This window comes from Carettochelys insculpta, chromosome 6 (assembly GCF_033958435.1).
Source record: "Carettochelys insculpta isolate YL-2023 chromosome 6, ASM3395843v1, whole genome shotgun sequence".
NCBI classification, from domain to species: domain Eukaryota; kingdom Metazoa; phylum Chordata; order Testudines; family Carettochelyidae; genus Carettochelys; species Carettochelys insculpta.
Window position 1 is genome coordinate 111659402 of NC_134142.1, and position 55741 is coordinate 111715142.

The window sequence follows — 55741 nt, forward strand, 5'->3', positions numbered from 1 at the left end:
AAGAGCGTGTCAAAGTTCCTGCCTCTGGAAGTGTAGGAGAAGCAGTGGAGGTTACTGATACTGTAGTGAGGATGGGGGTTTCAATTGTGGTTCCTTGTGCTGTTGGCTGACCTGGTCTTGTGGAAAGCAGTGTAGTTCTTTCAGTGGTGGGTGAAGTAATAGGAGAAAATCCTGAACCTGTTGTTATTTCTGGAGGTGTACCACTTGGTGGTGAAATTGTACCGGACGAGTGAGTCACGGTTTCTTCCTCAGTAGTTCTTCGAGAACCAGTGGTGCTTCCTGTTCCTGAAGTGAGGATGGGGGTTTCATTTGTGGTTCTTTGTGCTGTTGGATGACCTGGTTCTGTGGAAAGGAGCATAGTTCTTTCAGTGGTGGTCAGGGTAATACTAGTGGCTTGTCTTCAGATTCAGTATTCTTGTTAATAATGGCTACGTCTACACGTGCAGCCAACATCGAAATAGCTTATTTCGATGTTGCGACATCAAAATAGTCTATTTCGATGAATAACGTCTACACGTCCTCCAGGGCCGGCAACGTCGATGTTCAACTTCGACGTTGCTCAGCCCAACATCGAAATAGGCGCAGCAAGGGAACGTCTACACGCCAAAGTAGCACACATCGAAATAAGGGAGCCAGGCACAGCTGCAGACAGGGTCACGGGGCGGACTCAACAGCAAGTCGCTCCCTTAAAGGGCCCCTCCCAGACACACTTTCATTAAACAGTGCAAGATACACAGAGCCAACAACTAGTTGCAGACCCTGTATATGCAGCACGGACCCCCAGCTGCAGCAGCAGCAGCCAGAAGCCCTGGGCTAAGGGCTGCTGCCCACGGTGACCACAGAGCCCCGCAAGGGCTGGAGAGAGAGTATCTCTCAACCCCCCAGCTGATGGCCGCCATGGAGGACCCCGCTATTTCGATGTTGCGGGACGCGGATCGTCTACACGTCCCTACTTCGATGTTGAACGTCGAAGTAGGGCGCTATTCCCATCCCCTCATGGGGTTAGCGACTTCGACGTCTCGCCGCCTAACGTCGATTTCAACTTCGAAATAGCGCCCAACACGTGTAGCCGCGACGGGCACTATTTCGAAGTTACTGCCGCTACTTCGAAGTAGCGTGCACGTGTAGACGCAGCCAATGAGGGTCTAATATCAAGCTATTATTTTGTATTTGGAAAGACTGGAGTATAAATCTTGTACAGAGTGTAATTTAAGGCCACAAGAGGAACCTTATTACCTTAAGTGACGTCTACACAGCAGTTTTATTCCAGAATAATTTATTTTGGAATAACACTGTTATATATAAAATACCTTTTGAAATAGCACTTAGCTATTTTGAAATTGCCTAAACACATAGGCTGTGGTCACACTTGGCTAAAATTTTGAAATGGCCATTCTAATGGCAAAATTGAAGAATATTAATGAGTTGCTGAAATGAATATTCAGTGCCTCATTAGCATGCTGCCGGCTGCAGCACTTCGAAAGTGCCACATTTTGCTCGCAGGCAGCTTGGCTACGTGGGGGTCCTTTTCGAAAGGACCCTCAGAATTCTAAATCCCCTTATTCCTATCAGCTGAAGTGCTGCATCCACCAGCATGCTAATGAGGCACTGAAAATTCATTTCAGCACCTCATTAGTATTCTTCAATTTTGCCATTAGCATGGCCATTTCAAAATTTTGGCCAAGTGTGGCCACAGCCATAGAGCCTATTTCAAAGTAGACCCATTGGATGCACTATGATTTAGTTCAAAACAGGCTATTTTCCCTGTCTTAACAGCACCTATTTTGAAATAGCTATTTCCAAATAGGTGCTATTCCTCATGAAATGAGGTTAACCATTTTTGAAATAAGACAGTCGCAATTTCAAAATTATTTTGAAATAGTGGTTGCGTCGTGTAGACACTAGGCTAGTTATTTTGTAAGAACGGCTGTTATTTCAAAATAACTTTGCTGAATAGACCTATCCTTAGACCAGAGTCAGCAGTGGTTTGGAAGATCAGTTTTGATCACCTGCGTGAGTGTGTATTGTACCAAAACTTAACCTGACTACAGTCTATTTCTTTCTGCTTTTGCAGTTAAAGATATTCAGAATTATGTCTTATATATTAGGCCACAGTATATAAAGGAATTTATGAATTTTAAGACACATTTTTCTACTGTGTACAGTTTAAAGAAGACAGAGCCTGTATCATCACTTTTGTAGCTATTTACAACTGAAAATCAAAATGGTGTGCTTTCTTCACAGTGACTGCACAAGGAACAAGTCAACAGGAATCAGGACAGTCCTATTTACACTAAACTCTTTAATATCCGACAGCCCGGGGCCCAGTAGGTTGCTGGATATTCAAATATTTTGGATAATAGAGAGGTATACCTAGCAATGCATAACACTAAAGAAAAACAAGATTAGATATTAAGAAACAAATAAAAATGTATACAGAGTACTTCATCTACCAACAACAGTAGTATTGTACACAGTAAACTTATACTGTATTTGCTGTATTTATTTGTATTTACTTTCACTATACTATACTTATGGAAAACATAACTAAAGTTTACTTATCGTTAAAATGCTGGTTGTTTGAGAGTTCTGTATGATGGGATGCTGGATATGAAAAAGTTTACTGTTTAACTTTTTTCTTTATTTTAACATAGGTTTCTGTAGTATTGTCTTTACAGAATGGTTGATTCTGCTTAATCCAACACTGCATTCATCATGTAGTGTTCATGATGTTACTGTACAGTGCAATATATTTGTCATTTTTGCATGTTTAGCATGATTCAAAACTGCAGGATCAAGCAGACATAAACTAGCTTTTTGAAGAAAGCAGTAGGTTGCTTACAAGAACTTTTAGTAATCAGGCAGAGTGTCAAAGGACATTCTGAAATACCTAGAAAATTCCTTCATACTAGATTTTTTAACTCTGAGGGTTGCACTAACATACTTAGTTTGTTTTAAAATTGTTGCTATTTGTTGTCTACCATGTACATAGGAAGAGGCAGTAAAATTGCCCCGGTTATAGAGCTGTCTGGGAGCTGTCCTTAAAGCTGCTCTACCTCATGTTCCTGGCAATTAGGGATCTCCAAGGCATAAAGGTGAAATAGCCACATTATCTTTCCTCTGGGAGCAACCGGGTGGTATTACTCAGGGTAAGAGTGGGAGGGGGACTGATGGAGAAAATTTGTAAAAGATGCTGCAACAACTTTCTACCCCACAAATGCAGAGAATCCTCAGGAAGTGGAACTGTCAGCTGAGTTTCTGAATGTTTTCATAGAAGTTACCAACTTATAGTACAAATATGTGCAATTAGAAGAGTAAGTTGCCCTTGGCCGCAGGCAAATAAAGATTTTTTTTTTCAGATCTTTTGAGAAATGCACAGAAATACCTGCAGCACTTGTAGGTCGGATTGTGCTAAATGTAAATGGGGTGGTGGTTGCAATTCCACCACATTCAAAGAATTCTCTGGTTATTGTTCCGTTGATGTCACAAGTTGCACTCAGACACCCTCCAATCCCATCTGTGGTGTTATAAATGACATCCTTATATTTATATTTGTATTCTTCATAGTAACAATAACATGCTGTAAAACAGAAGAGGTGGAATGATATTGTCAGTTACCCATCAAATGAAAAAAAAACCCGAAGAATTTGTTTTCATTCATAAATCTTCTTTGCCAATTTACCTTCAGAATCAAATGTGCACTGTAAGCCTTCCATGGTGCATGTACTGAAAGAAATAGAGTAGAAATGAGAGGCAGAAGACACATGAAGGGTGATAAACTCCTTTTATGGCTACACTGTTTGCACTGAATTTCAACCAGAAACTAAACATAAAACAGGGTGAAATTATTCTGAACTGGGGTTTGACTGAAGTTCAGTGAAATTCTTGTCTAGATTCTAGCTAATATTCTCATAGCCAGTTCTGATTTAAACACCTCTTTGAAGCTGAATAGTTAGGAGCTGTTACTATTCCCCCTTCTCAGTACATGAAGCATATCCTCCTTTGAGGCTACTTTTTTCTTTCTCCCTAAATCCAGTTCTGACAATGGAGCAGCATGGATCAGAGGGAGGTTAAGAAAAGAGTCCATTCCTTTTCTCATCCCCTTATTGCTAGACAAGTCTCTTCCTATGCCTCCCTGTTACAACCAGTTCATGCCAGCCCCTCTGCATGCCTGTTTTCTCCCAGTCATCTCCCTGACATCAGACCTCAGCTCCTGCATGTGACTGAAGTCAAAGACTATGGGAAACTAAATAAATAAGTCTTTAAGGAGGCCACTTATCACATTCATCGCTCCACCAATGACGTTTTGGCCCTGGGTCTAGAAAAGGAAAAAGCCTGAGTATTAGCTCACATTAGTTATGAACTTTTAATAACAAGTGACATAGATTTGTTTCTGAGTTTTATTCTATATTATGTGCAGGTTGAATCTCTCTAGTCTGGTACTCTCTCATCTGGCAACATCTGTAATCTGGCATGATTTTAGTTAGCCAGACAGCTATTTAATATGGGTGTGGCCAAGTTTCCTGTAGTCCCATAAAGGCCGTGTCTACACGTGCCCCAAACTTCGAAATGGCTGCACAAATGGCCATTTCGAAGTTTACTAATGAAGCACTGAAATTCATATTCAGCGCTTCATTAGCATGCGGGCAGCCGCGGCGCTTCAAAATTGATGCTCCTTGCCGCGGCGCGGCGCGTCCAGATGGGGCTCCTTTTCGAAATGAGCTCATGGGAATAAGGGGACTTCGAAGTAGGTGGCGTCCTTTCGAAAAGGAGCCCCGTCTGGACGCGCCGCGCTGCGGCAAGGAGCGTCAATTTCGAAGCGCCACGGCCGCCCGCATGCTAATGAAGCGCTGAATATGCATTTCAGCGCTTCATTAGTAAACTTTGAAATGGCCATTTGCGTGGCCATTTCGAAGTTTGGGGCACGTGTAGACGTAGCCAAAGTTTGTTTACAGCCGCCAGTCCTGGCTCTCAGAGTTGTATGCTGCTATGTAGCTTTAATTTACCCCTAAATGACTTCTAAAAGCCCAGTAAACTATGGAAGTGTTGGTAATGTTGCTAGACAATAATGACCTCCTGTGCTCTGGCAAATTCTCTCATTCCACACCAGTCGGGTCTCAAGGGTGCTGAACTAGAAAGGTTTAGCTGTATTATACTCACGTTTGTACTATTCTGTGCTCTTATATCACATATCTTACATCACAATGATACAAGAGCAGAGAACAAACCATAGTTAGTTACAAAGTACATTATATTTTTTTGGCCGCTAAGCGGAAGAATTTACTGTGCTACTCAGTACAAATTGAAGAGAATTAAAAATTGCTTCAGCAGAATAGAATTGCTCACCAGTCATGTGAAAATTGGTATGCAACAGTAAGGGATCACTTTTGCACAGACAACATGAATTCACCTCACTGTGTGACTGTGGCACAGAGCTTTTAAATGTTGCTTTGAGCCTTTCCCCTTACCACGGTCAGACTTTGTACTAAATCTTACCATGACTGACAGTTGTCATGTGAGTAGAAGCTCATGCCTGGTTTGTGATAGTTTCCTTCAGCATCATAACACCCACAGTTATCAACACATGTCATCTCATCTTCATTGAAATATGGCTTGTTTGCTGGACAGGTTGGGTAGCAGCCTGAAGAAGGAAAAAAGAGTTTAAAAAGAGTTTAAGCTAGAACTTTACACAGAAGGTAATTCCTTTTTATTTTTCTACTTGGGGCTATATTTCTTAGGCACAACAGCTTTCCAAATATGTACTGCTTCACTGGCTTACTTTCTTCGGCTTGCCTTCCTTATAGTATGATGGGTCCTTCCAAATAAAAGGGAAAGTCCTGCTTCTGGATTCCTGTTAATGTCCCCTTTTTTGGTTGATACAATGTTATCATTTAGCCAGCAAGGCTCCCATCGAGCTCCTAAAACGTGGATGTAATGCTATGCTATGAACACAGATACTAATATAGGTCTGTCATGCAGCACAGACTTCTAGTCTTATTCGTATTATTCCCTTTGTTCGACAGCAAGTGACGTAGCCCGTGTGTCATAGTTCTTTCTACCTTCTAAACCTGGTAACTGATGAAGGCATATTCCACTTGGATTATGACAGGTCTTCATGCAGGGGGCTCCACAAGGCTTGTAGTGCCACTCACATCCTCCTTCTCGGTTGTAGTAATCACAGAACATAGCTAAGGAGAAACAGGAAAATACACATGTTCAGAATAAAATGCTTCAGAGTTTTTTCGTGCCACTACCATACCACTGGCCAGTCCTGAAAGTCATGAAACAGGAGCAATAGCAGTCTTGTGGCACCTTATAGACTAACAGATGTTTTGGAGCGTAAGCTTTCATGGGCAAAGACCTGCTTCATCAGATGCATGCAGGTCTTTGCCCACAAAAGCTTATGCTCCAAAATATTTGTTAGTCTGTAATGTGCCACAGGACTCTTGTTGTTTTTGAAGATACAGACTATCTCGGCTACCTCTCTGATACATGAAACGAGAGCTGAAACTGCATAATTGTCAACCCAGTTTAAGATTAAGAGAACAAATTGTTGCTGTGTATTTAATAGCATACTTAATAACAGTTTCAAAACTATTGCCTTGAAACTGAGGCATCCTTCTTTCAATCTCCGCTGAGCTATGGGCAAATACTCACGACAGATTGATGGAGTTCTCCAGGCTACACAGACACCAAATTGACTACATGCTTGAGCATATGCAGCTACTGCTGTACAGAAGCATTCACAGTCTCCGCCAGTGTCACAGGCACAAGCATCAGACACACATGCATCATAATATTTACTTGGTTCAACCTGTGAGACAAAGAAAACAGTTAAAAGTGTAAGTTTTATTTCTCCAGGGTCACTTTGCTTTCTCAGAGTAACCCTTCGAGAATGTTAACTCCAACAACATGGTAAAATCTGCAACATTCATTTTCTGGTATTGGTATTGCTAGACAAACTAGGCCCATTTTTTCCATTCGGATGCTAAAAGAGTATGTCTAAATTGTCTATCGTAAATTGTAATAGCCCTTATTTAATAGAATTTTGCTTTGAGGATTTGCTGTACCTGAGAGTGACAGGCAGCAAAGACTTCACTGTTGATGATGCTGCACTGCTTCTCTGACCAGGACTTCCTGTGAGGGTTGGTAGAGCATGGGTCCTTTATATAGTTGGCATCAGGACAAGTAACAGACAGTTTCCAGCTGTTTCCAAACTCCAGCGCACTCCCAACAACAGACTGACTCCTGGTGGTAAAGTCATTAATGGAATTGCCGTCGTAGTTCCCACAGAGACCACAGACTTGGCCCTGTGTGCGCACACAAACAAACAAGAAAGAGGATGACAGAAACTTGTTGAATATTCTTTTGTTTGTTTTATGTTGTACAAGATCCAAACATCGATAAAACAGCCTTAAAAATAGTCACGAAAATAAGCAGCTTAGGCACTAAATCTGCTTACTTGCTCTTTACCAACATTAATGACATTGATGAAAATGAATATTTTGCTTGCCAATCTAAATAGTGGCAGCCCAGGCAAATGCGCATGGCTGACATAAGTACTATGCTATATGTATGAAGTTAAAATACATGCATTCCTTATTTGTGGGACAAAATAAACATATTTGATTCCAGTTTACTGGTTAACTGAAGAACTCATGGCTTTAGAATATATCTTTATATACATTTCTGCGGCTGGCTGAATCACTCTTGATCGATTTACCTCATGGAAAAGTCAGTCATCCAATGTTCATACACACTTATTTCCCATTTCCTATGGTTAATAACGCCCTTCTCGTAAACCAGAAGTTATGGAAACACACTATAGTATAATGCCACATACTGCCTTTTAACACTGATATTTGAGATTTGAATAAACATGCTTCATATCATTTTACCAGAGGCTTTCAGACACACTTTGATTTCAATCAATATTGCTTTCTTACTGAAGAGGTATGGTAATGTATCATTTGTGTCAATGATCGTTGGTAGCAAACTCCTGCCTTCTACAGCCTTACCTGGAAAGCAGGGCTGAGTTTGATAAAGATGCTGGTTTTTTTATCCCAAATGACAGAAATTCCATTTTCGGCTTCAACAACCAAATACATGCCCATATAGTGGACTTGGTATGGCAATTGTGCTCCATTTACTCTTTTTACCACTTCAAGATTGTCTTCACTGAGTATCAACTCATAGGCCTAAAATGAAGAGAAAAATCAAAGAAATTAACAAGAATAAACTTTTTCTTTGTATAGGAGGCCTCAGTCAAAAACAATGGGAATAATCTGAATTATGCATATTTTCTATATTAAAGATAGCAGTAGTATTTACCCAGCATAGATAAGTAATTATTTATCACTAAGGCAAATGACATCAGTCTATTTTATGTAATTCAAATCAAATGACCATACCATTGTTTTAATAGCATACATTTCAAAATGTTTAAGCCAATCAAAGGAGAGAATGCCTACAATTGTAGAGGGCCTATAGGATGTGGCATGAAATGATTTATTTCACATCACTCCCCTGAAAAATTGAATATGGCCCAAATCTATGTAGGATAGCTTTGCCACCACATAAATAAACAAATAAGTAAAGATCGGAAGGAAAAATATATTTTGGCTTAAGTTGAATTTTACAAACTTTGGACAGTCTTCTTTTAATCTCAAATGAATACATAATAAAACTATTCTGTTCAAACATGTGCCAAAAAAGTTACTCACCTCTAGGAAGATTTTAATAGACTTAGAACAGGTGGTACCAGTGGAGCCACAAGGGATGTTTTCAGTGACAACTCGGAAGGTTCCATTGACTGTGCTGTTTTTCCCACAGTGGTCCTGAAGAAAGAAATTAAGTTAGCAGATGGCTTTATTGTCACACAGCAGATATTCCACAAGTAATAATACAAGAGAAAAGCCCGTACCTGGACTAATGTATATTCACAGTCTCCATTGAAATTAAACCATTTGCCGTCGAATGTGATGTAATGCCCATCTCCATAAACAGCACATGTACCCAGGCATTGTTCTGTGGTGCATTTCCACATCCTGTTTTTACACACACTAAGAAGAAGAAAATATCTTAATCATAAAATTACTCATTTGATGTATTGGTAATTCCCATCACATATTTATTTAATTCAGTATGTATCAGTCCTGGCAAAAGTGTTAAAGTTAGGATTTCTCTAACGAAATGATGCAGAATTAATTAATTAAGCTTTAATAAATACACTTTGTATGAAGGGGCTATAGGAATATAGATAGCACTTCATGGAAACACTACCAAAGTCTGGTAGTAACAGGGGATTTCAACCACCTAGACATCTGTTGAAAAGGTAATACATCAAAACACAAAAATGTGCAATAAGTTCTTGAACTGTATTGGTGACAGCTTTCGTTTTAGGAGGTTAAGAAAGTAACCAGAGGAACAGACGTTTTAGATTTGATTCTGATTTTTGGGAAAGGCCTGAATGCAATTTGGGTGAAAGTGATCATAGCATGACAAATTTCATTATTCTAAAGAGCAGAAGGAATGAGAACAGCAGAATAAGTCTAATGGACTTCAAAGTATCACATTTTAACAAACTCAAGGAACTGAAGGCAAGGTGCCATTGGAAGAAAATCTAGGGAAAGAGGAATTCAAAAGATCCATCAGTTTCTTGAGGATACAGTATTAAAGGAGTAACAGCAAACTATACCAATGCAGAGGAAAGATGGGTGAACAGTAAAAGGCCAATATGGTTCTATCATGAACCCTTTAATGAATTGAAATCAAAAAGAAATCCTACAAAAAGTGAAAAAATGGACTGCTAAACATCGAATTGCAAAAGAATTACAGCAGCACGTAGGGACAAAATCAGAAAGGCTAAGGCTCACAGTTATCACTAGGAAGAGACATAAAAATCAGTAAGAATAGGTTTTATAAATACATTATGATCAAGAGAAAGATGAAGGTGGCATCTACTTAGCAGGAAAGGAGTGCTAATAACAAAACAGAGTAAGAGTTTAATGTGTACTTTGCTTCAGTCTTCACTATGAAAATAAAATGTGATCAGATAATTAATATAATTAGTATAGACAAGGAGAAAGGAATACAAACTAAAATAGGGGAAGACCAGGTTAAAGAAGATGTTCGTAACTTAGCTATATTCAAGTTGGCAGGACTTCAGGAACTAACTGAGGCAATGTTGGAATAATTAGTGATTATCTTTGAGAACTTATGCAGGATGGGTATGGTCCCAGATGACTGAAGAAGGGAAAAAAGGGAACAAAGAGGTTCTTGAGAATTATAGCTAGTCAGCCTGATTTCAATACCTGGGAAATACACTGGAACAAATTATTAGTCAATTTAAAAGCACCTGGAGAATAATGGGGCTACAAGCAAGGACAAGCCATGCCACACCAACCTAATTTCTTTCTTTGATGAGATTATCGGGCTAGTGTATAGAGAAGAAACTGTAGAAGTAACATATCTTGATTTTAAAAAGGCTTTTGACTAATTTCCATATGATATTCTAATGAGAAAAGCAAGGAAATGTGGTCTAGATGAAATTACTATCAGGTATGTGCAACACTGGTTGAAGGAGTGTACTCAAAGAGTAATTATAAATGGCTAGGTGTTAAACTCGGGGGATGTATCTAATAGGGTCTGGCGGGGGCCTGTCCTGGATCTGGTACTTTACAATATAGTCAATAAAGACTTGGACAATAGAATAGAGATTATACTTATAAAATTTGCCCATAACACCAAGATGGGATGAATTGTGAGCACTTTGGAGGACAGTATTAGAATACAAAATGACCCTGACAAATTGGAGAATTGTTTTGATGCAGATGCAAAAAAGGCCCATATCATACTGTGATATCTCAGAGGTCTGATGTAATTTTCCTGTTTTATTTAGAACTTGTGAGGCCTCAGTTGGAGTACTGTGTCCAGTTCTGAATGCCCCACTGTAGGAAAGATTTGAGAGAGTGCAGAGGAGAGCTGCAGACATGACAAGAGATGTAGAAAAGCTATGAAGAAAGGTTAAAAAAACACTAGGCAGGTTGAATCTTGAGAAAAGAAAATGGAGGGGGAACTTTTTAAGAATCTTTAAAAATGTTAAGGACCGTGGTCAATTGTTCCTCATTTCCACTGAAGGTTGGACAAGAAGCAATGGGCTGAATCTGCAGCATGGGAAATGTAGGTTACCTTATTAGGAAAAACCTTCGAACTACAAGTATGGTTACGTTCTGGAATAGATTATGAAGAGAGGTTGTAGAATCCCCATCTTTGGAAGTTCTGAAAAACATGTCCAGATGGTCCAGGGTATACTTGCCCTGCCACAGAACAGGCGGACTGACTAGATCATCTATCAAAGTTCCCTTGCTCCCCCTCTTAATCTGTTTCTAAGAAAACTTTAAACCCAAAGGTTTCCTGGGTCCCACTTTTTGTTTTAACTATCTGCCTTGAATGACAGAAAAATGGCTTGTTATGGTTAATATACTGGAAAGTCCACATGCCAACCCAGTTCATAATGAAAAATTCTTTTTGCTGTTTTTCTTCTTATATATAAATCTTTGGAGAGGGAAGTGTGATGGCTCCATGAACCACACAGTTCAATTAATACATACCAGGTGTTGCAGTCAACTTTAATCTCTTCTCCTGGTTTGTAAGTAGCCTCATTGTGAATACATGGGCATTCCTCTTCAACAATACAGCTGCCTTTATTATCTGACACTAGGCCAGAGGGACACATACAACCAGACATACACTGTGTGCTGTACTGCAAAGCCAAATAGAAAATGTAACTTCAGAAGTGGGTCTGTCCCACAAAAGCTGATCACCGAATAAATAATTTTTTTAGTCTTTAAAGTGCTACATTTCTGCTGCTTTGCTTCAGAAATTAAGTTAGTCATGTAGAGAGAGAGTAAGATTAGTTTCTTAGTACCTGTCTCTGGACTAGGTTTATTTACATCCAGTTTAAATCAGAGATGGTTCAAAGACAAATATGTTTTATTTAAACATATGTTCTATGTCTACACTAGAGAGTTTTGTCAACAAAACTGGGGTTTTGGCAACAAAATGTGCAGAGTATCTACACACAAAATGTGTTTTGTCAGCAGAAACTTGGCAAAAAAGCTGTGTAGTCACTCCGGTGGGCCCTTTTGTCAACAGAGTGGATCAAAAGATCAATCCACTTTTATGTGTGGATGCAATCTGTCGACAGAAGTTTTGTCGAAACATCTCTTCTGACAGTAACTTCTGTAGACACATGCTTCTCATGCAGACGTAGCCATGTATGGTTGCTCAAGGAAGATTTAGTGGCAGATAAAACCTGCTAAATGTAAAAGTAAACTTTTCAGCTCCATCTACACTACCGTGATCTTTCAAAAGAAGCTCTTGTGGAAGATTTCTTCCCAAAAACTTCTTTCAAAAGAGCACGTCCACATACAAAAAAGGAATAAAAAAACTGATTGTCTCTTTTGATAGAGTGTCCATACAGCCCCCACTCTTTCAAAACAATGGGTCAGAGATTGAAAAATCCAGCACCACAAAGACTGCTCTTTCAAAAAAGGACTCAAAGGGTGTCCACACACATTTGTTTTCTCAAAGACTCTTTTGGAAAGAGGCACTCTTCCCCAGCTGAGAGAGGAAGAGGGCCGTCGGAAAAAATGTGACTTTTTTAAATTTCAGATCGAAAAAGTGCTTTTTGTGTGTAGATGCTCCTCATGTTCTTTTGGAAAAGGCCTGTGTTTTTTGAAAGAACTTGCTAGTGTTGATGTAGCTTTCCTGTGTCCCAATCTCAATAGGTGGTCTAGGGCAATGTTTCTCAACCTTTTTTTATAAAGTACCCCTTTTTTAAAAAAATTACAAGTACCCCTAGTACCTACAATTTTCAGGTAAACATTTTTTTCCCCACCATTGCAACACATTTGTTCTACTGTATCAGAGCAAGATGTACTGCAGTGTAGTGTTACAAGTATGTTTAGTGTTCTAGAACTTCTGAAATCATTTTCCAAATAATTGTCTGATTATTACAGAGCACCATTTCTCAACATTTCCAGGTAAGTGTAGCCTTCAGGAGCCTGATGGGAGCACGCAAGTACAAAGTTTCACCTCACTTTTAAAAACTACTTGCTTCCAAAATTAGACTTTAAAATATAAAAGTGTTGCAACACACTATTATTGTGAAATTGAATTAGAATATAAATATTGTATTTAAATTGGGGTATGTAAAACACAGAAATGTACAAACAAGTCATTGTATCAAAATTGTTTGTACTGACTTGGATAGTGCTTTTGATGTAAGCCTGTTGTAAAACTAGCCAAATAGCTAGATGAATTGATGTACCCCCTCTAAGACCTCTGAGTACCCCAAGGGTTACAGGTACCCTTGGTTGAGAACCATGGGGTTAGGGACTGTGAAAGTATGAAAGATATTGAAATGGGTATCAGCTTGAATTGCAGATGAACCTGTGGATCTGCTGAGCTGTGTCTCAGTAGATGGGGAAAAAAAGGAATTGTGTAAGATACATTTTTGTGATGCATTAAGTTGGGTTGCCTTTTATCTCATGTGATGTTGCCTCATAAAATGACACAGCCAATCAGTCTGAGATTATGTTCCTAGGCTTTGTAATATAACTGGATGTGTACAAGATTTTTAAAAAATATGTCATGGCACAAAAAGTCTTAGCAGTTTAAAGGAAATTACATACAATAATTTTCTACTGAAAGATCTGTGCACATAGGAAATCCCTAAGGCTACATCTACATGACAGGGTTTTGCTGACAAAACCCGCATAGCTTCTACACACACAATGGATTGTGTTGAAAGTTTGTCCACAAAACTTCACACTTTTGCTGACAGCATTCTGTTTCTCCAGGATGAGGAAGAACACCTTTGTCAACAGTTTCTGTTGACAAAAAAACGATGTGAATGCTCCGGGGGCCCTCTGTGAACATGAAAAGCTTCCAGTTTACTGGGCAGCCCTGTTTGCTAAGCTTCTGGCTGGCCATTCTGTCAAGCTAGTGGCTGGGCAGTCTGGCTGATCTCTGTCGACAGAGCAGACCACTGCTTTTGTGTGTGGACATGATCTGTCGTCAGAGGTTTTGTCAGAAGACATCTTCCAACAGTAAGTACCTTCTGTCAGCAGATCACTGTAGTGTAGATGTAGCCTAGATGTTTGGTTGAGAATTAGTTCTTGCTAGGTATTATCTGAATTAGATCTACATAGTGTGTTGCATCTCCAGTTAGTACCTCTGTGAGCAATTCAAGTAGGTTACGTCTACAAGAGAAGCATCTCTTGTCAGATGTGACTGTAGGATGAGATGTCCCAGCATGACCTCTGTTAACTGATTGCATCTACACTTAAAGGTGGATGGAAAGAGCAAGCTGCTCTGTTGACAGAAAGCAGCCAGAGTGCCCAGCTATCTGGAAGTTTTGAAAACAGGGCAGCCCAGGAACTGGAAGTCCTGTCTGTCGACAAAAGGGGTCCCGGAGCATCTATGTATCTGTTTTCTCGAAAGAACATTGTTGAGAGAGGTGTTATACCTGAACAAGGAGAGGTATAACGCTGCCGGCGGATGTGCAGGGGTGTTCGTGACAAGTTGTCAACAAAGTGTGTTTTGTGTGTGGGATACTTTGTGGGTTTTTTTCCAACAAAAGCCCAGTTTTGCCGGAAAAAGCCTCTGATATAGATGTGGCCATAAAGCGGACTTTTATTTTCTCAGGCATCTTCAGTGATTCCGTTGTTACAACAACACACTATCAGTATTGCAGCTTCAGGACCATACTTATGAACAAAGAGTAACTCTAGTGTACAGGAGTAGCAACCTTAGTTTTTAACAAAAATTTTTTTCCTGTTCAGCCACTTACACACTGCATGTCGAAAGTCTGGCAGCTCTTCTGGCATTCTGCTCCAGTGGAGCCTGCAGTGACTTTTCTGCAGTCAAAATAGACCATGGGAGGAGCACATTCTAGGGGAGAGAATGATATAAGAGATACAAGAAAATGCCACAGAGTTTGTACAGCAAAAGATACAAAGGGAACTTTCTGAGTTGTGTGTGCTTTGAGTTCTGCGCTTTTGCAGTTTGGTATATGTGCGTCATATCCAGTACAACTTAAAAAAAATGCAGTGGCATATGTGGCAGGATGCTATGAATTCCATAGGAAGTAGCAGCTTTTAGTTTACATAATCTGTAAGAAATTACATGTAATTATTACTACATTGCCATCATGTTAATTTGTGTGTGCCTTTTTTTTTACTGGTAGCACTGGATAGACTTTATTTTGAAAATAGCAGATGAAATGAAGCAACAGTTTCCACACTATTGAGTTTCCTCTGTGTTTCAGGTTTTTTTGGTTGCATCAAAAGGGAACATACCCCAAAGCCAAGGAGAGAATAGAGAGCAAAGACAGGCTAAAGAAAGGTTTTTACCTAACGTTTTGTTCATAGCTCCAATGCAGCTCAGTTTACCCAGTGCACAAGTGCTGTAAGGAATAGAAGACAATAATAGTATTTATTGTTTAGTATTTAGTATTAGCATGGCACCTTCTGTTCTATTACCACATATTGAAGTTGAGCACAACAGTTTCTCTGCTGTTTCAGAACTTTCCAACAGAACATGGAATTCCAACATGCCAGCCTGTGATTACAGAAAAGAATTCATTGTCAGCTTATCTGCTAGCTGTTTTGGCTACAGTCATCATGGGACAATGTGACTGAAAATGTGAAAGACAATGTTTCTCTGTGAGTCTGATGTTTATTATACTATAAATCTCTCACTGTGTAGTTTTGTACTTTATGCTGCAGAAAAATCTTGAAATACAATAGGAATCTTGCCTAAATGCAACAGTTTTCGTAAGTCTAAAAAAATTAAAAAAGGCACTGCCCTCAAAGAATACTAAAACTATTCTGTGGCCAGAACATTGTATTGAAAATCATGCAAGGCTGAGTACAGTTAATTTAACTGAGCTGTATACTTTTATTAATGAAGTTTATACAGTGCAGCTTTTACAGAAGAATCTCTTACCATACAAGACCATCTTCATAATGAACTTCTCCGGAGGGAATAGGAGATCCTTTGTAATAACAAGGACATTTGTCAGCAGACACGCATTTGCCGTATTCATCTATGTAGGTTCCTTCTGCACAGGTGCAGCCATCAACTGGAATGAACTTGATGTTACACGTGACATCGGGCTCACTCAGAGACCGGCAAGTAGGTTGACAGGAGCTGACATCGTAGTTGTAGCTCAGGGATTTGGGACACAAAGTTGTATATTTGGCTTGAGAAAGAGAAAACAAACCAAATTATGTGAACAGATGTATTGATTCCAGGTAATATTTGGTGGGGAGAGAGGAGGAATATATAATATGAATTATATATAAACAACAATTCTATATTTTTGTGTATTAGATTTTTCATAACAAATTCAGTATGCTTTGTGAATTAAATAAAGTACAGCATTTCATCAAAAAAAAGTAACAATAGTTTGGGAACAAAAGACATGCTATATGCACATGAGAAAATATATGCTTTCAAATGAGATTTAGAAAGGGAAAACAACATTATAGTAGAAACTGCTAAAATTTTGGTTGCACAGGGAGGCATGAGGCCTCCTGGGGTAGGTAGATCCTCCTGCTGCTACATTGGAAACAGACATGTCGGATGAAAAACAACAGGTTGGTGACTTTAAAAAACCATGTGTTTAAATATTTTTTCTATTTTTGAAGTGTTCCATTTGGAACAAATATTGTTTTTGCGATCTGATACACTTGTTTCCATGGCAACCAATGACAGATTAAACCCTACTTAAAGCCTCTGCAGAGAGAGGCAAAGCCATTTCAACAGCCATTTTCTTTTTTATAGCCAGAATCATGTCTTTCATCTGTTTATATGTACCATAACTAACCTCCATTATGTTATAAAAGTTCAGAATTATTGCTAGAATTTTACTTTTCAACATCTTTCCCTCAAAATTGATTGCATTGGCTAAAAATTGATATAAGATAATATTTGATTGACAATTCTACTGCTGTTTCTTTCAGAATAGGAGATCCAAGGAATGGCTATAAATACTTACAACAGGCATAAGTCCTCCATCCCTGCAGTAGAACTCCTTTGGCAGCACAGGCTCTCACATAGGAAGAGAGGACAGCACACATACAGTCCTCGCTCTTTTCACAGTTACAGGTGTCAAACAGACAGTTCTAGGAATGCAGAAACAAACTAATTAAAAAATTTAATAATCTGAGAACTGACCATTCAAAAACTGGTCCTTTTAACTTCTGATCTTATGTGTCAACTTCTTCTCCATTTATAGTTGTGAGTACTGCCAACATATCTTTCATGTTTTCCTACCTCCTTTTAGGATCTTTTATGTGGTGATAATGGAGATCCCCAAATATTGGCGGTTGTTACCATAAAATAATATCCTAAGAATCTTTGATCTTTGATAATTGCCCATTTTACCTAAATATATGTATTATTCTGAAGTTATACTTTGCTAAGAAAAAATTATATTGAAATTGTATATTTTATATACAACTTCCTCTTCATAGATTTATATTTTGGTTCTCTTGCTCTCTGGCAAATAGTAGTTCTAGTTTAACAAAGAGTGTAAAAAGTCTCAAAGCAGTAGCCAGCTTACTTTGTAACTTCAAAAACAACAAGCAGTCCTGTGACTCCTCAGAGACCAATACATTTATTCGATCATAAGCTTTCATGGGTAAAAATCAATTTTTTGTTTTGTTTTGTTTTTGTTTTTTTGCTTCTATATGTACCCTGGATTCTGTAATGCCCACTCCAACTCATCTGTTGAGGTGAATTGTCCCCACGAAAACTCATGACCTAATAACTTTGTTAGTCTCTAATATGCCATGTGACTGCTTGTTATTTTTAAAGTTTGTGTCTACACTAGAGAGTTTTGTCGACAGAAGGGGCCTACACACATAAAGGCTGTGTCTAAAGTTGTATTCCTCTTTCGAAAGAGGCATGCAAATGAGGAAAATCAAAATGCAAATGAGGTACAGATTGACATATCTGACACCTCATTTGCATATTCTTCTTTTGAAAGGAGAAAAACAGTGTAGACGCATCTCTATCTAAAGTAAACCCCATCTTTGAAAGAACCCTGTTGTCGAGATTTCTATGTCGACAGTAACTTCTAGTGACAGATGCTTCTTGTGTAGACGTAGCCTTTGTGTAAAAGCAATTCATGGTGATGAAACCAAGATTACACACTGAAATAAACGTAGATTATGTATATTTAGGCTATGGTTACACTAGTGAGTTTTGCCAATAAAACCCTGGTTTTGATGACAAAACTAGTGCAGTATCCACAAGCAAAATGCATTTGTCAACAGTTTGTTGACAAAACTCAGCACTTTTGCCAGCCATGTTCTGCCTCTCAGCTATGAGGCATAATCTGCTGTCAACAGATTTTGTCAACAAAAAACCTATGTGGACACTCTGAGGGGTCTTCCTTCAACAGACAGGGCATCCAGAATAATGGGCAGCCCTCTCCGTTGTGCTTCCAGACACCCGTTTTGTCGAGAAAGCAGCTGGGCAGTCCAGCTGCCCTGTCAACAGAGCCAAGCATTCTTCTGATTGACTTTTGTGTGTGGATGCACTCTGTTGACCGCAGTTTTGTCGGGAAATCTCGTCCAACAGTCACTTCTGTCAACAGAGTGTTGTAGTATAACAGTTGCCATGAAGTAAGTATATAGAGAAAAAAAGAAGTGATTTATTAAGCAGATTGAAATACAGACATGGCATAATCTGGGAGATGTATTTGGGGAATTTCTTTTCAAATAATTGATTTTAAGGCTTCAATTTTGATTGGCTTTAAAAGGAAAAAGAAAAGTAGCTAAGTACCGTGTAATAAATAGCTGGATTCACTGTGGAGTGACAACTGGCAAAAGGTCCTGTGCTGTTCCTCAGCAAGCTGCACCAGTACAGAGCATACTTTTCTGTGAATAGAGGAAATGAAATTAATGCAGACTACTCTTTTTATTTCATTAGATTCAAAAACTTTGGTGCTAATGTGCCCTTCTGTGAACCATGAACTCTTGTAAACTCTACTATGAATTTGTATCATAGCAACCACATTGGGTGACTCACTGCAACATTTGGCAAAGGCTAGTGTAAACCAAAACCAAAGTTATGAAAAAGCAATGTTTCTCACCATGGATTAAACAAAGAATTCACCCAAATCTTATAAACATATAGCTATTATACACTTATTCCACACCAAGTTGTCATCATGTGCACTAAACTTAAATCTGTTTAGATAAACTGTTCTTGGAAATTCATGATTCTAGCAGTTATTTCATTATTTACCTTCTCACTAACTTCCTTTCTTATGAACACTTTTTCCTGATTCCAAATTTATGTTTTATCATGTTTAAAATCCTTTAATTCTTCTAATGTTTGCTTTATGTTAAGCATTTTCCATTAGGTCTACACAGAAAAACTAGGAATATAATTTCAAGTTCCCTTCACATCACAGAAAATTTTCTACAATGCTTTTACCATTTTCTACACTGAGGGCACAAGGATTCTCAAAATTATTTTTGATGTTAGGGCATGAAGCTTGTGTTTTCCAGGTGTTAGCAAATGCAGCTGCAGTTCCTTCCACTACGCCACTTATGGCTTTGAAATCATCAGCCTCAATGTTGTTGAAGTTTCCACAGAGACCTGTTGATAAAGTGCAAAGCTGAATCACTCATACAAAACCAGCAGGGATTTAAGGTAGGTCACTGGTTTTGTTACGTTCACTTACCACAGGTCTGCCCTTTGAAAGATGGATCCAGTCGCAGAGAAACTTGCATGATGGGCATGAGTTGTATCTCCATCTGGAGTCCAAACATTGTCTTCACAATGGTGAAGAAGGATGAGGGTTTGAAAATGATGACATTAGCTATAGACAAAGAACAATGTAACACATTTTCAGAAGATGTCAAATGCTGGTAACAGTACCCCATTGTTATGGCTTTTGTTGGCTATCTGTTGCCACTATAGAGAACCCCATTGTGGAGATAAATCAAGATATGCTCAAAGTTGAATGAAACATACTGCAAGATCTGATGGTGACTGCCTAGGAGTAAGCAAGTGAAGTTTTGGTCTACATAGGAACAAAATGCCCCTTTTGTCTGTTCCTTCCCCACAGAATAATGGAGGGAAATATTGGATTACATCAAGCATTAACAAGAATAATTTTGTTCTAGTTTTATATGTTGATCATTCTAAGTCCCTTGTGGACAGGAAAATGAGCAGGGTATGGGTGGCATAAAAACCTTTATGAGGATAGTTGGAAAAAACTAAAACAATATCAGAGCGAGTCGGACAGAAGGGTGTAATTATCAGGAAACTTTGGAGATCTGGGTCAGAAATCATCTTGGATAAACATGCTAGACTGGCAGATTCTTCATTATATTGATACCAGTCGAACTTCTCTGAAGCTTAAAATAACAAGCAGAAGTCTAAGTGAAATTATGAGAGTCTCATGCCTTGGGAGAGAAACATACATGTTGAGATGGGCAATTGACTGTAGATCCAATTCATAAACACACCACCTCCAGATTTGATCGCAATGATCTGGCAAGGAAGAGAAAGATAAACATTACATCATGCATTGTAATGATAATATCCCAATAGGTACTGATGAATTTCATGGAAGGGGTTGATTTTCTGATTCCCGCCTCTTACTTTAAAATCTTAATTGTTCTCCTTTTAATCTTCTTTGCTTTCTTTTCCCAAAAGGACGTGTTTTAAAGAATCATTCTGTGTTCTTTATATAGCTGAAGCATTAGTTAGGCTACCTTAGTTTGCAGGGATGCAGGACCTTTATGTCTGTGTTGATTAAGATCCTGGGCTCGTTGTTTACTTAATAGAAAGAGAACATCTCCCGTTTTGTGAATAAGGTATCTTTTTCTAACTGAAATTGCATGGGGCTGAACCAAATGCCTATCTCATAATTTCAATAAATAAAGATTTATTTATGTTACCTTAGTCTCTGAGGCATGGCTGTGTTAGTCTGTAGCTTCACAAGTAACAAGAAGTCCTGTAGCGCCTTAAACACTAACATATTTATTAAGTCATGAGCTTTTGCGGGTAAGATCGATTTCTTCAGATTAATCAGAATAAATTTATTAATCTTTATTTAAAGTGCTACAGAACTGCTTGTTATTATACCTTACTTTCAATATGTTTTCCAGACATGGAAATACTTAGAAGGATAATTGCAACCTGGGTTGAAATCTAAAGATTTTTTCTAAGAAATGCAGATACCCAGGGACAAACATTTTCAAAGTACGTGTTGTATTTGCCAAATAGTTTCAGTAAAAGAAAAAAGTTTAAATCTTTCATTCTCTCTTGTTCAAAATGAAATGTTTATATGTGTTGATTTCAGGCGACTTTTTAACTTCAATTTTATTTTTTTAAATACAAAAAATTGAAAATGAAGCAAAATGTCTGAAACGAAATGCTTGCTTTGACCTGAATTGAAAAATCAGTTATTCAGAAAGTTCTGTCTTTGACTCATTCTGGCTTAATCCTTTTGCTTTTCTGTATTTTATAACATATTCCTGCTGTATTTTAACCACTGTTTTGAATACTTACAGTTTCCCCTCCATTAATGTTGAGGACTACTGACTTTAAGCATGTCTCAGTGTCTGTCAAGCCACACTTGCGCAATTCTCCCAGAACAGCAAATGTGTCATTTTCACAGAACTGAAAAAACAATATGAACAACTATTGCTTTAAAGGCTCGTTCCCATGATTGAAAAAATACTTATTTTGTAGAGGTGGATCCAAACTTTCCCAAAGCTCAGAGCTTGTTGGAACTAGTTTTATAGGTGTAGAGACTGGGACTAAGCACACCTTTAGGATTTGGCTTTAGTGTTTAGATTCAAAGTTTTCATTCAACCTCTCTACAAAGTTTGCTTCAGTTCCGTTTGGTATCACCATCTTTTCATGAATTGTGTGCAGTTTTGAAAATAGACCAAATACAGTAGTTGTTTATAAAAATTCAGCATTTACCCACAATTATCAAAATCTGGAATCTGAAATACTTCAGTATTCACTTTACGTGTGAGGGCTCCAAGCATCAAAACTAGTTAATACATTTTGCATGAATTACTACAAACCCTCACTCAGTACAGTGTTTTCCTGCTTCAACAGTATACTCTCCAATGTTCTTCAGTGTAGTCAGCCTGTCTTTTGCTGACTGAGGCATCCTTTCCACTCCTTCCTCCATATAACTGCATATGACCTATAACCTGATGGTGCTTACCTTAGAGAGAACATAAGTACAGTCTCCATGGACATTGTAATGTTTTTCATCAAATGTAGAGATGTGTGAACCTCCCTCTACTGTACAAGATCCAGGGCATGGAAGATCTTTGCAGTCCCACTGGCCTTGACTGCAGGTACTGGAAGGAAAGTGGAGAAATTAATCACAACCATGATAATAGCCTGGAGGGAAGGAGTTCCAATGCCATTAACTTTTGTGATTTTGCCACTGATGTTCCTATCATATTATTATTGGCCTTTTCAGAGGAAATAAATGTTTGCAAATAGGTGAGATTCTTAGGCATATTCTTCTGTCTTGGAAAAGTCAAAATACGTCAAGGTAGCACACAAGGTAAGAAATCTGTATATCACAAATTCTTATCTTGGGTCAGAATGCAAAGCCTGTCAAAATGATACCAAAGGAGACAAATGTGAGGTTTTTTGAGACTGTGCTAGAAGTGCAGGGAGGTCAGTAGTATGCACTTAGAGATTGCTAATGACAAAATGTATGTATAATAAGCCCTTAGGCTAGTTCATTTTACCAAAAAGAAACAGCAAAGTTGATAAGTTACCAGGAACGACAATGGGTGTGAAAAGATGCTCCTGGAGCGTAAGTGTTGCCATTGTAAGTACAGGAGCACTCCAGAAGGGGAATACAGCCAGCATTGTTAATATCATCCAACACAGTTCCTAAACAAAGGGAGAAGTTGATATATTACAAAAGTATTTTATACATCTTGACAATATGTGACTTTTTTGTTTTAAATATTTGATTACAAATATAAAATGTAATCTTGCAGACAGATCCTCAGCTATTGTAAATGGTCATAGCTCAGGGGTTGGCAACCAAAACACAGTAAAATGTTCAATAATTCTAGCCGCAATGCATGTGAATACGAGATGGTCTTTAATAAATCATATCAAATCATACTTTTTCTAACCTCTATTTTAAGAACAGCACACACACATTGATTTGTAATGTGATACATGTTTACTTCAGGATGTTCACAAACTTTTTATGTATTCTGTTTCTTCACACTTTGTGTGTTTTTGTACCACTGTCTTCCTGACTTTCACTCCCAAACTTTCTTGCTGGAGGACACTTGGGGGAGTTATCCAAGGTTTAGAGATCACATGGTTTTAGGCATTACTTACCCTGTAAGGTGAACTCAGTTGAATAATACTGAGTTGCTGTAAAAAACCACCTCATTCCCATAAGTCAGGCATAGATTTATATTTGTATTTTGGTCTCTGAGTATTCCTCTCTACTTTGCAGATGATGTACATCTTCAGGAAATCAATTATTCAGTCACCTGTTTCTGTCAGTTGTTGTTCCTAGGTAAAAGCCTACCACCTGAAGCTGTAAAGAGAGCAGTTGGCAGAGCCCTGACTCCCGAGAAAGCTGCTAAATGTCTATGTGTAAATCTGTTCCTGCTCTTTGTTGGGTTTATAAAAGATGAGAATAAAGAAAAGCTTGCCTGGAGGGCAGAAGCAGCCATCGATACAATGATCTTCGCAGACTTGAGATCTTTCAAGATTGGTGCATGTGTCAGTGCAGGGGGAGCCGCATTCCTGATACTGCATGTTGAAATTACATGTCTTTTCTGGAATTTTAAAGGAAGGCAGATATCTGAATTCAAATGCAATTAGCTATATATTAGAATACATGTTCATTCAATCTTCACTACTAGAGATGAGGCCACACCAAACCTGAGGATCCCTTGGATTTTGGTAATCTTAATCCATGTTTTGTAAAAACAAGCAGTCCTGTAGCACCTCAAAGATTAACAGATGTATTTATTAGGGTGTTTTGTGAAGCTACAGACTAACTATTTACCATAATTTGTAGTTTACCTTTGTTTTTCAGAAATGTGTGCATTCAATAGAAGTGCATGATACTGAGCTTGTGATTTGAGGAGTGGCATTCTATGGCTTCATGAGTAACTGTCTGTAAGGCTTATACTCTGATTCATTTGTTTTGTGGCTCCCTCTTTTCAAGAATCTAAATTTCCAGGAAATCTGGAGGTTAATTTTCTAGTGCATATATGTATTTGAGTCCTGTGGAAATCACTGAAGTGTCCAGTTATACCCTGGGGAATTTAACTCTGGAATTAACATTGATAAATATTGCTGACCACGGTTTAATCATGGAGAGATCAGCTGTACCCAGTCCCCAAAGACGGAATTCATATTAGAGCTTCTGGAAACCACTCTAATACTTAACATTTAATCCCCAGGAGTCCCCAGCAAACTACAGGAATCTGTTGCTGACTAATTGGCAACCACAGATGAAGGCAGCTCTAGGACACTTACGACATAATTCTGGGGTTCGCCAGTTCAGAGGTTGTCCACCGGCATGGGCACACTGCCGGGAGTATTCGGCAAAGGTGTTACAAATACAGAAGTCAGTCATGGACTGATCACAGAGGCACAAGTCTTCTTCACAGGACTTAATGTACTTTGTAACATTAACTAGCGCATTGCATCCTGAGAATGCAGAGCCAGTTAATATTTTGTGACAAATGTCATTCTGAAGAGAAAACAAAATGAAGCAATTTATTAAATCCACAACTTAAATCCCCAAAAGGAAGGATCAATTAATACAGTTATCCATTTGTTAAAATTATTCTTTAATGACATCTTGTATTCTTCTTCTACCTCTAAACCAGTCAGAGTTTTCTCCAAGTGTCCCTTCTGAAACAGGAGAAGAGAATGGACACATTTAAATGAAAGACAAGAGAATAAACAAAAATATCCTTACAAAATATCCAGTGCAATTGTCTAGGGAGGATGGTGGAGGATTCTGACAGAATTCTGTTGGCCCATCCATCTTATGCATATTTCCAAACTGTGTTACAGTCAGCTCAGCACCTGCAATAAATAAATTAATATATAGGATTTGAAGTGACTTGGTTCTCTTGGAGTTCTTTCATGTAGACATTACATTTCATGTAGACAAAAAGAAAATCATAAAACCACAGACAAAATTAACTCCGTGACACCATAGACTCGATTTACTTTGAATGACTTTATCTTTATATGATAAAACAATTCTAGGAAGGCGCAAACTGAAAAGTGAGCTGGAAAATGACAAACTCATTTAAGGTTAGACTGGCCTGTAGTTAGGTAACAGAGGAGAAGGTTTTAGATAGCTTATGAATAGGTAAGACAGTTGGGAGAAAAGGTGAGATGGAGTAAATTTCCTAAAAGTCTTGCAAATAAACCAGTGATACTCAGCTGGAAAAGAGAGGTAGATAGATGAGTGGAGAGATAGAGGCCTGTAGCCAGCTGATTGGAAGAATACAGAGAGAGGAGGGAGTGATAGAGTCAGAATGATAGGCTTGGAAAAGGTAGTGTAAAGATTATGTAGATCAATAGGCAAACCTAGAATTACACTGGAATAGGATCAGGCCAGGCCCACAGATAGGGAAGCAATGGGGGAAGTTGCCCCAGGACTCATCAATTCAAAAGGGCTGAGGGCTCCCAGGCACTTGCCACCACTAATACAGGAGCAGCAGTGGCCAGATCCCCAGGCCCTTCGAATCACAACTGGAGCACCATATGGCACGGTCTGGGTAGTTCTGCGGGCTGTCTGGAGGTGGAGGGGCTGTGGGGTGCTGTGTTTCAAGCAGTGCTGAAGGCTGTCTGCTCCAGCCATGCCCCTTCTGCCCTTTCCAGGAGTGCGGAGCTGCCACTTTGCTTCTCCTGGGACTCAGCATGTCTGTCGGATCCCCTGGCTCTGGCAGCTCAGGATTGGGATGTTGTGCTGATGCTTGCATGTTAATTATGGACAAAAATGAGTCTATGTGGCTTTTGCAAATGTGGTTTGATAGATAAAATTATACAAATACAATTTAGATTTGACATCTTGGAGCATGTGGATACAGAACATTCCTGATCAGCAATTTCTGTGATTGCTTTACTTGGTATATTTATTGTCTTTTGGTTTACGGATGTATTTCTATATGTAATCATGCTTGAAAATCAGTAATTTGGCTCACGTATAGCTGGGTCACAAATGAAATAAATAAACAAATAAATGTTATATGTAAATTAGCTAAAGACTGAAATGTGCTGATGCTCTGAGCAAGTCCTGTAGCAGGATGGAAAAGAGACACGCTAAAGGGGTGTAGCTAGCACAATAAATAAATAAATAAAAAGAAATTGAAGACACTAGAAGCCAGTAATTAATTCTTATTTGGAACACTTACCATTTGAAAAAAACTCATGGTAAGTTGGAATACCATTGAAGTCTCCACAAAGCCCACAGACAGAACTGGCATATTTGTCATCCAATTCCAGCTAAAATGATGGACAAAAAAATTAGAATTAATATATACATTCCCCAATGTATTCAAAATCAGTGAAAGCAGCTGAGCCTGATACACCTAAATAATTTTCATTGGTGCTATGTAAATATGTTTTAGAAGACTATTTCAAACCTGATTGATAGAACGTGGACAAAATTTGTATACGATTTCTGATTCATGGAATCTGAGTTATGTATGCAGACCTACTTTTCACTGCAACATCTGTACTATAGTCAGCCCTTTTTCTATCTATTGTTTTGTTTAGGAAGTAGATCAAATCCACTATGAAACTGTTGTCCTAGGAAGTGGAATTTGCCTGGAAAATAAAATTTCAGGAGGTGAGTGGCACCTGATGTAACAGTGCTACTATGTTAGGGAACTGAGTGACATGATTTTTTTCCATTTTAAGTGTGAGACCTGATTTTCACTATGACCACAGCACGCGTAGTTTATTCAGGAGTGAATGAATGAAAACATAGCTCCATAAAGGGAGAAATAATCAGCACTATGGTGGGGGAACCAGTAGCCCTGCAAATGATGTGGGCTAGTATATCCAAGGACTGCCCATATATCTTCATACTACTGCTCAAGATATAGGTTTAGGGCCAAATATTTAGGCAGCTTCTCTTTTGTGCACATTAACCTACTTGATCTGAGAATGCCGCAGATATTTATGTGATAAAGTGTAGAATCAGAGTAGGCAAAGGTGTGCCCAAACATATTCTATCACCACCTAAAATGGAATCCAGTCAGAAATAAGAGTCTAAATGTTTTAATAGACTATTTCCTATTTTCTGAAGCACCTAGAACTTTTTCTTACCAGAACGTTGTCATCTTCATTCCACATGAAAAACATAGTCGTTTTAACAACCACTTTTATATACATGCCACTTCTTTCAGCTGTGATTCCAGACTGGCTATAAGGCAGCTGAACCCTGGAGAAAAAGCATCAGAGGTGCTAAGTACTTTTAATGCTATGCAGAATAAAAAAAGGTTGCCTGTGTTAACAGGTGTCCATATGGATTCTTTCAGAGTGCAGTCCTGTGGAAGAAAAAGGAGTTGAAAGAAAAGATGGGCTCAGGCTACAAAGTATAGAGCTGGATCTGGATTCAAGCTTCCTCAAAGTTCAGGGATATTTTGATCTGGCATTTTGGTTTGGGCCCATCTCTGAAGGGCAAACGTACTTTATAGCATGACAGCAGAAGAATGGTGAGATGCTTGTATGATTAAATATATCTGGAGTATCATGAGATATAGGTGTTTTACAAAGGTGTTGAAATATATGCCTGATTTGAGGAAACAGATATGTTCATCAGACAGTGGTTTGTCCAAACTTACCTGTTGCCATTGACCAGAACAATGTTCTTTGCCATTTCAAAAACCACCCCATAGAGCTTCATGGTAATGTGGTTGATAGTAGGGACATTCTTCACCACAGTGCGCCTGATTTGGATGTTAAAGTCTTCATAGGCAGCAGTGCAGTGTGATGCAAAGACATAATTGCAGAGTCCAGGATAGTAGAATATGGCCCCATCAAAGGTCTTGAAGTGGAAGTTGCCCCATGTGCTGCACACACGCTCATTGTGAGCAGGATTGAAGGCTGTAGATTGAAAGCTCACTGTAACAATTCACTGTGAATTCCCCCCAAATTAACATGACTATTATTATAACAGTCTGCTCAAGCATTCATTTCTTTAGTTGATTCATTGTTCTGTCCACTTCCATTTGTTATTTTCTGTCCTTTTATCAACTGTACACCATATATGATCAATGAGAAGTCTTGTGCCACCTTATTGACTAGCAGATTTTTTTGGAGCATAAGCTTTTGTGGGCAAAGATCCATTTTGTCAGATGCATATGACAACATGCATCTGACGAAGTGGGTTTTTGCCCATGAAAACTTATGCTCCAAAAATCTGTTAGTCTATAAGATGCCACAGGACTTCCAATTGTTTTGCAGATACAGACTAATGTGGCTACCTCTCTGATACTATGTAGACAAAACTGGGGTTTTGTAGACAAAACTTGTGGAGTGTTTACACAGAAAATGTGTTTTGTAGACAGAAACTGTTAACAAAAAGCTGTGTAGACCCTTTGGGGGGCTGCTTTGTCAACAGAGCAGATCTAAAGATTGATCTGCTTTTATGTGTAGACAGGGTCTGTTGACAAGTTTTGTTGGTGTATCTCTTCTGACAGTAACTTCTGTAGACAGATGCTTCTAGTGTAGCTGTAGCCAATCAGTTTATCCATCTATCCACCCACTTATTTAACCCATCTCTGTTCCTCCATCCATCTTTGTTTGCCATTTATAATGTACCAACCTAAGTATCTGTGTTTCTATTCATCAGTCATATGTCCATCCCTCAGCTATTAATCTGCTATCATATGATCTACCCGTTTTTCATTGATCAGGCAGTTTCCCTGTTTGTTTTAGCTTTCTGATCATCACTTCAGAAAGATGGAGGCATTTTTGAGACTATTTGCTTAACTTACATGTTACTATAGAGTTCACTGTCAATGGTGGGATGATGGTCACCGTTCCAGCTGTAGCATTCAAGAATGCAAGAGCTGCAGACAAATAAGAAAAAAAATCATAGTCGAGAAAGTTTATGGGTCATGGTAAGTGAAATAATTCACTTGCTTTAAAATGTTCTAACAAAGCCCCCTTATTTTGTAGTCACTTTACCCAGAGTATGTTGGGGGAAAATATGAAAAACACTCGCTTAGCAGTAGGACTTTGGTGTCCTGAACCTAGTCTTCATCTGTCCATATCACAAAGTCACCTATCAAATTATCATTATCCAGTAGAAATAATTTTCTCTGCCTAGAAGAGTCATTAGGGCAGAATAGCAAGGAATGGGTGCTGAACTCTAAAAGAAAGCTTGCACAAATTCTGCCTGACTTAATTTTCTGCCTGTCTTTATTTTTGTGGAAAAAGATATTTTACCAATAATTATTACATTTATACTTTTCCTTCTTTAGAGAATGAGAAGAAAGAAAGAGAAAATTTACATTGGGACAAATGTTTATGGGAACATTTCTTAAGCAGCTGCAACAATTATGTTATATGAATAGGACCACTTCTGCAAGCCCTTATTTATGCACATAATCATGTCATTTAATAGGCTTTTGGGATTAGTCCTAATTAATGTCATATTGTCATAATAACAAAACATACACAATGATGAATGATACAAAGAAGGTAGATCAGGTACTTCAGTTCACCCTGTCCAATTATTCAAAGACCAAACAAACAAACAAGGGAAGAATCAATATATATGAGAGGTGGCAAATTCAACAACACACAATAAGGCAGGGAACCAGCTGTTCTGATACTGCTTAATCTAAGAGTTTAGGAGAATTTTAAAAAGGATTAGATATTTATATAGATCACAAGAATAACTAGAATTGTAACAACAGATATTGATACAGACAAACACAAACCCTCTTGTTGCAGAGTGTCAGACCATCTCTAACTATTTTGTGAGTGAGGAAGAAAACTTTCTTTGGATGGAGGTTACCCCATAACTGTCTGATGATTCTTCTGATTCTTCTGAAGCATCTATTACTGAAGAGTATCATTAACAGGATATTGGAGTTCATGGACCATGGGTCTGACAAGTATCAGATAATTCCTACATTTTTATGAAATGATAAAAGTAAAATCCAACAACAATCCTAGTAGACAATTCACCAAAAAGAGAATGTTTTAAAACATTTCACATCGCTAGTAACTATCTTGAACTGTTGTGATTTCACTGTTTTGATTTGATCTTCAAAATCATCTTCATCCAAATACTGCTAATCATACTAGCTTAAGGCAATATGAAAATATATCCTTCCAATTAACACACAAACATTAAATAGTGAATGGAAATAGTAGTAAAATAAAAAGACACAAAGAAATATCATTTAATTACCATTTAGAAGGCTTGCAAAATAAAAGAAATAAAACTGTTTAAAATATACCACTATCAAGCCAATTAATTTAGACCTTTTCTTTTCTATTCTCCAAGCAAAATGAAATGTGAATAGGTTCTTACCTTGTTTGTGCACACAGTAGACAGCTAACATAAAGGCCCATATGGAGACCCGTATCCCCCTACCAAACACCATGTTGAGTGGAGTTTGGCAGAAGGATACTAAGTCAGATGTTGGTCAAGAGAAATAGTTCACCTGCGCTGTCTAGATCTTATATATCAGGTAACTCTGGCTTTGCTCCCAGATTGTTTCACAGGATCTGGGAAGGTAGGGTTTGGGGGATTTTAGTAGGCGGACAGATAAACAGATGTTCTTTTTTTTCTCAGGGACTGATCAAGCATGTTTACATTTTGGGAGGAGTATTATTTTTCTAAAGGTGGGGTCTAATAAAGGAACATATGATGAATGTCAGTCGAACAATTGTCCCGTTAACAGCAGATCCTGGAAAAATAGTCAAAGATCTTTTGAGTCAATTTGTGGTTTTTTGAATGACAAGCAGGTCACCTTTTAGGTTTCTAGTTACTGTAAATGATACCAGTTACCTCTCTGGTGAAAATCATTCCCTTCTTAGTCCTCAAGAAGAGCCAACATTTCAACCTGGGGGAACTTTCCTTGTTTTAGAATCTATTTTGTTTTTTCGTTATGTGGGTATGAACACAACATATGAATGGTCATACTGGGTCAGACTGAAGGTCCATCTGTCCTAGTATCCTGCCTTCTGACAGTGGTCAATGTCACATGCTCCAGAGAGAGTGAACAGAACAGGTAACCATTGTTATCCCTCTTCTGTCATCCATTTCCAGTCTTTGACAAACAGAGGCTAGGAACACCATTCCTGCCTATCCTAGCTAATAAGTACTGATGGACCTAACCTCCATGGATTTATCTAGTTCTTTTGAGAATGCTGTTAAAGCCCAGGATTCACACCATCTGGCAAGGAGTTCCACAGTTTGACTAGGTATTTTGTGAACAAGTACTTTCTTTCATTTGTTTTAAACGTGCTGCCTATTAATTTCATGGGGTACCCCCTAGTTCTTGTGGTACCAGAAAGAGCAAATAGCTTTTCCTTATTTACTTATTTACTTTCTCCACAGTTGTAGTGATTTTATCGACCTCTGTCATGTACCCCGTTACTTGTCTCTTTTCCAAGCTGAAAAATCCCTGTCATTAATTTTTCCTCATATGGCAGCTGTTGCATGCCCCAATTTTTTTTCTCTTTAGTGATCCAAAGAGATCTGTAACCCTAAGGGACAGATTGTATGTAGTACATACCACGAGCAATGAGAATTTCTCCTTTGTGCATAAACAAGCATGAAGCACCTCCCTGGGGAGATTTGAGCTGCCTGTCAAGATGACACAGATTGAGATGAGATGTCACAATGATGTGTGTCACAAAGATGTGTCTAGTTTGCAGGTGACTGGAGGAAAATTATGCACATGAGGTCATATGGAAGTGGAGAGACAATGGATAAACTGAAGGAGCAAGGAAGTTCAAGTGGGATGTGAAAGCATGGCCTGTAGCATGTCTGGTGGGACACAAACTGGTGCCCTCCCACAGGCTAGGCTGGAGCCTTTCTGCCTCACCACTTGAGATACTGATGATATGTAATGTATTACAGCTGAGACGGTCAAAGTAGTTTCAGGAAGTTAGGGGTTGTATGGTAGTGGGCAGCGGGTGTGAGAGGTTAGCTCACAGAGATCAAGTGATATATGAACTGATCATACCACTGAGCCTTCCTGTCTTCCTTCTGATGCACCCACAACCCTGTTCTGGTAGGTCAGAAGCTCTGGTCTCCCCCAGCCAAGGCACAGAGTTGGCATAACAGCCCCCACTCAGAGTAACACAGACTTTTAAAGCAGTTCAGCTCTGGGAAGGCTCAATCACAGGGACTTTACATAGCATCCAGGTGCACAGCCTCAGTGGGACCAAACCTCCAAATAAATCTGTCTGACTCTGAATAAAAGTTTGATATAGAACAGTCTCATAAATTGTTTGCTCCCTTTATCAATGAAAGAGAGATATGCGCAGGTGCTGTCTCCCTTGCCCTGTGGTAAAACATATTTGTACTGGATTTATTAATAAACAAAAAGTGATTTCATTAAATATAAAATGTAGGATTTAACTGGTTGCAAGTGATAACAGACAGTAAGTTACTAAGCAAAATAAAACAGAACACACAATTACATGCAATTTCTTACCCTAACAATTGTTCTAATAATATTTTCTCACAAGCTGGGAAGCCTCACAACTTGGGCCTGATTCTTCCCCCCTTTAATCTAAAGACTTATCTACACTACCACAACCTGCTCAGAGTTGATCTTCCAGGGTTCAATTTTACACACCTAGTCTGGACATGCAAAATGAAGCTCTCTGGGATCACAGCTGATCCCTGTACTCCTTGGGAGATGCGAGGAGCAAGGGAGGTCAAAGGCAGAAAGTCTCCCATCGACCTTCCACTGTATAGACAGACAAGTTAGCTGAGCACCGGTATATCAATTTTAGTTATACAATTGCATAGAATTGCATATCTGCGGTTGACTTTCTTGGTTCAGTATAGACGTAGGCTATGTTTATGGTTGGTTAAGCCCCCATCCATTCCACAAATTTTTGCTGTGACAAGTGAGTGTAGGAACGATGCTTTGCCAGCAGGAGCACTCTGCTGCCATCCACTCACCCCCACAGGGGTAGAATCAGGACATTCCTCCACCTTGTTTTAAAGGCAGCTGGGCAGCTCCAAGCCACATATGGTCCTTTAAGGAGCCTGCCTTGCTTCCTTGCCTGACAGCCTCCAGCCAGCTGCTCTATGCTGCCCAGCCAGGGTGGCTGCTGCCAGCCCTGGCCTTGCTCAGCTATGTGTGGGGCCGGGGTGCGCGGGGGCGAGACAGGGAGACGTGGGGGACTGGGGCAGGCCAGGAGGGGGAGGGCAGCTCAGGCCCCTAGCTAGGGGGTTAATTTAGGCCCCTAGCTAGGGGGTTAATTTGGGCCCCATGGGGGCGTGGCTCAGGCCTCACACAGGGGTTGTGGCTTGGGCCTCACATGGGGGCGAGGGGAGACATCTCAGACCTGGGGGGACAGCTTGCCTCCCTACCCCAGGAGTGACTAGCTCAGGTCCCACATGGGGGCAGCTCAGGCCCCACCAGGAATGGCTGGTTTGGGCCCTTCTGGGGAGGCATTTAAACTGCTGGGGCAGGGTGGGATGGCTCAGTTCATGCATGGGGTGATTTAGCTCGGGCCCTGCACAGGGGAGGAATGGCTCGGGCCCTATGTGCAGTGGGAGCATGGCTCGTGTCTCGTATTGGGGAGGGAGGCTTCAGCCACACACAGAGCAGTTTGGGTCCCACAGGGGTGTGTGTGATTGGGCTCCATGTTCAGGCCCCATGGTGGGGAGCATTTAAGCTGCTGGGGTGGATTGTGCCCTGCACGGGGTGATTAAGCTGCCAGAGGGGCAGATCAGGCCTAATGCAGGCAAAGTTGGGCCCTGCCAGGGGAGGTTGGTTGGGCCCTGTGTGAGGTTGCAAAGGGCCCATGGGGGAAAGGGGGGGCATTAAGCCACTGAGGTGGGTAGATCATGCCCCACGCAGAGCAATTTGGGCCCCATACGAGTGGGCAACTTGGGCCCCACAAAGAGCAACTAAGCTGCTGGGGGCAGCTTGGGCCCAGTATGGGGCAGTTTGGGTCCCATAGAGGTGGTTAAGTCACTGGGAGGCAGCTTGGGCCCAGCACGGGGCAGTTTGAACCTCCTTAGGAGGTGGTTAAGCCACTGGGGGGGGCAGGCAGTTAAGCTGCCAGGGTGCGGTTGGCCCTCTGGGTGGGGGTGGTGGTTTGGGGCTTGCGTTCCACCACCTTTGTTTCCTAGAAAAAAAGCTCTGGTAGAATTACAGTAGCGCCTAGTGCCTTGATTTACACCAGGGTTCCTTTGCCACGCACACTTGCATAGCTGGAATTTTCTGTAAGTTGGGCAGTGACTTTTGTTCCCTGGTGGAACACACGTTCTGCAGCCAGGGAAACAGCAGGAGCACCTGGAGCCTCTTTTGAAAGGTAAGTCCTGCGGCTGGGGGGGCAGCTGGCGAGGGTTAAGCCTGGGCAGTAGGTTGGGGCTGTGGGAGGGAGGCAGGGGGGTTAATACTGGGGTGGGTTAGGGCTGCAGGAGGGGTGGGGTGTAGAGTTGAGCTGGAGCCGCGCCTGGCGGGAGGGCAGCTAAACCAGTGTAGGGGGGATTGAGCTGGAGCCACGTGTGGGGGTGGTGAGCCTGGCTGTGGGGAGTTGAACTGGAGCTGGGGGAGGTTGAGTAGGAGCCATACGTGAAGGGTGGTGAGCTGGAGCCGGAGCCAGAGCCAGTCGCAGGGGAGGAGAGTGAGCCGGAGCTGCGTGTGGGTGGTGAGCCGATCTGCGGGGAGTTGAACTAGGAACGAGTGCGACCAGTGGGGTTGAGCCAGGGCTGGAGGAATGGGATTTAAGGAGGAGTTAAGCATAACTCAAACACAAGCATTTTGAGGGTTTACTGTGTGTTGTTGATAAAAGTGCTGGGAAACTAGCTTTGCACAAGCTGAATTTTAGTGACAGGGCTGTTTAGATGTTTCCAGCAGTCAGCTCAGCTGGAAAGTGACTGGCAATTGCCCCTATTGTTTGGTTTCCTGCCTATAAATAGATTTTTTCCCAGGATGGGAATCCTTTGTATTCAGTTTCAATCCTTTCATATTCTCATGGAGCAAATATAGTCCAGGTTTACGGGAAAAGCAAGTGTATTCATGGATCATTGTCGTAAGTACTGGGCCATTCAATTCCAGCTTCAAGTTCTGTAGTCTGGACTTCTATAGTCCTGCACCATCTATGGTCCAGCATCCCCTTGGGTGATTTGGGACTGGAGCACTAATAGGGACCGCCCCCCACGCAATAAGCAGAACCTGCCCTAACCTCCCAGAACTTCCAGTGCACCACAAGCTGAGAGATGGAGAAGAGGGAGAGGGGAGATGCAGAGGGACACTTGGGGAAAGCCAGGAGCACAGCCCAGCTGACATGGGGCTTACTTCACTTCTGCAGGGCTCTGCTCCTGGGTCTCCATCTCCCTCTTGCCTCTTCCCAATGCCCACCTCCCTGCTTGATCAATGGAGCCCCACAGCTGGTGGCAGCAGAGGGACTGGCATTGATTGAGCAAGGGCTGTGGAAGACACTTGGTGGAAGATGCTGGGTGGCTGTACAGCCCTGTGACTGGAAACACGGAGCACAGCTTTGCAGCTGGCAATGGGGTACAGGACAGTAGCCCAGTGGCTGCCGGGCTTATTGTGCTCCTGAGGGGCTGCATTCCTAGCCTCTCACCCATGGGGCTCCACAATCACCCTACTTCTTCCTCTGAGCAACCCCCAGTCTATGCTCAGTCAATTCTTGCCCCTTTGGCGACACTGAAGCAGAATTCTGCAGCCAGTGGTAGCAGAGAGGTTGGAATTAACCTTCACTGATCTGGTAAATTCCTTGGTTCATGACTGATCAGGACCTGAGGGTGTCAGAAAAGGAAGGTAAAACCTGTAATGGCTTTCATTAGCACATCTAAGCCGTGTCTACACATGCACGCTACTTTGAAGTAGTGGCACTAACTTCAAAATAGCGCCCATCACGGCTACACGCGTCGGGCGCTATTTCGAAGTTAACTTCGACGTTAGGCAGCAAGACATCGAAGTCGCTATCGTCATCAGGAGATGGGGATAGTGCCCTACTTCGACGTTCAACGTCGAAGCAGGGACCGTGTAGTCATTGCGCGTCCCACAACTTCGAAATAGTGGGGTCCGCCATGGCGGCCATCAGCTGAGGGGTTGAGAGACGCTCTCTCTCCAGCCCCTGCGGGGCTCTATGGTCACCGTGGGCAGCAGCCCTTAGCCCAGGGCTTCTGGCTGCTGCTGCTGCAGCTGGGGATCCATGCTGCAGGCACAGGGTCTGCAACCAGTTGTCGGCTCTGTGGATCTTGTGTTGTTTAGTGCAACTGTGTCTGGGAGGGGCCCTTTAAGGGAGCGGCTTGCTGTTGAGTCCGCCCTGTGACCATGTCTGCAGCTGTGCCTGGCACCCTTATTTCAATGTGTGCTACTTTGGCGTGTAGACGTTCCCTCGCAGCGCCTATTTCGATGTGGTGCTGCCCAACATCGAAGTTGAAAATCGACGTTGCCAGCCCTGGAGGACGTGTAGACGTTATTCATCGAAATAGCCTATTTCGATGTTGCTACATCGAAATAAGCTACTTCAATATAGGCTTCACGTGTAGACGTAGCCCTAGATATATAATCAGTTTATCCTTCTTATTTCTGACTTCAAATACACATTCAGCAGATCACAAGCTTTTCAAAGATAGGTTAAATGCCCCATTTTGCATAAAATATATTCAAGTTAATGTGGCAAGGTGCTCCAGTTTCTTGCCAGGGTCTCATGTCTTTCCCATTGGCTGGAGGGTTTGGGCTGCACTCATTTCTGTCTGACTGGGTTGGTTGGTCAGTCTTTTCCCCCTAGCTATGGTCTAGGCTTTCAGTCTCACCAAGGAGATGGGGGGGCCCAGTACTCTTGTGCCAAGCTACTCCCTCCCCTCTGCCCACACCCCACTGTCTTTTACAGATACTACTGTTCTCCTTCTCTGTCTTGTCTGACTTTTCACTGCTTCCCTACCTCAGCCACCTTCTCTTTCACTCTCCCACTACCTCCCCTGATTGGAACAGCTTTAGAAGCCCTGCCAGCACGCGGGTGTTGAGCTCAGCTGGCCCTCATTACTTAACTGCAGTTCCTCTCTGTTGCTTTCACCTGCGTTTTTGAACAGCTGTTTACCTTCCTTCCCTAGCGGAGCTGTGTCTTGAGCTGCCTTTCCCCCTTCCTAACATGCTCTGCTGGCCTGACCCTGTTACATTAAGTATATTCATATTCAAAAGCATATTTCCCTAAATAATATGGTGTAAAACACCACACTGTGTATCTAACTTTCAAGCTTTTTTATTAAAGAATGCTACTTATAATTATAAATTGAAACACATTCTCCATAGCAGTAATGATCTTGCTTATAATACCCTGCATATTACTGCATTGCACCTGGGCTCCCTTTCATACTCCATTAAGTCCTGTTAGTACAACTGTCTTTTAACAACTGTCTCATGTTATGTTAAGAACACAGATTCCTTAATGGATGCATTTAATGGAAGATCTTATTAAACTAAGAATGACCAAAACAGCAACACTTACAAACTTTATTCTAATAGCTTTTTGGACTGAATTCCAGATGGTGGCGAAATGTTCCAGGGTTAGTCATAAGGTCAACATGCTAATAATACAGTATATGATCCCTACCGAGGCATCCAGGATGTTTGAAGAAATCACATCTGCAGCGTCAGTAATACGTTGTTTATACACCTCAGATTAACATTTTGATGGTTCAGAAATCCTAAAAAATGGAATAAAGAAAAAACAAACTGGACTTCCTGCCCATAGCACATTAAATTACTCTGTGATAGTAGCTATAATTAATGTGAATACATCTGTATGTGGAGAAGGAAAATAGCATTTAGATTTTGTGCCAGCTCAACCAGTGAAATGTTTAAATAAATATGCATTAGGCTTGTTTAGAAACTTGAATAAGATATCTACTGTATACCAATTTAGTCATCATGCTACTGTTGAACATTTAGTTCTAGTTAATCTGCAGTGTTCTATGTGGTGCTCAGAAGTGACGGAGTTGATGTTTTCATTTTGCTCCCTTCCCTGTTAGTGCCCCTGCATATTACCTGGTGCTTTGGCTAGTCCTGGGGCTGATATCCTGTGTTCCTATTTGCCACTTGTGTAGGGGTTCATATTCGTACAAGGTAGCCCAGGTGACTAGCAAGTGCTTGGGGCCAGCAGCAATGGTGTGACCTGACCCAGGAAGTGTAGTGACCCAAACCAGACTGCTCCTCTCCTCTGATTCCCTGCTGAGTTACTCAGGGCATGGGGCTCAGCGGAAAGGGTGACATTGCCTCCCACACTCATAAATGGCGGCAGGAAGTGGAACAACATAGCTGGGAGCTGGCAGAACTGAGTGGGCTGGGGCTTCACCCCTTCTCCCAAACCCCCTCCCCTGAGTGACACAGCCTGAGGGTTTAGCAGGTGGAAAGTGGAGTGACCCAGCCTTGGCCCGCTCCCCTCCATTAGCTTTCAGCTGCATCACTCTGCTACCTGCTGCCAGTAAGTGAGGGGGGGCAGTTCCACCCCTTCCCACAAACCCCCTCACCTGAGTGACATGGCTGAGAGCCAAGGGACCGGAGTGGCCTGCACCAGGTTGTAAGTGTGAGGAGGGTGGGTGTCAGTTTGACCTCTCCTGCCAGCACCAGACTCCTTGCTAATCCCTCAGGCCATGTCACTCAGGGATGACGGACTTAGGTGGTATAGAGGGGGTGAGGTGGTAGTGGAGCAGGGGTGGCAAGAGTTGGGGTGAGCAGTTTGGGTGTAGAGCTGGTGAGGTAGTAGAGCAGAGGCTGGAAGAGATGTGGTGAAAAAGGGGTCTAGGACAGAGTGTGTGTATGTGTGTGTGATCTCCCCGGTCCCACACTCCCTAAGGGATGAATCTGACCAGCTGCATCACTAGATTACTTCAGACATTATCATTCACCTGAGTTCAATGGAATTACACCTGTCTAAAAGTGGAACATCAATCAGGCCTAAGGAGTGTGAAGTGGATGTAAAAAATCTGCCAACCACATATAAATCCTATTTGGGATCGTGTTTCACAGCTCTGCCGAATGGCTGTAAATGACCACTACATACATGGCAGTAGAGAATCTGGACCATTGGTCTTCCAGTAGATGGTTAGGACCAAACTCTGCTCACATTGGTGTAAATGTGGAGGAAGTCCATTGCCATCAGTGCAAGAACAAAATTATCAGTTGACTCAGACACACAGAAGTAAAGCAGTCACACCCTCAGCCATTGCTCATCAGCATAGCTCCATTTACTTCACAGCAGCTTCACAGCCGGCAGGCCCATAGCTGAAATCAACTTATGCCTCTTAGGTCACTTGTGACACACCATGCCAGAAGTCAGGATTCCTTCTAGTGATCAGTATGTTCCAGGAAATTCTAGCATGACTTCCTATATATAAGCATAGGACCCTATTTTTATGCCTTGGGTTACAATTTGTGTTCAAATTATAATACGTTAAATCATTGTTATCCAATATGTTGGAGGAAAGTGCGAGGTGGGGGCTGGCTAGTCAAATATTTAGGATAACTAGGAGTTATACTGACCAACAGAATACCAATTTTAAAATAATTTGAATATGATAAAATGACTAGAGTGTAAAAGAGCATACAGGCACCAATCAAGCCGCAATACCTTACACCAAAGAATGGTTGGTTTCTTGATGCACTTACCTGTATACAGGCAAAGTTTTCTGTACAGTAGTTTGTCTTATGATACTGCATATCACTATGAGCAATGCATGCTGTACGCCCAGATCACTGAAAATACACAAGCACTACCAATATACTGAATGTAATTTAAACTTTTTTTGATGGTTCAGAAGCCATCTTCAGGATCTTGCAGCACTTTGGGGGTCATCATCATCAACATTAATAATCATTGTAGCTCTGTCTAGCAGGTGTTGGAGACTGGGTTGAATCTATAATGACACTATGACATAATCTGGAAGTTGCTTTTTTGAATAAATCCCTAGTATCATCTTGTTTACTTGTCTTCTGTCTCTTTTGCATACAGTGCAGAATGTGCACTTGTAAATCTTCTCTGCTGCATACTAGGTCTGGTAACTAGACTGAAGATTTGGATTGGGTGCCATCAGAAATGCTGTTTAATAGAGCTTTTCAGTTACAAAAGTGCTGGATATCACAGCTTTTACTGTATTTAAAAAATTATCCAAACAAAATGGATTTGCCCAGTGCTTCATGGAGTATAGCGTTCCAAAGAAAACATTAAGAAACCACAACTGCAATATTTATGAAAGTAAGATTTTAATTACTATAACAGAAATCAGTGATTCCCAAGCAAAGGTGTTGCTGAGATGCTCATTATTCAGGAAATAACATTCAGGCAGCGTCTACACATGCACGCTACTTCGAAGTAGCAGCGCCAACTTCGAAATAGCGCCCGTCATGGCTACACGTGTTGGGCGCTATTTCGAAGTTGAAATCGACGTTAGGCGGCGAGACGTCGAACTCGCTAACCCCATGAGGGGATGGGAATAGCGCCCTACTTCGAAGTTGAACCTTGTGTGATAAATTAGTTGAATTAGGACTCCTATTAGGATGGCTATTAGGAGTCACTGGAGACCTTGAGGAAACAGGAGAATGTGAAGAGGGAGGGTGGGAAATGTGTTCACTTAGGGCTTGTGGAGGGAGAGAAACTCTGGGGGCCAAGGAGGGAGAATATGAGAGTGAGAAGAGAATTCCCAGCCTCATATTATGGGACACAAGTTAGTAGGTAGTCCATCGTGTCCGACGTCTTGCGCTTGCACAGGCTCATTGGTTGTGGACTCGAAGTAGGGCACGTGTAGCCGATCCGCGGGAGAGATAATCTGCACAAAGCACAAAATCACACTGTTATGTGTTCAGATTTAATATGTCATGATGTCAGATAACTAACTCAGTTGAAGTTTTATTTAGGTAAGACAATCAGAGAGTATTTAATTCAGCACTACACAAAATACAGAAAGAAGACACATGTACCAAATCTGAAACTGAAGAAGTGAGTCAGCCTACTTGAGTTCACTTGTGACTATTTCCTCAAAACTCACCTCTTATACACTGTTCAGATCAACGGAAACCCCTCTCTCATGCTTAAGCTTATTTTGAATAAATACATCATTGACATTTGTAACTAATTTATCACCATGGAAACCATCTGTTACCACAGTTAGCTCTTCACACATAAACATTAATCCATACATTAATGTTTTGTTGATAAAAGTACATTGATTATAGAATACACTCACATTCATTTTGTCAAATAATAACAAAGAGTAAGCCGTGCTAGTCTATACACTATCAAAACAAAAAGCAGTCAAGTAGCACTTTAAAGACTAGCAAAATAGTTTATTAGGTGAGCTTTTGTGGGACAGACCCACTTCTTCAGACCATATCCAGACTAGAACAGACTCAATATTTAAGACACAGAGAACCAAAAACAGTACTCAATTTGTCAAAGACAGAGCATTTGTGACCTTCCCTTATCAATGACATCATTTTCCCATTAAGAAATACATCTATAATAACAAGCTTCTCTTTATACACGATGGCTATGGCTACAAGGGAGGGTTTTTCCAACAAAACTGAGCTTTTGCAAACAAAAAAAAAAGAAAAACCACGGAGCATCTACACACAAAATGTGCTTTGTCGACAGAGGATCAACAAAACCCAGCACATCTGCTGGCAGCATCGTGCCTCTCCATGATGAGGAATAATGCCTTTGTTGACAGTTCCTGGTTGACAAAAAAGCCAGGTAGATGCTCCGGGGGAACCTCTATCAACTGACAGGGCTTCTGGTTCGCTAGGTAGGCTGGTAGTAAGCCTCACCCTTGCTGACTGAGCTAACCTTATTATCCCCACCCTTGCTCTGGCTTATTTATACCTGGCCCTGCAGATTTCCAAGACCAGCATCTGATGAAGTGAGTCTGTGCTCACGAAAGCTCATGCTCAAAACTTTTCTGTTAGTCTATAAGGTGCCACAGGACCCTTCGTTTCTAGGTAGCTCTGTTTGCTGAGCTTCCAGTTGATCATTCTGTCAAGAGAGCATCCGGGCTGTCTGGCTACTCTGTCGACAGAATGGATTGCTCTTTCAATCCACTTTTTTGTGTGGATGTGATCTGTTGACAGACATTTTGCTGGAAGATCTCTTCCAACAGTAATTTCTGTCAATGGATTGCTGTAGTGCAGACATAGTCTATGTGTGTTCACAGAAAAAAGGCAAAAAAATGAGCAATTCGCCATGAACTTCTTTTCATAGCTCTGGTTTACATACTCAATAAGCCATTTATCCACAAAATTTCATTTGTCAATTTGTTGCCCAATCTCTCAGTTTTGTGAGATCCTCTTGAAGTTCTTCACAGTCTGCTTTGGTCTTATCTATGTTGACCAGTTAGGTATCATCTGCAAACTTTGCTACCTCACATTTTACCCCTTTTTCCAGATCATTTATGAATAAGTTGAATAGGATTGGTCCGAGGACTGACCTTTGGGTCACGCCACTAGTTACCCCTCTCCATTCTGAAAATTTACCTTTTATTCCTACCCTTTGTTTCTTGTCTTTGGAGCCTTTGGTGAGGGACCTTGTCAAAGCTGACTCACTTCTGTTCCATGTTCAGTGGTCAAGCACAAAAAAAGAGAGCCAAAACAGTGCAATATTCAGGCTTTATTGTGCCCTCTCCCTATCCTGTCCTCTTCTCTATCATCAAGTACTTCCTGACAGCATAGTTCTTAAATTTTCTAGATATTGTCCTTAAAAATAAAGATGTTATCACAGTATCATGCCCCACATTGGAAAGCTATTGCAACAGGAATAAGGCCCATCTATCCAGAACTTGGTCTCAGATTTGGTGCTGAGCACAGTCTCTGGTATTCAAATGCTCTTTACTGCCAGAAAGTAGGGAGTGAGGGCCTGGGGAGGGTAGAGAATGGGTGGAAATGTGCTTCCACTTGCCAGTCCCACACTAACTAACGGGAGTGACTGGATAAATGTGAGGGGCAGTAAACATCCCTTTCCAAGAGCTGCACTGGTAAGAGGCAAGTGGAGGAGTTTCTGAGGTAGGATACCTCCTAGGACTATTGGTGGTGCAGTGTATGCACCACCCCTTGCAGTGGACTGTCTATAGCCAAAACATAAACTTTCACATTTGCAAGACCTTGGCATCCTTAGATGGAAAGTGCTATACAAAAATAACTGTATTATAAATTTATTATTATTATTACATAATTATGTGATCTGATTTTTAACTTAAAAAGTGTGTGTCATCTATATATTTCAAATAAGAAGGCATGAGGCAATGGCTGCTAGATTTAAATTAATTAACATACTGCCTACAATATTTCAAAGCTTGATGAAAGAGAAATAGATTGTCAACAGGATCTCGTGGAAATATACTTCTTTGCTTTTGCATGGGACTGCAGTTCATCCTTTACTGTATTTCCTTATCGTAACCTTTTGTCTGTGTTTGCATATAGATGCCATTCTATTAGTTTAACAATTAATGAAGACACTAAAAGTTGCTGATGCAAATAAACCGTATTATTATTATTATGTAAATATGTAAGCTGATTTTTAACTTAAAAAGTGTGTGTCATCTATATATTTCAAATAAGAAGGCATGAGGAAATGGCTGCTAGATTTAAATTGATTAATGTACTGCCTACAATATCTCAAAGCCTGATGAAGAGAAACAGATTGTCAACAGGATCTTACACAAATATACTTCTTTGCTTTTGCATGGGACTGCAATTCATCCTTTATTGTGTTTAGTATTTCCTTATTGTAACCTTTCGTCTGTGTGTGCTTATATTTGCCATTCTACCAGTTTAACAATGAATGAAGACATTGAAAGTTGCTGTAGCAAATAAACCTAATACCTGCATGAGTTGGGGGCAAGGGACTGGTTTCTCCAATTTTATTTGCAAGTCCCCAGACAGTAATAACATTCAGATTAACAAGAAGTCCTGTGGCACCTTTTTGCCTAACAGATATTTTGGAGCATAAGCTTTCATGGGCAAAGACCCGCTTCATCAGACGCATAAGGTCTTTGCCTAGAAAAGCTTATGTTCCAAAATATCTGTTAGTCTATAAGGTGCCAAAGGTCTTCTTGTTGTTCTCGAAGATATAGACTAACACGGCTACTTCTGTGAACATCGAGATTAGTTTTGATAGCAATTTCCCACTGCAGTTAGAGCAGTCAGTGCAGTTAGAGAGAAAAACCCTCGAGATATTTAACAATAAACTTTCACACCAAACTTATTAACAATGTTGACTGGTTTCTGAACTGCAGATTGCCAGGTCTTTAACAGAATGGCCCACTCCATTAAAGTGCTGGCTGATAAGTTCATGCAATTGGAGATTTTTGATGTCTGTTCTATTTCCATTTATTCTTTGTCGAAGAGTGTTTGCAGTCTGTCCTATATACATGGTGTATGGGCATTGTTCACACATAATGACATATATGATGTTAGCTGAGGAACAGGAGAATGTGCCTGTGATTCTGTAATTAACATGGCTAGGTGCCGTGATGGTATCTCCAAAATAGCTATGTGGACAAAGTTGACAATGGGACTTGTTGCAAAGAAACGTTCCAGGATTAATATTATTGTGGTATAGCCTGTGGTTGCTTAGTGAGAATCCTCATGAGGTTGTTTATAGGGAAAAAACAGTCCTGTCACCTCAGGCCTTCTGGAGTGTGGCATCACGATTTAGGATAGGTTTTAAATTTTTAAGGTTGCGTTACAGTGTTTTGAGTTGGGAGCTACAGGTAATGACAAGTGGTGTTCTGTGACTGGCTTTTTGGGGCCTATCTTGGAGTAGTTGATTTCTGGGTATTTGTCTGGCCATGTCGATTTGTTTTTTTACTTCACCCAGTGGGTAATTCAGGTTTATGAATATTTGGTAGAGATCTTGTAGTTTTTGGTCTCTGTCAGTAGAATCAGAGATGCGATTGTATCTCAGAGCTTGACTGTAAATGATGGATTGAGTTGTGTGTGCAGGATGGAAACTAGAAGCATGTAGGTAAGTGTAGCAGTCAATGGGTTTCTGGTAGACAGTGGTATTGATCTGGTCATCATTGATTTGTACTGTAGTGTCCAGAAAATATATCTCTTGTGTGGAGTGGTCAAGGCATAAGTTGATGGTGGGATGTGGATTGTTGGTAACATATTGGTAACATCTGCAGCCATGGTCTTTCATAAATTTCTGAACCAAGATGTGGTCCTCAGGCCAAAAAGTTTTTCCACCCCATTGCAGAGTATAGATGTTAAATAGTATCTACACACCATGGTAAAAGGAATGCTGCATCCACATTTGTCACTGCAGGATTGATTCTGCAACTGACCTCTGACCTGTGCAGCTGAGGAGATGGGAAAGAAGGATGTCTCTCTCTTCTCTCTGTCTCTCTCTCTCTCACACACACACACATTGTTCCCTGATTTTTGGATCCCACCAGAGATTAGTCTGGCCATTGGCTTACTTTAAAGCAGTCTAAGGGCTGTTCTAATTACACTCAGATGCCCTAGGCCCCAAAGGTCCATTCGGGGAGCTATGCATGGTGGAATACAGCACATTTATGGACTTCTCTTGTACACCCTGGGATGCACAAAAAGATTGCATAAAGACACTACATTGGAAGAATCCCCAGAAGGCTAGATTCACTGGTGCAAAAGAGCCCGAATGGGCTGAGGATCTAACCCTTTGCAAATCAACACAGCTAAAAAAATCCTTGTTACACTACTTCATTGTATCTAATATAAATACCTAGTTCTTCTTAATAAGACACAAAAAAACTACTTTCTTTAAAACAAGTGCTATAAAGCAACACACCTTAATTCAAAATTAATTGTTTAAAATTATATATTTAGCTATATATTTGTGTTTAATAGTGAAAAACTGACTCAATTCTGTGCTACTTGTTCAGTCCACAATCTTACTTGGGCTTTTGTTTGTCATAAAGTATCGTGCCAGTTTAATGTCTGAGACATCCTCATTCTGAAGACCATATTCTTCGGCATCATCATTGTCTCAGCCTTGTAAGATTTTACATTTCTAACTGCTAACATTCTAAACAGTAGTTTGCAGAGTTGTTGTAGATCCATGCAGGATGATGTTGTATATATGTCAATAGCAAATCAGGCATTTTTACAACGATAATTGTAATACTTAACTCTTACAAAGTACTTTTCATCTGTAACATTTTCAAGTACTTTATTAAAAAGATAATTGCCTAAACATAGCATTAACTATAGTAACTATAATAACATTTAAAATAATATATATATATATATATATATATATATATATATATATATATATACACACACACACACACATACACCAGTTTCCTGATTAATTTTCAGACAGGAAAGGATTTATCTTCAGATAAACATTCAGTTAAATTTTCTTTATTTGTTTTGCAGTATATACCTAATGTAGATGTAACTATTTATAGGGGAATGAGTGACAGTTGTTCACTGTACCATAATTAACCTTTTTATTCTAATTGTCTTGCAGAACTGCTGTATGGTTTAACCAGTTACAGACATCCTTATATTTACAGTTTGGTAAGTGTGTATTTTTGGATAAGCTCCTTTTAAGTGACTAAAGTATTTTTAAATCCTTTATCAGTGGGATGCTATCCTGATTCCATTTGATATATTATGATTCTATGTTTCAATAATAATAACACAAGAGACAAGATCTAAATGGTCAGGGAAAGCTTACAACAGTATGGCAGTCACATATAATTGGAAGCTGTGGCCTTTTATATATGAAGTTCTTTAACAACTTTGTAAGGCCAAGGTGGTCATAGTACTCGTGTTAAGAATCTAGATTATGAAACACACAGCTTTCTGTGAATGGGTGGTGGGTAAAGCTGCTGCTTGGGGGATGCAAGCTGCATACACTGTGGTCCCCTTATACTTCAGTCCTGCTCTGTCTAGACCCTGTCCTCTCCCTTTTACTCTACTGCTTTCCCACTGTCTCACCCATTCCAGCCAACTTCCTTAACCCAAATGTAGCAAATGCAGTTGTGGGAGAAAAACACTCCTAAAATTTCTTTTTAAAAAATGGTGTATGTTTTCCCACTGCTTGCCAGATTGTGAAGCCTGGACATGCAGATGGTGTTTACTTAAAAATACTAAATTTGGGAATAAAAAATGTCAGTCACAGATTTTTTAATATACCCTGAAGTTTGTCAGAGATTTATTTTCCAAACTTTGTAGTAAGTCCAAGTCAGCTGTCCTGCTAAATACAACATTAAACATTATGGAATACATGGTGCAGCCCTTCTCTGATTTACATATACCTAAGCTGATTTTAAGTGTTAAATGTACACTTAAGCCTCCATAAAGTAATCATTCCAGATTACTCCATATTTAAACTCATTTGAACAAAAATGTTATTTTAAATTAATCAGTCCGAACTATTTGGTGTGTTCATAATGAAGGTCATTGCTTTTGGAAAAAGGAAATACTATTTTGTTTTGGTCAGTAAATAACAAGCAGTCCTATGGCAACTCTGCCATGTAGCAGCTAGGGGTTCCATGCCAGTCACAAGCCTGGATAAAGGAGGAGGGTTGGCCAGATGAGTGTCGATGTGCTGATCATAAAACAACAATATGAATGAAATCTGATGCCATTACAGCTGATAAAATTTGCTGGCTCAGACATCACCTGGATAAACAAGGTCTGCAATCCCAATTGAGCAACTGGGGCTAGATTGGTTAGTTGGCTACTGAAAGAAAATTACAACTAACACATATACTATCAATTGGAATTTAACATCTGAATGCGGTGGGCAGCTGGAAAGTTAGAGCTGCTTTGAAAGGAAATAGAGAGATAGTGATGCGATATACTTGGACTGGTGGAGATGTGTTGGACGGCATCAGGAGAGATGTACAGTTGTGAAGTCATTTGGTCAGGGGATGAAACAAAGCATGAAGCAGGATCCGGACTCCTCCATAGCAAAAGAGCTAGAGGATCACTGTAAGGATTCAAACTGGTGAGTGCAAGAATGGTAGCGAGACTTGAAATGAAATCGTTCAACATCTTGGTCAGTCAGGTGTATGCACCTACATTGGACAGCACAGAGGAAGAGATTGAGCTATTCTATAAAGACTTGACAAAGATACCAGAGGAGATATCTAAGAGAGATGTGTTGATCATCAGAGGGGGTTGGAATGCAAAGGTTGGAACAGATAACAAAGATTGGGAGAGAGCTATGGGAAGGTTTGGCTATGGAGAAAGAAACAAATGAGGTGAGAAACTACTAGAGTTTGCAATGGAGCACAAGAGGATGATCTGCAACATGAGATTCCAACGAAAGGGCTGTAGGAAATGGACATGGTGGTAGAATGATGGGAAGTCCAAGAACATGATAGGTATGATTGAGATAAGAAGAAAATGGGTACTAACAGTACCGCAGTGCCAAACTTTCCAAGGAGCAGATATGAACTTTGACCAGTGATGGCAAACATCAAGATGAAACTTAAGAGAAAGTATAAGACACATACAAAGAAACAAAGAGCTGTGGCGGGGCTAGGTGAGGAAAAAATAAGGAATGCATACAGAGCAGTGTTTCATTTAAATTCTTTTTCTATTTGAGTCAGTGCGAGCCACTGAAGAAATAACTTAGTTTTACAGGCCCATTCTTTATAGGGAATGAAGCCAAATTTGGAAAAAGGTATTTAAGCAGTTCTAGCTAAACTGGTTTCTGGCACAGTCTAGCTCACTGGTGTGTGTCTGTGTTAGAAGGAACTAGGCAAACTGCTTTTGTCTCATCTAGGAACTATGAAAAAACCTTTAGTTTAAAAATCTGACTTGAATTCAAATATTATTTGGTTCTCTCTGAAAAACTGCAGAATTAAAAAAACAGGTAAATAAAATTGAAATGAGGCAAGGAAAACAAATACAGAGCAATTGTGAGAAAAGGATCAGAGACAGGGAAAGAGAAATTTTAGTGAAAAGTAAAGTCATGTCAATAGTTCCCTAAAAATACCCTCCCAGTTTTCAGAGAAAGTTGGAAAAGCTTACAGAATGCTAGGAACTATTAGAAAAGGAATAGATAATTATATAGAAAATATCATAATGTCACTACATAAATCCATTATTCACCCACCTCTTCAATAATGCATGCAGTTCAGACCACCTCATGTCACAAAGATGCATTGGAATTTGAAAAGGATCAGAGAAAGACAAGAAAATTTATTAGGTCAATGGAAAAACTTCTAGATGAAGAGAGATTAAAAAGATGGTGACTATGAATTTTTAAAAGAGAAATAAGGTAGAAGAAATGGAATAGAGTTCTATAAACTCATGAGTGGTATGAGAAAAACAAATAGGCAAGTATTACTTAACCCTTTCACATAACACAAGGAATAGGGGGTCTCCTGATAAATTAATAGGCATCAGGTTTAAAATAACAAAAAAGGAAGTACTTCATCACACAACACACAGTCATTGTGGAACTCATTGTCATGAGATGTTGGGAAGATCAAACACATTCAAAGAAGACTTCAATAAATTCATGGAGAACAGAATTATCAAAGGCTGTTATCTAAGATGTTTAGGATGCAGTATTATACTCGAGGTGATCCTTTAGCTCCAACTGCCAAAAGCTGGCACTAGCAGAGATGATAAGGGATAGATTACTCAAAATTACCCTGCTCTGTTCATTCCCTCTGAAGCATCTGCCACTGGCCACTGTGAGAGACTGGATACCGGGCTAGATGGACATTTGGTCTAACCCACCGTGGCCATTTTTATGTTTTTATGTTATGTATAGCACATGCTGGCCGTTGATTGCTAAGATGGGGTAATCACAAATAGAAATATGCCCTCAGAATTGAGTTCCCATTGTGTCTACTGATACAATTTACTCTGCAGTGCTCTCAGAGAATTTGCTGTTTTTTCTGTGAATATTGGTGTCACTAAACTTAGCTTTTTAGGATATTTGTGCAGAGCAAATAAAGGAAGGGTATGAACATAGTAAAAGTGAATTTATTTAAAATTTTCAAAGAATTGTTTTAAATTAAGGATTGGGTTTGAATGTTACACAGTCTGACCCTAGCTAGATAACTTGCTGGAACTGCATTTCAATGAAGTTTAAGCATCACTCAATACTTGGTTCCTGGCTCGCTGTGAGTGTGGCCTAGGTTATTGTATGGAACATTTCAAAATCTGGGAAAATATATGTAAGACGTCAGGAAGCTTTCATCACCAGAAGATTGGTTTTTGGGTGTAACCATTACTCAGCCATTAGTTAAGCTAATATTTACTCTATAAAGGAATGTGTGAGAATATACCAAAATTCATTAACACACATTGGCTACGTCTACACGTGAAGCCTACATTGAAGTAGCCTATTTCGATGTGACAACATCGAAATAGGCTATTTCGATGAATAACGTCTACACGTCCTCCACGGCTGGCAACGTCGATGTTCAACATCGACGTTGCGCAGCACCACATCGAAATAGGCGCTGCGAGGGAACGTCTACACGCCAAAGTAGCACACATTGAAATAAGGGTGCCAGGCACAACTGCAGACAGGGTCACAGGGCGGACTCAACAGCAAGCCGCTCCCTTAAAGGGCCCCTCCCAGACACAGTTGCACTAAACAACACAAGATCCACAGAGCCGACAACTGGTTGCAGACCCTGTGCATGCAGCATGGATCCCCAGCTGCAGCAGCAGCAGCCAGAAGCCCTGGGCTAAGGGCTGTTGCACATGGTGACCACAGAGCCCCGCAGGGGCTGGAGAGAGAGTGTCTCTCAACCCCTCAGCTGATGGCCACCGTGGCGGACCCCGCAATTTCGAAGTTGCGGGACGCGCAACGACTACACGGTCCCTGCTTCGACATTGAACGTCGAAGTAGGGCGCTATTCCCATCCCCTCATGGGGTTAGCGGCTTCGACGTCTCGCCGCCTAACGTCAATGTTAACATTGAAATAGCGCCCAACACGTGTAGCCGTGACGGGTGCTATTTCGAAGTTAGTGCCGCTACTTCGAAGTAGCGTGCATGTGTAGACACGGCTATTAGCTTGGTAGGGAATTGTTTCACTCATTGGCTTTCAAATGCTAAAATGTGGAGCCCCTGCTAATGGTTCATAGGCAGAATTTTTTCTTAATCAGTTAGTGCGGGTTAGAAGAGACAGTTGTCTACAAGAGGATCTTTCTCTTACCAAGTGCTCCACATTGTGAAAAGTGATGACCAAGGCAGATAGGTGTATGCAAACCATCCTTCTCTCTTAAAGGATGGCATCAGGAATTCATAATGTATTAAACTGTCACCTCCACTGTCCAGGTAGTGACTGTCATTGGATATTCTTTCTTCTCAATCGAATAAGAATTCTGTCGGACCTACATAGGACATCAAATTTCACTAAAGAGTTCTGTGAAAGTTAATACAAATTTGATCACCCCCATAAGGATCTAGACTGTGATGATGGGCTTTTGAAAATGATTCCTTTTGCAAATGACTTTAACCAGCTCAAGTGGATTAGAGAAGGGGGATGTAAATGCATCCGATCAAAATGCTAATGAGGTACTGATGGAATATTCAGCACTTCATTTGCATAATGCCGGATATTTGCCACGTCCAAAGTTCTGCTTTTGAAATGCAAAATACCCACGTAGAATGGGTTCCTTCAGAAGGAAGCCCTGCTTTTGAAAGCATCCTAATTTTTTTCAAATTTCTGATGAATTTTCTTTGAAAAGTCCTAGTAAAGAAGTCTGTTCTCTTGGGTAGAGTGGTTTTATTTCATGGTCAAACAAGGGCATTAGATAAATGGCAGCCTACTAAACCTGGTATGAGTGGTTTGTACACCCAGCTCATTCATTTATACCTAAGCTAAAAGGGGATATAGTTGCATATGCATTGCTGACTGGAGGAGTCCCAGATGAGAGGTGTTCAAACTGTGCTAGTCCCTGAGTAGTCTCTTCCTACCTCTGATGCTGAGGTGAGAGAGGAAATGGAGTGACAAAAGGGAAAATGTTAAGTGGAGCATAATGTTAGGGATGTGGGGGTGGGAAGACAAAAGGAGATCAGGTAAGAAGTAGACAGTGCAGAGGAGTGTCTATGGGAAATAAGTGTGTGAATGGAGAGCGTGTATGAGAGAGTGTAAAAGGCTGGTTGATAGACATCAAGCATGAGTGATTGAATATGAGGCTGTGCAAAATATATGCCTTTTGCTAGATAACCACCTCCAGCCCATGGCCTTCAGCCATGGCGCTGTCGATCGGCCCTCACCACAGAAAGAGTAGCAGTGCTTTCTGTAAACATTTCTGTTCTGAGTTGTTGTTCAGGGCAAGTCACAGAAAGAACGTCATGCTAGTGAATTTTATTTATCTTGGAGGAGGGGTGCAGACATCCTTGTATCTTGGAGACTCCTTTAATTAAATACTTCCATTGTCCTTGCTAGGGTTAAATAGCAGTTCTGTTTATAATCAGAATCCTTCTGATCCTGACAGAGACTGAGTACCATTGTAAAACAACAAATACATGGCTAAAATAGCTATAATTGGACAATAGATGGAGGTGGAAACAAAATTAAGCCCTGATCTAATAGTCTGGAGCCAAGAAGTTTAGGGTGTGGGGCTCAGGACTGGGGCAGGGGTGTTGGGGCATGGAGAGGGTTTCAGGCTCAGGATGCCTCTGGGTGGTGTGGTTGGCAGTAACCCTGGGATGATGTCAGGTGGCTTCTTAAGGAGCAGCTGTACCAACATTACCCTGCCATTTCCTTACCTCAGAGGCTGCTCTATCTGCCTTGAATCCTGTGTGCACAGCTTGTCCAGCACTCTGAGAAAAAACGGTTTTCCTGTTCTCTGGAATGTGGGTTTTGGGGGCCGGGAAAAAGAGGAAATAGATTCCCTGCAAGTGACAGACATTCCCCCGGCACTGCTTCCATGGCTCACTGCAGTCCGAGTGTACCCCAAATCACAGCAGCTGCTGGCATCCCTTCATCCTCCTATAATTTGCAGTGACCCTCACCTTCACCCCAACTTTTGCCCCCACACCGTTGTGCAAACATTGGGCTTTTCACCCATTATTAATGGGTGAAAAGTCCAATGTTAGAACCATGCTTCCATGAGGGCCATTCATCCCCAGGAGGATACAGATATGCCCATAGCCTCTTATCTGCGAGTTGCAGCATCCTGGGACAAGCCTGGCACAGCAGTCTCTGGGAAGTAAGCTATGAAGAAGTGGTGGTGCATCTTCCTTATCCCCTCTTCTGCAGCTGGGTGCATGCAGCTTGTAGGGAGCTAAGCTGGCTCCTCCTTCTGCTCCCACCAGCCAGAGAGCAGTGGGCCAGGCAGGGAGAGGGCTGAAGGCACTTCTTAAAAGCCACCATGCCCACTCCATGGAAAGCCTCCTGTCACCACTGTGGCTGCTGCACAGGCTTAGCTCTGCCAACCTCAACCTGCAGCCTGCTGCACTTCTCAGCCCCTGCACTGGTATCTGCCCCTGCCTGCCATGGCTTGCACCAGCCTGGAGTTACCCCAGCTCACTAAGTAGACCTTTAACAGCCAAGTCAGCAGTCCTGACTGGGATCCCTTTCAGCTGGAAGTTCTGATCAAAAACTGGACACCTAGCCTCCTTACAAATGGGCTCAAAGGACTTGCTGAACATGGGTGGATAGCTGAACTGGGGCATTAAGGATGATCTCAGCTTTAAAAGGGAATGTTCTCGATGATTTCAATGTTTGAAGCTGATGTGCTTGAAGATAAACACATGCTTATGTGCTTTGCTGTACCAAGACCTGAGACAGGAAGAAGGTTGCAAATTCTGAAAGAAAACCAAACCAAACCCAATCAGAAACCACCAGCAACAGAGAGAAATGAGACATCTGGAGAACAGGAATATAAGAGGGAACGAGTTGCTGAGGGGGGAACAGATTCATCCTATTACTTATTGTCTCCCCTAAAGAAATTTCAGTGAAGGTTTCCGTCTTTACAAGAGCTGTGTCCACATGAAAACAGTGGATCCACACCCTTCTCAGGTCCGCTCCAGATCCGATTAGCAGGCCCATCGCTAGTGGGTAGCCCGTAGTCTGACTATTACTAATACTGTGATCTTTTCATCTGACAGCTGTATTTTGATAGGGATTTGTTTTAGCTCCCAGTGATTGCATTAATGGACTGAGATCTGACAGCGTACGTATCGTGCTGGAAGACTGCCAATACCACACCTTACGTGCTGTGTTAGACATGAGATTGAAAACTGGTACAAGTCAGTCCACAATAGCGGAGTCTGTCCAATTGTTTGCTTTCTGTGCAGTCTGCGTGTGTGAAGCCTGTTAAATATTTAAGCCCTTCTGACGCTGGAAAGGAGATTTATTAATAGGAATATATTGATTGTTCCCCTTCCTACTTTTGGAGCACTAGAGAGTAAAGCTGGTTTTCCTGTTAAGACTCCTGCCATTAGTAATGGCTCAATTCGCTCAAGGTTTACATCAATTGTATGTTGTTATAATCCCTTGCAGACTCTTCTGCAACAGAAGTACCAGATTGCAGCACGACCAAGTAGCTGCAACTTTCACAGTGCTCAGGCCAGAGGTTATCAGCACAGTCCCGAGAAGGAGCTTGCATTGGCTGGAAGGGAGCATGACTCTGGCAGAATTGTGCTAATTCAGCGCTGAAAGTCAGTGTCTACACCCCTGCAGCAGAGTGAACTCAGTGTCGACATCCCTGCAGCGGAGTGGCTATGAAATCTCATGGCAGGAATTTAAATATGCCTCTCAGACGAAACCCAGAGCAACAACAATAAAGCTGCCAGTTCTCCCTTGGGAGAAATCCTGCATTAGAGGCAAATGGCCTTGCTGGTATATATGCTTACAGATATTGTGCTGATCACATTTTTAGGGCTTGTCTACACAGAGGCTTTTTGCCTTAATATAGGTACATCAGTACAACTCCTTAATCAGCTGCAGAAGTATGCTTTCTCCCTTAACACTTTGAAGACAAATTCTGCAAATCTCTTAGCAATGAGTTTAGAAGCTTGCCTACTTTAGGTTTTTATTTCCTCTGCTCTGCTGTGCTAGTGTAACTCTAAAGAGTGGACTTGTTGCACTGGTGTGAAAAGTGACTTACACTACTGTGGCTTACTCCAGTTAAAGTAATCATTGCAATCAGGCTTGTTGAAAGGGAAGGGAGGGTGGGGGTGGGGTGAGAGATAGGGGGCAGGTGCCCTGGGACCCAGTGATTCAAAGGCACCTGGGGCTCCTGGATGCCTTGTCACTACTGTGCCAGAAGTGGCATCTGGAGGCCTTAGCCATTTAAATTGCCACCCAGAGCACTGCCCAGTGCATTCTGGGAGGACCTGAGGGATGGGAGTTGGCTCTGTGCTCTATGTGGCATGAAGGGCTCGCTGCTGCCAGCCGCGCCCCTTCTGCCCAAGGGAAACACCCATCCACACACATCTTGCCCAGTGGCCCGTAGAGGCTGTTGGCATTTCTTGATGCGATAGGCTTTTTACACTG

At 40.9% G+C, this 55741-nt stretch overlaps 1 protein-coding gene across 1 annotated transcript; it reads right to left on the bottom strand.

The window, feature by feature from the left end:
• Positions 1 to 2724: 2724 nt before the first annotated feature.
• Positions 2725 to 30704, bottom strand: LOC142015127 (mucin-5B-like). The gene is made up of 30 exons (XM_074998546.1): positions 30632 to 30704; positions 29082 to 29156; positions 27927 to 28188; positions 27409 to 27523; positions 26490 to 26580; positions 25040 to 25149; positions 24592 to 24808; positions 23757 to 23882; positions 22851 to 22968; positions 22280 to 22418; positions 21607 to 21717; positions 20514 to 20583; positions 19769 to 19906; positions 19519 to 19683; positions 18862 to 18956; positions 17069 to 17195; positions 16015 to 16270; positions 15420 to 15472; positions 14858 to 14958; positions 11613 to 11764; positions 8924 to 9062; positions 8724 to 8837; positions 8019 to 8198; positions 7071 to 7310; positions 6658 to 6814; positions 6060 to 6188; positions 5497 to 5641; positions 3683 to 3726; positions 3386 to 3580; positions 2725 to 2786 (listed from the first exon to the last, which is right to left on the bottom strand). The coding sequence occupies exons 1-30, from the start codon at positions 30702 to 30704 to the stop codon at positions 2725 to 2727; spliced, it is 3999 nt and encodes a 1332-aa protein (XP_074854647.1).
• Positions 30705 to 55741: the final 25037 nt, after the last annotated feature.

Bases quoted from the DNA above. Each gene is read 5' to 3' on its own strand.
- LOC142015127 (XM_074998546.1), bottom strand. From the start codon at position 30,704: ATGGTGTTTGGTAGGGGGATACGGGTCTCCATATGGGCCTTTATGTTA. The intron at 24,809-25,039 runs GTAAGGATATTT...TTTTCTCTTCAG, and splicing joins ACAATTGCACTGGATATTTT to AATGACATTTGTCACAAAAT. The intron at 6,815-7,070 runs GTACAGCAAATC...TTTGTCTCACAG, and splicing joins TTGCTGCCTGTCACTCTCAG to GTTGAACCAAGTAAATATTA.